At 38.3% G+C, this 72,089-nt stretch overlaps 5 protein-coding genes across 7 annotated transcripts in view; 2 read left to right on the top strand and 3 right to left on the bottom strand.

The window, feature by feature from the left end:
• The window catches only part of LOC113236281 (golgin subfamily A member 2), a 5,140-nt gene extending 3,723 nt beyond the window's left edge, over positions 1-1,417 (bottom strand). The window contains exons 1-2 of the mRNA XM_026472291.1: positions 1,330-1,417; positions 1-1,084 (exon numbers count right to left, since the gene is read on the bottom strand). The exon at positions 1-1,084 is cut by the window's left edge and continues 83 nt beyond it. Of these exons, the coding sequence (XP_026328076.1) occupies positions 1-1,084; positions 1,330-1,374 (1,129 nt within the window). The 5' untranslated portion in view covers positions 1,375-1,417. The remainder of the gene's footprint in view (positions 1,085-1,329) is intronic.
• A 28,771-nt stretch (positions 1,418-30,188) lies between these two features.
• Positions 30,189-39,850, bottom strand: LOC113231443 (transmembrane protein 189). The gene is made up of 4 exons (XM_026465768.1): positions 39,514-39,850; positions 38,102-38,307; positions 32,928-33,146; positions 30,189-32,564 (listed from the first exon to the last, which is right to left on the bottom strand). Exons 1-4 carry the CDS (start codon positions 39,770-39,772, stop codon positions 32,304-32,306), a joined length of 945 nt encoding a protein of 314 aa, XP_026321553.1. The 5' UTR covers positions 39,773-39,850; the 3' UTR covers positions 30,189-32,303.
• Positions 39,851-53,805: 13,955 nt separating this feature from the next.
• Positions 53,806-58,792, top strand: LOC113231421. 3 transcript variants are annotated; one of them, XM_026465740.1, is made up of 2 exons: positions 53,806-54,109; positions 56,944-58,792. In XM_026465740.1, the coding sequence occupies exons 1-2, from the start codon at positions 53,994-53,996 to the stop codon at positions 58,520-58,522; spliced, it is 1,695 nt and encodes a 564-aa protein (XP_026321525.1). In that variant the 5' UTR covers positions 53,806-53,993; the 3' UTR covers positions 58,523-58,792. The 3 variants fall into 3 exon arrangements, with proteins under 3 accessions (XP_026321525.1, XP_026321533.1, XP_026321541.1); XM_026465748.1 differs by lacking the exon at positions 53,806-54,109 and adding an exon at positions 56,247-56,356; XM_026465756.1 differs by lacking the exon at positions 53,806-54,109 and adding an exon at positions 56,408-56,633.
• Positions 58,793-60,362: 1,570 nt separating this feature from the next.
• Positions 60,363-63,189, bottom strand: LOC113235364 (N-terminal Xaa-Pro-Lys N-methyltransferase 1-A). Its single transcript, XM_026471046.1, has 2 exons — positions 62,711-63,189; positions 60,363-62,471 (listed from the first exon to the last, which is right to left on the bottom strand). Exons 1-2 carry the CDS (start codon positions 63,151-63,153, stop codon positions 62,177-62,179), a joined length of 738 nt encoding a protein of 245 aa, XP_026326831.1. The 5' UTR covers positions 63,154-63,189; the 3' UTR covers positions 60,363-62,176.
• A 2,084-nt stretch (positions 63,190-65,273) lies between these two features.
• On the top strand, positions 65,274-67,816 carry LOC113235155 (60S ribosomal protein L35). The gene is made up of 3 exons (XM_026470756.1): positions 65,274-65,402; positions 65,741-65,877; positions 67,566-67,816. Exons 1-3 carry the CDS (start codon positions 65,400-65,402, stop codon positions 67,795-67,797), a joined length of 372 nt encoding a protein of 123 aa, XP_026326541.1. The 5' UTR covers positions 65,274-65,399; the 3' UTR covers positions 67,798-67,816.
• Positions 67,817-72,089: the final 4,273 nt, after the last annotated feature.

The following is a 72,089-nucleotide window of genomic DNA, read 5'->3' as shown; positions in this document are numbered from 1 at the left end:
CAATTTGGAAATTCTGTAGTCTAATTTCCATATCACTTATTTGCTCAATGAGACCAGTTTCTCTATTTGTTAGCCTGGTCACTTCAATGTTCAATTGTTCGTTTTTTATGGCTAATGTCTTGAGCTGTTCATTTAGTTCTGCCACATAGTGCTCATAATGTATATTTATTTGGTCTCTTTCTTTCTGCAGAACCTTCAATTGGTGCTCAAGGGATGATATTTTTTGTAGTAAAACTTCTGCATCATGTTCTTTTTTCTGTTGGGCCATGTTGATCTGATTTCCATTGCTTATTTGCTGTAAATGTAATTGTGTGACATCAAGCTGGTTCTGCAGATTTTGCAGTTGGTTTTGAAGAGCAGTGTTTTCCGACTCCTTTGCAGTTAGCATTGTTTTTGTGAATTCTAGCTGTTCTTGTAAATTATTGTTTTCATCAGTTAGTGATAATTTTAACTTTTCCATTTCCTTTATAGTTGCATCTTTAGCATTAATCTCCTCAGAAACTCTGACATATTTTTGTTGAACATTTTTGATCTCTTGTTGTAAACTATTTATTTGCTGTTTACAAAAATAGTTCTCATTCATAGCTGTAGTTTGACTGCTTTCTAATTGGATTAATTTTGTTTGCAGTTCATTGATCTGGTTTTCTAGGTTTCTCTTATTGGATATTAGAATTTCAGTTACATTTACTTCAGGTTCAATTGATGCTGGAAAATTGGTGGGATTTGCAGTAGGAGCAAATTGATTAAGGTGTACAGTTGCAGTTGGTGCAAATTGATTGTGATGTACAGTTGAAGTTGGTGCAAACTGTTGTGCATATATTTCATGTTGATAAGTCAGATTGGATTCTTTGGAATGTGTGGCTTCTATTTCAATAGGCATTACTTCAGTTGTAGGTAACACTTGTTCAGGTTCAATAACACTTATGAGTGCAGGGTCAAACATTACTGGCTCAACGTTAGTATGTTCACTGGGACCAGAGTTGGCAGTAGGGTATGGCGGTGTCTGGACACCTTGTGGCGGCTCTTCTAAGCTATCATCTTTTTGAGGTGTTATCAACGTCTTCTTCACCTGATGATCTTTCAGCTGTAAAAAAGAAAAAATAATATTATACAAGTAGTAAATACTTTTATCATAATGTAGAGCCCCAATAAACGACTTGTGTGTTAACATGAAATGACACAAAATACGCTAAAGTGAAACTGGAGTAAGATTATATTTTTCTTTAACTTTTCTTATTAAGTCCACCCTTTCCAGCAGAAACGACTTGTGACCAAATGTAAACTTATCCCTGAAATAATAAGTAAAGGAAGGGATTCATTGAAACGTACCTTTTGACGGGCTAAGGCTAGTTTTGCTGCTCGTGCGTCCATCATGACGTGTCAACAACTGAAGATTGGATTGGAACTCTTTTTTTTTAAGTTAATTCTGTGTATGAAACCACTAAATAAAACCTACATATGAACTACTCAACTATTGCTATTATTAATCTTATAACATCATTACTATGTTATGAATTTGTTTATAATATTTTGTAAAACCCACAATAGAAAATACCTAGCTACAACGACGCCGTCATCTGACATTGACACTATTGAATTGACAGATAAAACAAGAGATTTTTTTTTTAATTCGTTCCGTTGGGAACAGGCATAGGTCCGAGGCCATACTGCCTAGTCATTAGTATCTCTTTTTCTACAGCAGATACGTTTCGATTTAAGTCTTCAGTGTAAGATTCTTCAGTTTAAGTATTCAGTATTTCAGTAAGAGCCGTGTAAAATCTTTAGTTTAAAATATGAATTATACAGGATACGAAAATGTCGATGTAATGTTAATTAAATATTATAACGTCAAATCCTTATAATTTGTCAATTTTGTTTGTTTTGAAGGTCTAAAGGTATAAAGGTCTTTTTTGGAGGTGGAGTAAAATCAACCATGACTATGGAAAACAAAGGACATGTTATGTCGACATGTGGTCGCTCTAATGCTTAGACTATTTTTTTTTTCCATCCTCTAAGAGTAAAATGACAGTTCATTGTGTAAAACTTTGATAGGTCAACGCCCGCTTGCAAGCAGCTAGTGATTGTAGTCGATAAATATTATATCGACTATCGACTGAATATTGGTAACATATATGCAATAAATAGTTGAACTTGTTTCATTTGAGTCATCATCGGTCCATTATTCGTCTAACTGCTGCGCACTGGCTCATTTGACTGTCAACGCGCTTGCTAGATCTGGCCGAGATCCGGATCCAGGAGATTACGTTCCAGCAGTCGCTAAGACACAAATCTAAACGGAACCAAATCTAGCATAACTCCTTGGTAGCGGCGCCGGTGCCTGGAGTACATGCAGCAGGTTTGCTGCAGGAACCCTTTGTACAAATCCCATCTGCTGGAGAAGCCAGAGCACGAAATGTAAGCGATGTATCAAATATAAATAATTCGTCTAAATTGATATTAGCTTTGGCTTATAATAATACTTATTTTTTTATGAGAATTTCTTATGATAAAAATAATTACTATCTTTAAATTATTATATATCTTTTGATCTAACACAAAAAAACTAAGAATAAGATTTCTTAGAATCTAAGAAATAAAATATTGGATAAGTAGTTAAGGTAAATGAGTGTACATAAATGTACAATTGAACCAATAAACTCTTTTCCTTACGCAAATTGATAGGACATGCTAGGAAAAGATTGTAAGGTTTTCAGACTATCCTTTTACGTGTGGAGCACTATAAGTTTCCGGAATGAATAAGAAAAAAATACTATAAATGGTCAGAAATGAATTTATTGTTTCTCATAATATTCTCCGTTAGCGTTAATGCACTTTTTCATTCGAATGAACCAATTTTGAAAACATTTACGCCACTCCTCCGTGATAAACTCTGAAACAAATTTTTCATACTCTTCGACAGCCTCTTCAGGTGATGAAAATCGTTGACCGCGTAACTGGTTCTTAAAGTCACAAGGTCGGACCTGTACGCGTGATGGCTAATAAGGTCAACGTTGTTCACCTTCAAAAAGTCATTTGTCTGTCTGGCCGTGTGAGAGAACTGGCACTATCGTGGTGCAAGGTGATACGGCGTTTACGGTTATTTTTACGGAGTTTGTCAATAACTTCCGGTAAACAAATGGTCGTGTACCAATCACTATTCACGGTACAACGATTCTCCAAAGCAACAGTAGCCACGTGTCCCACATTTATTAAAAAAAGAAAGCAATCATCCGCTTGGAGGCACTTTGCTCGCGCGCCACTTTGGTTAGTTTCGGCTCATTTCGAAAGACCCATACGCTCGATTGCAGCTTTGTTTTGGGATCGTAACTATAAATCCATGTTTCGTCACTTATTACTATGTCCCACACCAAATTTGACGCCTCTTCGTTGAATCTGGTAAGCATGGCATTGCACCAAGTGACGGGATCCGTTTTTTGAGCTTCAATAAAAAAAACACCGAGAGCTCAGCTTTTTCACACCCAAATGTTTGTGTAGTATTGATTGTATTTGAGTCATGCTTATGTCTAAAGATGCCCCAATCTCATGGTATGTCACATGCATGTCTGTTTTGATCATACGGCGCACGGCATCGATGTTTTTGTTGTTTACAGCAGTGGACGGGCGACCGGAAACTTATAGTGCGTTTTTTTTTCACACCTCTAAGGTTTTATGTATCATGGTCTGAGTGCAGGAACGTCTTATTAGGGCTTTTCCATCAGTGAGCAATTATGTAATTCTGCTGACAGAAATGTTAAAACGACGTACAAAAATGGAAGATAAATATTATTGAATGCATGCGCAAGAGAAGGCAGTTGATTGCCTCGTCAGGACTCTCTAGCCTTTTTTTTTGACGTGGGGAAAATCTTATGGATACCTCTGAGCCCAGGGAGACTCAGGGGTTATGTGGGGACTCTCCCGCCAGACTGGAGGGCCTACCCCACTAAAACCCCCTCCCTCTCGCCGGTTGAGTCGGCGCCGTGGGATCGGTGAACATTCACCACGACAAGGACTCTCTAGCCCTGCCCAGCTCATTTTCGCGATTAAAGGATCCAGAAGATCTACTCTGATTCCTTAAAGATCTGTGTAAGGAGTACAATATCAAGATATTTATACAACGCACTATCAATGAAATAAAAGAGTACAATATGAAGATATTTGTACAACGCACTAGCAATGTAATAATTTGCCATGAATATAAAAAAACAGGACTGTACAGTCAACTACCTACCTGTAGCTAGCTGGCTATATATGAGTGGTCAGGGAAAGCTGTACTATCACTAACAACCCTAGTTGCCTACCTAACAGCCTAGCCCTAACCATACGCTACGGAATATATACTTATATAAATAGTAGGGGAAGCCTGTCACCGTGCGACCTAAGGCAACAGACGGAAAGGGGGGGAGGATAAAGGTGCTTTAGGAAATGGTTTTCTCACTGCCAGTCTCACAGACTCACAAGACTGATCGGATAAGCTAACGGCTAAAGGTGTCTTGGCCGCAGTGAGAGGATGCTGTAGTCAGGAGTGCTCCGTTGTCAATAAGACAGCGTTGATGTCCGAATTCAAAGAGAGTTTTATTTACAAAACTTAAGCTATTTATACAAAACGGTATGTAAGTGTGTGTGACTATAAACAATATTATTTTTAAATGTATACATAAAGTTAACTACTCTACTCAGCAGCCTAGTTCAGAACGGTCATTGCACTGCTGAGTAGTCTATTGTCATCACTTAGCAAATGTCCGGTCAGATTGTCTGTTTACGTCACGTGCACGTGAACAAGGACATTGTATGAACCAGTTCCCCATTCAGTACTGAAATCATCTGTCTTATATAATTGCAAATAAAGGGGAGTATACGTCAAACAAATGCCATGTACGGACAACGGCACATCAGACTACACATTTTTGTTCGAAAATCGCCTCCAGTGCAATGGAACAAGATACGTCCATGTGTAGCTTGATGTGCTGGCGTGGTACCTCAGTGTATGCCACTTAGACTATTCTAAGTATGGAATAGGCCACGAGACCAATGATTGTTTTTTTAATAAATCGGTAAATAATGCTAAGCCGATAAGAACTATAAGACTACAATGACTCAATTCCATAAAACCTAAATGAAACTAGTTCCAAATGTCATAAAGAACTAATAAATTAATAGAAACATAAAAGTTATTCTTACATAGATTTTGGAAGTGATTACACTCATTATGCAAGATGTAGTAGAAAAGAATTATGAAGAACCTGTATTATGATTTACCCATGAAAAGAGAAAAATAAATAAACTTAACTTTGGGCCAAATTATGTCGTTGTAGCCTAATGGTTTGACCTGCCTTTCAAGCAGAGGCTGTAGGTTCGAATCCGTGTTTCGCATCTTTGAGTTTCTCGGAATTTATGTGTGAAATTTCATTTTTAATAATAATAATAATAATAATTCATTTATTGCATGTCACATACATAGCTAATTTAAGATGTTAAATTTGGCGTTGGGCAGATAACATGTGACGCCCTGCAAGGGCATGGCAACTGCAGAAAACCGAGTTCATACTTATAATTACAGAATACGTCGTTTATAATATTACAATAGCTACATTATTAATTTTTACAATGTCATTCTTTACTTTACTAGTCTTGTTACTATATTGAATTAAACTTATACATTTAATAGTTATTAATTAATTAATTATAATAAAATTAATCATCTTATCGAGTCGTCAGAGATAAAAAGAGAAAATGAAATAATAATAATAATCTTTTAAACAGTAATAAATGAAATATATATTGATTATGAATTCTTATTCTAATTATTAATTAAGTTACCTAAAGGTCAAATCATTTAATCATTTAATCTGGTTGTCAAAAAATTCTTTTAAATTATAATAAGGTTTATTGATGAGGAATGTTTTCAATGCCTTACAAAATTGTGTCAATCTTTCCAGGTTTTTTTATACTATTTGGTATGTGGTTGTAAATTCTGATCAACATATTTGGGGGGCCAGAGGCAACTAATTCCATCCTGGGAAAGGGTACTCTAAGTTTATTTAGGTTTCGGTCGTGTCTCTTATTATTATTATTATTTAGGGGTGAGAAGAGTTGAGGGTGCTTTCTGACGAATTTACATGACTCGAGAATATAGATGGAGGTAAGTGTCAGTATTTGGTTCTTGACGAAGTGAGGTCGACAGGATACCATTTGGTCAATATTACTTATTATTCTTACACACTTCTTTTGCAGTAAGAACACTTTACCTACATCACTAGAGTTCCCCCACAAAATGACACCGTACGATAGTACGGAATATGCATATGCATAGTAAGAAGCAAGGGCGGTCCTAAAGTCCGTAATACGTTTGAGATGCTGGAGAGCATAGACAAAAGAGTTTAATTTATTTAATACCTTCTGAATATGCTGCTTCCAGTTCAAATGCGTGTCCAGAATAACTCCCAACATTGGAGCAGTGTTCACAGATTCTAATTCGGTATTATCGTAGTTATATGATATTTGCAATGCTGTTCTCTGATGAGGTCTGAATTCAATAATTTTTGTTTTACTTAGGTTTAGTTCCAAATTATGGTATTCAAGCCAGTTTACAATTTTGCCTAGTGTTACGCTTAATTTTGTTTCTAAATCTCTACTGTTGCAACATGGGATTAGGACGGAGATGTCGTCAGCAAAAAGTATACACTGATCATCCAGTATATTTGGAAGATTATTTATATAAATAAGGAACAAAATGCATCCCAAAACGCTACCCTGTGGAATAGAGCCAGTAACAAGAACCCTATCAGATCTAGTCAGAGTGATCCTGCCGGTCTCGAGATTGGTATTTTCTATTTCTACACATTGGAAGCGGTTGTGTAGGTATGATTTGAACCAGTTGTGGGCTATTCCTCTAATTCCAGTTTGGTACAGCTTATGTAATAGGATCTCGTAACAAACTCTTTCGTAAGCTTTACTCATATCGAGTAAGAGCCCGACTGCAAATTTTTTGTTGTTTAGTTCTTGTAATATATTTGTTACAAATTTATAAGTTGCTAAAGTAGTGGAGTGAAACTTTCGAAATCCATGTTGGCTCTCATGAAAAATTTTAAATTTTTCAAAAAAAGAATTCAAACGTTTTATCATAGCCGATTCGAATATTTTGGCTGAGGTTGGTAATAGGGCAATAGGGCGGTAATTAACAATATCGGTAGTGTCTCCCTTTTTATGGACAGGTTTTATTACTGATATTTTAAGGGCATCGGGGAAAATACCCTCGGAGAAAGATTGATTTACTAATATAGTGTAGGGAACTGTTAATAGATCAGCGCATTTTTTTAAATTATTTTAAATTATTTTAAATTTACCATGAGCTTTTCGGTGAAGGAAAACATCGTGTTGAAAGTTGCGCCATGAAGAAGGTTTACATCCCTCGGAAAACAGACTCGTGACCAGCAGTGGGACGTATAAATGGGTTAATGTGGGCAAAATAGTTGCAGGTAGGTGCTTATGTGGTAGAACTCTCTTTATTGTTAGAAACTATATTTATAGGACAGACTTCATAGAACGGGTAGGTAAATGTTATAAGTTAAAAAAAAATGAAAGTCTAGATCTATTAAAACGTAGTTTACCCTTAGAGGATAGAAAAAAAGTAAAGGAAAGTTTACCACAGAAACTATCACAATTTATTAATTACTGGTGGAAAATTAGATTATTGTATTATGGGAGGTGTCTATACTCTACAGCAGAGGTTCCCAGACTTTTTTCTCATAGACACTTTCAAAATTTAGCTGGTACCGGTGGACCCCCTGCAGCTACATTTCTACCATGTTCCATATCCAAATTATTTTTTGTCACGCCAACGTAGACCCCCCTCGAGTCTCCCTTGAACCCCTGGGGGTCCACCTGGGCCTCTTTGGGAACTAAGGCTCTATAGTATTAACGAAGGTCGAAGTAAAATTCAGGTAGATATACAATTTATCTGACCGACCACTTAAAGGAGAAATCAATTTTGGCTCGAGCTACAAAATAATTCCCTTTAAAGCCCTGATAATGACACAATATTATCTTATAATCGAAAATCGGATAGGTACATCAACTCTGTGCTGATTTATCATTAATCCGAACCTATCACAGAGCCAGATTGATTCGGTTATAAGCTTGATTAGTGAGTTGGGGTGTACTAACATAACCGAAGTGAGTATAGAATTGACTGATCACACACTGTTGCACATAGGCCGTACCGCATTAGGTTACGTAGAAAGAAGTATTGTTAGAGATGTGGTGAAGGAGTTAATTGATAACGATTTTGTAAAAGAGTCTACGGGCCAGTGTATACCAGCAGACGGCGGAGAAGAGCATCAAAGATTTTATGTACACCAGCGCACACTGATAAAGATGTCCTTTACGATACTAGAGCATCCGCCAGCGTACCGCAGAGTCAGCTGGATGCTACGACATCCCCGACGCGCCACCGGCCGATCGGACTTGATTCCGTTCCCAATAGCTGCAAGCGCAGTCGAAAAGTCTCCGGCGCATTCAGGCAGACTCCGGCACACACAAGATGATTCCGTATCACAGGTACCGCTGGATGCCTGCGCGTACCGGTGGATTCCTGTAGTGCTCTTTAAAGTCGCAAAGAGAAATGCGTCGCGGTGCTCTGAGGGCGGCCTCTGCATTTAAATTTATACTTTAATTCAATTGAAATAACATAAAAAATACATTGATAAATTAAATGTCCTCTGCCTTCCTATCCGTCGGTCTGGCTGGCTAACTCTTCAATTACCGACAAACCGACCTCTAAGCAGTAGTGACAAACCGACGGGTAGTTAGACGGATAGGCTCGCGTAGAAGTTACGCCCCGTAAGCCCCATCATTTTAGTGCAAAAGAAGGCATGCGGATATTATAGGCTATGCGTTGATTATAAAACGTTGAATCAAACATAGAAAGATCACTACCCAATTATGCCAAGCATAGACAACAATTAGATGTATTCAATGGAAATAAATATTACACTGGCTGGCCTTGATCTCGCTATTGGTGATCATTATGTATTCAATACCAATTCGCGTGGACTGCATACACTTAAGTTAATTATTATTCCGGATAAATTGCAACAGGTTATAAAGGTGCTGTTTGAATTAGCAAATTCCCCAACTGTGTTTCAACGCACTGTGAACATAGTTCTCGGTAATTCTAGGTTTAAATCCGCTCCCGCTTGTATGGATGATAAACCCTGATACCCGAAAAGACGGTTAAGGCTTGAACAGTCGCGAATGACTTTGACGATTTGACCTCTAAGCAGTAGTAACAATTTCATATGCTATCTATCGACCACTCGCTTGTACTTACACAAAGCCAAATAAAGATAACTTGTAAATTAGAATACAGAAGAGTCATAAGAGTTTTTTTTGCAATTTATCCCTACGTTGTTGTTCCCTCAGAGATATTCGAGAATAAACCATCGTAAAAGTAAACATTACATAATATTTTAGGGTCAAAATCGTAATAGTATAAATAGTGAAAGTGTTAGGTAAATCGTGCAATGATTCGATCGTCAGTTGATAGGATCATTTAACAATACTACTATTTTCAACTACAAAAGAGAAGTAGAAAAGAGTAGTAAAATTAAAACAAATACTTTTATTCGCTATATTTTAAATGCATTTAACAAATTTCAATATTTACCTACTAATTAATTGTGCGTCGTTGAAAACATCACTTTTATGTATTATTTATTCAATTTGTTTTATACAATACGTAAATAAATACTTAGATTAATAATAAAAAAAAGTGATTATGACCAATACGACTAATTTGTTTTTAACTGATGGAAATTCCAACAATAAGAAGTACACAGTACAGTATAACGACACAGTAGAGTATAAATAAATATACATTAAAGTAGGTACTTTATTATAATGATGAATGTAATGAACTTTTCTAAAATGGTTTTGGCCTAGGTGTTCTGGGTAGTGGCGCGGAGTGTATTCTGTAAAACTTGGTCTCGGGTTCGATTCCAGGTAGAACCAATTTGGGAAATGAACTTTTCTAAAATGGTTTTGGCCTACGTGTTATGAGTAGTGCCGCGGAGTGTATTCCGTAACTCTTGGTCCCCGGTTCGATTCCCGGTAGAACCAATTTGGAAAATTAACATTTCTGAAATGGTTTTGGCCTAGGTGTTCTGGGTAGTGACGCGGAGTGTATTCCGTAAAACTTGGTCTCGGGTTCGATTCCCGGTAGAACCAATTTGGGAAATGAACTTTTCTAAAATGGTTTTGGCCTAGGTGTTCTGGGTAGTGCCGCGGAGTGTATTCTGCAACTCTTGGTCGCGGGTTCGATTGCCAGTAGAATCAATTTGGGAAATGAACTTTTCTAAGTTGGTTTTGGCCTAGTTGTTGGGGGTAGCGCCGCGGAGTGTATTCCGTAACTTTTGGTCCCTGGTTCGATTCCCGATGGAACCAATTTGGGAAATTAACTTTCTGAAATGGTTTTGGCCTAGGTGTTCTGGGTAGTGCCGCGGAGTGTACTCCGTAATTCATGGTCGCGGGTTCGATTACCGGTAGAACCAATTTAGGAAATGAACTTTTCTATAATGGTTTTGGCCTAGGTGTTCTGGGTAGTGCCGCGGAGTGTATTCTGTAACTCTTAGTCCCGGGTTCGATTCCCGGTAGAACCAATTTGGGAAATGAACTTTTCCAAAATGGTTTTGGCCTAGGTGTTCTGGGTAGTGCCGAATCACGCGATAATTAATCATTGGTGAGTAAACGGGAGTCGGACTCTTTATCGGTCGCGCTGTAATCGAGCAGTGGTACTCGGTCCTTTCACTTCAATGCAAACAAGCAGCGATAGGACACCGAACTCCATCGAAACAATTTTAACGTAGGAACAAGACAGTTTATGTGGTTGTTACATCCTCAATTACAGACTACGAGATCTGTGACGCTAGCGAGGGCCGTTCAACGCGGTTGCTGTGATCACTTATAATAACAATAATCTTATGCGCAAGTCGGGTTATGTGGTTGTTACGTCCTCAGTTAGAGACAACGAGATCTGCGAAGCTAGCGAGGGCCGTTCAACGCGGTTACTGTGACCACTTAAAATAACAATAAACTTTCGCACAAGTCGGGTTATATGGTTGTTACATCCTCAGTTACGGACAACGAGATCCGTGACGCCAGAGAGGACCGTTTCAGCACGGTTATTGTAGCCACATAAACAACCTGTGTCGTAATTAACAAAAATATGTATTTTTATTCAGCTTACACCATTGACTTTATTTGTAAGTCTCTTTGTAAGTTTTATAATTGGCAGTATGGCTTAGGTGCCTCTGCCTGGTCCGAATGACGAAAAAAACTGCCGGATGTGTTACTACCAACCTAAACATTATTAGATTTCTTTTGTTTGACACTTTAAAAATAATTTCATTGGCTGTTCCCGTTTTAATTTATGAAAAACGGAAATGTTATTGGTTGTAAATTATTTAAAAGGTCGCTCAATCGTATTTGGTAATTTTGTTTCCGTTTCAACTCGCCATTACCAAATTTTTCTTTTCACCGGCTGGCATTTTTCTTTTCCTCGTTTCATGTACAGTTATTCCGCGAAATATTGTGTTTTGTCATAAATAATAGTGTGGAACGTGCTGTTTTTCAGGCAAGGAACACGTTTAAACATGTGTTTAACCGTGTTCTTACTCTTGCGAGATTTGGGAAAAATTTACAATCACGGCGACACGTGGTTTCTTTTGTAGAAGTTCTATTTACGTCTCGAAATTGTTCTTAGTACATAAATTGTCTTAGTTTTGCGTGTAAAAAGTGACAATATCAGGAAATAAAACGTATATACGAGTCTTAACCAGTGTTTTAAATCGCCAACGAGTTTTGAGAAAAGGTTTTTTACTCACGCCACCGTGTGGTTACTTTTCTAGAAGTTATAAGCGCGCCTAGAAATTGCTCCTAGTTTAAGAATAGTCGCAATCTTTGCGGTAAGTACACACAAGTTACTGCAAGCAATATTTAGGTACAATGTGATAAAAAAAATTTGAGTAACGATCGAAAATTGTTACAGCGATGTCACGTCGGAGTAAGTAATTTACTTGGAAGATTGATTATGGAGCGTCTACTAAAGTCCCGGCTGCAACTATATATTACCAATCGAGTTCTTAGGTTTTCGCGATTGTTACACATAGGAAATGAAACTATTTTTCCGGATTTAAATCGCGTATATTTTTAACCGACGTTTCGGGCCCTTTACAGGTTTCATGGTCACGGTTGACGGGTCAAAACGTCTCGGTTTGTTTGAACTGCTTCCTCCATTTGTTAACAGAAGAGATAATGAAATTAAGGAAAACCATCAAATCAAGGTAAAATGTACTACATCAACACAGATGTCAACCCAGCTGACGTCGCCACGCGACCCGAGCTCTGGGACCAAAAGAAGGAACTGTGGTTTAATGGACCTGACTTCCTTCTGAAGGAAGAAAAAAAGTGTGATCACACATGGGACAAATTAACAGCCATTGTACGCTATTTTCCGCTGGGGAGGCTCGGGACTTCGACAGTCCAGATGACATGTTTGTGGTAGAAGAACTTAGTGCTGATGACTCAGTTGACATAGAAATTGACTACTCCGAAGTGCTTCTGCAAGAAGAGAGGACATCTTTGCAACCTTCTTGATAGACATACCACCGATATAAAGAAACTTCAAGCCGAATATTTCCCACATGAAGTAGCTGGTAAACAAACCAACTTATCTAGAAATTTAGGCCTGGTTTTGGATGTAGACGGTGTTCTCAGATCAAAGGGACGAATGGCACATACAATCTGGCCATATGACATGAAACATCCAGTGCTTCTACCCAAAGATAGTGAGTTCACCAACAAAATTCTACAAGAAACTCATGAAAAGAACTACCACGTTAGTGTTTCACACACATTGAGTATCATACGAAACCAGTATTGGATACCTCATGGATGAGCACAAGTACAGAAGGTCCTGAAACGTTGCCCACAATTCGTAAAACACGGAAGTGGTCCGTAAAAACTTCCACCTACACCAGCAATACCTATGGAGAGAGTAAACTATAGCACTCCATTCACATTTACAGGTATTGACTACTTTGGACCAACGTATGTGAACACCAATGCTAGGAAAGAAAAAAGATGGGTATGTTTACAGACCTGTTTAGTAGTGCGTGCCGTTCACTTAGAGATCGTCAAAGATTTAACAGCAGAAGAATGTGTTCTGACTTTGAGACGATTTGTAGCTACGCGACGACTACCACAATTGATAGTCTCTGATAATGCTTTGTATTTCAAGCTATTGGCCGAAGTTTTGTCAAGTTCGTATTGCACGAAGAATGACATACGGTAGAAATTCATACCACAGCTGGCCCCATGGCATGGTGGCTTTTACGAACGATAGTTTCACTTGTGAAGCACTGTCTAAAACGCACACTAGAGAAACATCTCTTGACTGAGTCTCAGCTCTCGACTGTGATAAAAGAAGTCGAGGCAGTCGTCAACTCCAGACCTTTGACGAAGATTGGACCAGATCCAGAACATGTCCTGAAACCAGCCGATTTTCTAAGTTTAGGCAACTGTGTCATATTAGGTCCCAGATAAACAACGTCACAAATAGTAGGTACGGCGACGAAACTCGATTTAATAAATATTTGGAAGAAAGGTCACAAAGTATTGGACGAATTTAAGAAAATGTTTGTCACACATTATCTCACCAGCTTGAGAAAAAGGTACAAACACTCGTATAAACAACCAAGGGTAGTTTCAAATCGTATTCCTAAAGTGGGTGATGTCGTGCAGTTGAAAGGCGAACCAAGAATAGAGAGAATTGGAGAGTAGGAAAAATAACTTCATTAGTACAAGGTTCCGATGGCAATTGCAGAGTTGCAAAGGTCGACGTCGACGGTCACGACTTATACACGACGATTTATACGCTCAATTGGACATCTTTATCCTCTCGAAAATGAGGAGGAAGATGAAGTTGATTTACGTGAATCTCTGTTACAAGCAGGCATGCGTGGGCATTCCCCAACTGCAGAACAACCGTTAGCTGTCGAAGACCTCAATACTCACGACACCAGTACCCCTAAAGGAGATGATTTAACATCACGATTGAAGAGCCCTCATCCGTCAATCGAAATTCGCGAAGCAGACCCTAACCAATCAATAGGTATAGAAACATCAACTCCCAATCTGACTGAGCAAGAAGAGACATCTGTAGTCCAGCCACCTGATCAAATACAAGTACAACCCGAGGCTAGAGTCAGAAGAACCGCAGTAGTGAGGGCTAGGGAGAAGATAGCGCAAATGGCGCACCACCTTCTCGAAGTTAGAGCAGTGCTAACTTCTCTTCATTGCTGGGAGTGTCGCGAATCACGCGGTTATCAATAATTTGGTGTGTAAACGAACTTCACCCATTTTTTGTATTATGGTAACACTGTTTTGCCTTTGCTAACTTGTTATTTTGACACTATCGAGACCACAGTAACGTCAACGGCAATGGCGGGAACCGAGTGCACTTCAGTTTGGTTAAAACTAAAGATATGGCTGTGTAAGTTAATGTACCCTAAGAGACAAACAACTGATAACTTCCTCTATGTACTGTTTAACATTACGTCATACATAGATACGGTGGAAAGACACACAACTATTGTCGAGTTTAATTGTTACGAAACACGTTCCATGACTATCAATTTGCCACGTGCTGACTCGACCCGCAGTAGACTAGCCTCATTGACGCTTATGACTGTGGGTGCCTATCGTTGGCATCAATCGGGCCCGCTTACGCTTTCCGGGTACGCTTGCACCGCGATTAATAGCTATCGATGCTTGAAACCTGTTGGGCAGGGTTTGGACTAAAGGGGAGGCTGGAGGTCCACTCAGGGCACCTCTCAGGGTGCAGTACATAGGCGAGATGTGCTGGGGGTTTGTACGCGACATATGAGGCACACCTCTACGGTTCCTCATCATAGCACAATTTAGTGTTATAAACGTTTTAATCAAGGTTCAGTGTCGTTCTACCCGCTTATGTGTATACCTATAAATTAAGTATCTTTTGTCGTCCCTCAAATCTACATAGAGCATATTTGAACCAGGTACATAGGTATTACAGTTTAGTCTAAATCCAATAAACTACAAAGTGGCGACAACCTAGGTGTTCTGGGTAGTGCCGCGGAGTGTATTCCGTAACTCTTGGTCCCGGGTTCAGAAATCAGAAATCAGAAACATTTATTGTATGAATTGGTAAAATACAGGTGTTACTTACAAGTGATTATATCTACACTTCTTACCCAAATCATGCGTACAATGTCTTAAAACTACAATTCAATTAAAATTTATTACAACTTAAATGTCAAAAATAAAAATTATAATTAAGTTATAATTTATCGAGTTCTTAGGTTTTCGCGATTGTTACACATAGGAAATGAACAGTCAACCGTGACCATGGGACCTATAAAGGGCCCGAAACGTCGGTTTGTTTGAAAAAACAAATATACGCGATTTAAATCCGGAAAAATAGTTTCATTTCCTATAAGTTATAATTATTAATACAAAGATCGAACACTCAGAAAAAATTCCTTCGATCCGGTCGGATTCGAACCGACGTCTTCTTACATACCGTGCCAGACGCTATACCAAGATTGTAATAACTTTGTCAATTAACCATTTTTTTAAACAAACTTTAAATTTATCACCATTTAAACATTTCATTTCCATTGGAAGTGTGTTATAAATTGTAATCGCTGTTACATAGGTGCTGCGGTCAAAGATCGTGCTGTTTATTTTAGGGAGGACACGACGGTCCTTGTTTCTGACGTTCACGGAGTGTACATTAGATATTTTAGTAAAGAAGTTATTGTGATTACGTACAAAAAGACATATTTCCAAAATATATATTCCTGTTAAAGTCAGGAAACCCTTTTCTTTGTACAGACTTCTTAGCGAATAGTCACTGGGTTTAGTATAGATTATACGTAAGCATCGTTTTTGTTTTGTGAATATTTTAACCGCATTGACAGAGTTTCCCCAAAAAATTACACCATACATTAATAATGGGTATACGTTCCCGTAATATGCGTTTTTTGCAACTTCAACCTACGTTACGTCGACCAATACAGATAACGCGTAGCAATAACTACCAAGCTTGTTACTCGTATTTAGCACATCTATGTGATGTTTCCAATTTAAATTTTTATCTATAGTAATACCAAGAAATTTAGTATTGTTTACCTCATCAATAACGTCATTTTCATAAGTTATGTGTAAATCTAAGTGATTTTTTTTGCAATTACCAAACTGCATATACTTTGTTTTACAATTATTTATTTTTAAATTTAGTGATTTAAGTCAGGTAATAAGACCGTTGTATTGTTTATGTCAAATTCGTAGTCAATTTTTGTTTTTCCGTTATTAGTAAATAATATTGTGACATCATCAGCGAACATAATAGGTATACAGCGTGCATAACACTGAGTAAGATGGGACACTTCATTTATATATATAATAAAGTGAAGAGGACCCAGTACACTTCTCTGTGGCACTCCCAATATATGTATTTCTTAAGTATGTCGATCTGGCCTCTTGCACGCATTTATTGCTAAAAACGGTCAGACATAGTGCTTGTTTACGTTCCGATAGGTAACTACGTATTAAGTCATTTGCTACGCCTCAAATACTACATTTGTCAAGTTGTTTTAGCAAGATAGAGTGCATAACACAGTCGAACGCTTTTGTCATGTTCAAGAAAAGTGCAATACTGTCTTTTTTAAGATTTATGGCTTTCCACAAACTATGTAGAAATGTAAAAATGGATAGAGATGTTGATCTCATTTTACAAAATCCAAATTGAAACTGACTAAATATGTTATGTTATCTAAAAAGTTTGTTATTCTTTTGTAGATAACCTTCTCAAATATTTTAGAGAAATTCGGATGAAGATCTATAGCCCTGTATTTTCTGAGACTTTTTTGGAACCTTTTTTATGTAAAGGTTTTATTAACGATATCTTCATTTTATCAGGAAAGTAGCCTGTTTGTAGCATTAAATTAATTATATGTACTAGCGGCAATATAGTAATGTCAACACTAGTCTTTATCACTTGCATTGAAATACCATCGTCACCACAACTTCGTTTATTTTTAATAGTTTTAATTATATGTCGAACTTCCTCTTCATCAACTGGATTCAAATATACACTCTTACTTTCATGTTCTTGGCTAGATTTGTAATTATTAACAAAATTGGAATTAAAACTTTGTGCAATATAATGTCTATTTAAATGTTCAGCTATTTGTGAAGGGTCATAGTTATATTTCCTTTGTTGTTGGTATTTCTACTTTTTATTTGTACTTTTGGTTATGTAATTTATGTTCGTTTTGCGTTTAGAATATCGTATAGTGAATCTAAGTATTTTTTTATATTTATTGTAATGTGAAATAGTAGAATCGGACCTATATTTTTGGAATTCAACGACCTTTTGTTTTCCAATGTAGTTTCTTTCTGAAGGTCAGTTTACATTTTTCTATCGGAAAACACAAATCGTATACAGTTTTGAATATATCAATAAATACATCATATGCCTCATTGGGATGAGTTTGCTCAAATACCTCATGGAACTTGATTTGAGATACAGGAAGAAGGAGAGAATGCTCTCTGACTCGTATAGTCTCTGGGCTCCGTTTAGGATTTCATCACTTATAAAATAGCACTTGACCATTTCAAAGTACTCGCGGTTTGTATACATAGGGACACGTGAATGCGTTTTCAATAGCGAGATAGCGTTGCACACACGTACGAAGCGCTACACGGACGTGTGACGACTGAAGTAGACATGTGTAAGTAATGTGAGTAATATTACAAAGGTAATATCACGCGACAGGGTACTGTTATATCACGCATCACTTCGGAAAAATATGCATTACTCATAACATTACCCATTACATAGACCATGTCGGGGTGCTCTGGGAGTTTCCCAAAATGAACTAAATATAGTAAATATCTATATTAATAGCGCCACCCAGCAAATTTTCGACGTACTACTTGATCGGACATTGCTAACCGTGCCGTAGGGTTACGTAGCGCTGCTGCCAGGTGTCGCTACTAACACTCATTACGCGAAACAGTACTCGGCGTGATGCAATACTGTGATGCTATGATGCAATGTAATGCTAACATCACGCGTGATGTTCTCATTACGCGTGATGTTAGCATTACGCGTGATGTTAGCATTACGCGTGATGTTAGCATCACGGAGTGATGTTAGCATTACACATTACCCGCGTGATGCATCGCTCGGAAACAGTACGCGCGTGATGCATTACCCGAAACATTACCCGCGTGATATTACCTGAAACAGTACACGTGATGCTTATATTACGCGTGATGCTTAGAACATCACGGAGTGATGTTTGTTTAATACTATTATGCGAAATGCAATGTAAATGCATCTAATTTGGAATATTGCAGTAGAACGATGTTTGTATTAATACCCCAATTATTTCATAATTTACTAAATGGTGTAAAAGGATGGAACCGTAGACAATTTAAAATGAAATTGCATAATTTGTTAATCAGTGCTTGTGCTTGGTTAAATATATTTCGATCTTTCTTGGTAATCTAGAAGGAGATGGATACGCTTTCATACAATCAATCCAAGATGTAAAAACATGAAGGTAGTATCAGTTAATTGCGTAGGTATTGATGTACCATCACTGAAAATTCTGCGAATTGAACTGAAAGCAGAGCTATAAGAGATTTAGTAAAAGTGAGGTTATGTAACAACTTATAATTAACGTCTGATTTTTGGAGTGCATTTGTTATTTTACAACTTACTAGATGGTGTAAACGAATTAAACAGTAGACATTTAAAATGAAATTGCATAACTTGTTAATCATTGCTTGATTACGTGGCAATTTATAATGTAAAATTTAACCAGGGTGAGTGTGGGTTGCCAGACGGTTCGTAATATTTCGTAATTTTTGTTTGATTCTCTCTAGTAATATGTAAGTAGATCTTGTTTATAATGCAAGTTTATGTTCTAGAAATGCGTTTTATAGGTTGTTTTAAAACGCATCGCTTTTTTAACCGACTTCAAAAAAAGGAGGAGGTTGTCAATTAGTCGGTGTTTTTTTTTTTTTTTTGTTGTGTGTGTTACACTGTGTGATGTTGTGGGTAATAGTAATATCACAGAGTAATATTACTTTTACGGAAAGGTGATGTGATATCACATTACTTTTCGAGGTACTGTTTTGCGCACGTCTAGACTGAAGTGACTGCCGCCAATAGCGTTCGGCGCGGGCGGCGGCGGTGCGTGGCGGCATTTTGCTTTGATTGGCGTATGATTGGAGAATCCGCGCGGTTAGCGTATGGCATTCATTCATAGACGCATAGTCGTAGTAAATAATAATAGCGTAAATTGGTAACGAATTTTTGTCGAGTATTACTTCGGAATAAATATTTTCATTTTGAAAATAGACCTATCAATTTTTTTTCGAAAATGGAGTCCGAATGATACCTAGCGGCTGGAAAAAATTTGGACGATGACTAAAAATTCATCCTGTATATATTTCATAAATATATCAATGTAATTATCAATTTTTCTTCTATAAACATACCAATGTCTGACAGAAAAGCTAACGGAACAAGGAAATTTCAGCATTTGTGCCGTATGATCGGATATACCCAGATTTAATACTTCTGCTTTACATTTACTGAAATTTGTAACAATGTTGTCAATACAAGTCTGAGAATGCGATGTAATACGTGTAGCTTTAGTAACTCTGCATCTGAATTTATGTATGCTAAGGATTTCCAGGAAACGTGACGTAAGGTTATCCTTTTGGAGAAGGTTAATATTGAAATCACCCACTATAACTATTTTATTATTTAAATTTCTATGTTTTCTGGTCAATTTGAATAAGAGACATTCAAGCCGATCAAAGGAGATGGTAAAATTTTTACCAGACCTGTATAGGCATACTATTATTGTTTTCAAGTCAGGAATATTTACCCCACAACACTCGAAATTGTCCTCTACAGCAAATTCATGTAACCATTCCAGTTTATTAAAATGTATAGTATTTTTTAACGAAAATGCATACTCCACCCCGTCTGTGATTTTTCCTGCAAAAATATTCCGCTTATTTATAACTTTCTATATGTACACAAGACTGATCGCCATTTTTTAGGAACGTTTTACTGAAACATAGTACATCCGGAGCCGTATCTGCGAGCAAATCTATGTAAATGTCAATTTGATTTAGTTTCGAGCGAATACTCTGGATATTCATATGGAAAACCTTAAAACTTCTTTTACTTTTATTCACGAAAAAAACTATGGTTCGAATTCCCTTCGCTGTAATTCAAATCGCAATACTTTCCACTATTACAAGTTATCTTAACATGTTTAAAGTAGTCCGTTATCCTTGTCTGGGAAGAATCTTTTGAATTAAGTAGTCGGTTTCGATATTTTTGAAATATTACATGTGCGATTTAAAGATGAGATCATTGCTGAGTGCATGTTATGAATTTTATATTTACGATTGTTATAATTTAAATATGTTCTATTATAATCCCTAGTATTGATATATTTGTTCAACGCAAGCACTTTGCCCACAGAACCCCTGCACTTAGTCAAATCAATATAAAAGCAATTGTCAAAACAAGTTAACAATGTTTTTAAGGAACTATTTAACTTGTTGTCGTAGATTTTTATCTACACTCGTAACTATAACATTTGTATTAGAAACTTCACTGAGTGCTACTGTTCAATCTGCAATTAGTTTAGTGGGATTGCAGTCATTTGAACCAATTTATATCACTACATAGTCGTATTGCTTCAGGTTTTTTATAGTTTTAGCACTCATTGCTATGACATGTTTAGTAACGGCATTTGGCTTGATGTTACCAAAAATGGTGTAATCATGTACAGTTCGATTCCCGGTAGAACCAATTTGGGAAATGAACTTTTCTAAAATGGTTTTGGCCTAGGTGTTCTGGGTAGTGCCGCGGAGTGTATTTCATACATCTTGATCCCCGTCGATCGATTCCCGGTAGAACCAGTTTCGGAAACGAATTTTCCTAAAATGGTTTTTTGCTACTAGGCGTTCTGGGTAATACCGCGTAGTGTATTGCGTAGCTCTTGGTCCCGCGTTCATTTCCCGGTAGAATCAATTTGGGAAATGTATTTTTGTCTGTTCTGTTGCCAACCACCTGGTCTCAAACTAGGGAACTCCCTGTACTCCTTATGAGTGCCAGAGAAACTGAATTCAAGCATAGACATTACCAGAAACCCAGACCAGACCCAAGTTCAGGAATTTCATTTAAAAAATTTATTGTACCGGGAATCAAACCCAAATATATATATATATATATATATTACTTTCTTTACTTCTCCCGGCCCGGGAATCGAACCTGCGACCTCTACGTGGCAGTCCGGCATGGTAACCGTTCGGCCACGGAGGCAGTTACTAATACTAGCAATCATAATTATTATTATCAGGAATTTAATTTTAAAAGAGCCTAATTCGTCAATCTGGCATTTGTTCCAGCCTTAATGAAGAGGCATGAAACATCTATTGTTACGAGGTTGACGCTCAATCCACTAAAACGTATTTTTTTCCAAGAGGAGGAGGTAGAAGTTCGACCGGGAAAAGCTAAAATAACAGCCGTCGTCGAAGTTTTTTAACGCTTGGGGAAGTTATTCATCGGCTATATTCGGAAGTTTATTATTTTTATTATATTTTGCTGCAATTGCCTAAACCTTTGTGATTTGACACGAAAGAACGGATTAGTCGACAAAGGACCTATTCGCAAAACGGCATACTCTTAAAAAAATGCCCTGTTCGCCAAATGACCTATTCTTAAAACGGCCTGTTCGTACAATGACCTATTCTACATATGGCGTCGTTGGACAGAACAGAACAAATTGAACATTAATTTGAACGATGCTTTGGTGCAACGGGCATTCTTATACAAAGCTCACGTGGATTCGCGTCGGTATAACTATGAAATAATAATTCGGTTGTATCTTTTGAAATAAGGAGCGACTAATTCTAAAATTTCGCGACTAGAACCGACTTATTTATAATCATAAATGACTTTAAATTACTGGGTGCAATCAGATCTGAGCTCGGAGCTGTGGTTCTCGAGATTCAAAAATAGCCACCGGAATAAAGTTATTCCAGTGTGGACACCTTACTAACCTTAATAACTTCAAAACGGCGTAACGACTAAATCTAGTTTTTTACGATTAAAACCGATCACGACTTTTTTTTAGTGTAATCAGATCTAAGCTAGGTGTTATGGTTCTCGAGATTGAGAAATGAATAGTGCCGCTGGCGTTGGTATAAGCTTATTCCAGCGTTGACATTAAAACACCCTTATAACTTTGAATGGCGGATTGACTAAATTTAGTTTTTTGCGACTAAATAGAGACTTTTTATCAAATCAAATTTCAAAAACTCGACCAGACCATGGTCGCTGGAATAAGGCACGCCACGGTTCAATATATATAATATATATCACGGTTTTTTACATTTTCACCAAAGATGCGATAGGAAATGAAATTTTGCCATACAAATTGAAATCCGTAAATCCCGGTGGAAAAACTCTTTAATATTGCCTGATTAAGTGCTTACATTTATTAAGTCTGTGATAAAGTGTTAGCAATACATTTGGATTTAAATACGATTAGTGTAGATAGATCTATTAAAAAAAAAATTATATTAATTTTTGATTCAACTCGTTACATTATATTAAGTACGTTTATTATAAACATTACCTAGAGATTAGATGCTTAGGGCGAGCGCCCTAAATGAAAGAATGAGGAAAAAACAAATGAGTATTCTTTTTCTTTACTCATGCGCTCTAAGGTTGTAATAATTTGAAGGAAATTGTCGTTATTCATTGATTTTTTACGTTTTGAAAATGAATGATTTTTACAAGTGAATTAAGCGAATAAAGTTTTATTGAAGTTCAATGCTTATAGATAACTTATTATTTGTAACTGTATTTTTAAAATATCTAACCTCTGCTGTGGTTCTCTTACTATTTGATTTACATTGGATTTTCTTAAAACGGTTTCTCTTGACGATACCTACCGCGGGATCAAGAAGGGAAGCCCAATAGGGCTGAACATACTAACCCACATGGGCGTCACAGTATGAGTAGCACCCACAGGCTCACAGACCTATATCTAGATAGACGCCGTCGCAAGCATAAATTAGAAAGATTAAGAACAGCAATTTGTATGAAAACCAAGCGTACCACATTTTTTGTACCTAATATGAAGTCACAAGAGCTATTTAGTCACAGACATATATCTAGATAGACGCCGCAAGTGTACGTACTTCGCGTGCCCAAAGTAAGTGAAATTCACTTACTTGCCGCTGCTACACTTCAGAACGCGCTCGACCGTTATAGTAGATCACAGGTCCCCAAAGTTTTTGGCTCACCGCCCATTTGACAAGATAAAAACAATTTCAACGCCCACCATGTAGCATCATCTGGACAGCATCAACGCCTCCCAATTGCTTCCGAAGCCACTACCGGCCCCCTAGGACTCTTCAGCGCCCACTGGGGGGCGGTAGGGACCAATTTGGTAAACTATGTAGATAAACACCAGTCAAAAACGCGAAAAATGCATAATTGTGCCATTATAAACTGCAAAAACACCATAACTGTGAGTAAACGGGTAAACAGGGACGTTTCCTTCCACGGGCAAGTGATTTTGTAATTAGAAGACGCATAATTTATTTTAAAAACAATTATTTTGGTTTTGTATGAATATCGAGAAAACAAATACGTAACTCAGCGTATGCCTCATGATTTGTAATACATTGCGGCTTTTACTTGGTGCGATATATTTATGATCCTTTGTTAATACGCCGTGAATATCGAACGAACGCACTTTTGCAGAATGTATTTAGTTTCTGTGGTACGGTCGCTTGTACATTTCTTTGGCCAAATTTAGCATTTAGTGATGTGATTTTGAAAACAAAGGGACGAAAATTATTATGACCTATATTATAAAAATATTCTATAACTCTTGTTTTTTTTTTTGTTTTTTGTTAACGGTATTGTATTAACGTTTAGTAACGTTTGTTCAGTTTTGTAGTATCTATTATCAGTAGTACTTGTAATTTCGATAATTTTTGCAGCACGTTGCCTCGAATGTCCGAATATAGTGAGCAAATAATTACTTATTAATTATTACTATTATTTAATTATTATGAGTAATACAAAAAATATATACTGCAAATGTTTATCCCACCTAAGATGCTGTCCAAATATGCAGAGTAGCAGAGTTAGAAATTTGAGAACTGATAAACAAATAAGAAAAATTTCACACGAGGCCATCAATAAGTAAACGTCTTCTGATTAATAAGATGTTATCATATTTTGTCAGTAGTAAAATTTTCATTTGTCTTGCCATTCATCATTTGATCAATTACCAACAGAAAACCATCTAGTAAAATTAATTAAGACAGTCGCTAGTTCATATATTGAGGTGCGTTTTCATTATTTAAGTTAATCGATAAGATCTTCTATTACAAAAAGATGTTATATAATAAGCTCATTTTACTGGAAGGACAATAATTTTAATATTTGAAGTCGATTAAAAAGTAAAGTCTGAATTTTTTTTAAAGAAAATAAAGGACTAAACTATCTCATTCTAGTATTTTTCTACTATATTAATATTACGACTACTTGTAATCAACAAATACTTGAACAAAAATGATTCTATTTAGAATCTTTTAATTAAATGGAATATACGTGTTTACGCATATTCCGTTCAATCAATCGATCGAAAAATACTTAGTTGGCGCTTCTACGCTTCAGAACAAGGACGAAGGTGGTCTAGTTTATCCCACCAAAGATGCTGTCCAAATATGCAGAGTAACAGATTTAGAAATCCGAGAAATCATGATTCAATCACAAAAACTTTACACGAGGCCGACATTAAGTAAACCTTAAGTTACTTTAGTAAGATTTTAGATATTTTGTCAGCAGTAACATTTTCAGTTGTCTTGCCATTCATCAATTTGATCAATCACCGACGGAAAACCATCTAATAAATTTTATTAAGGCAGTTGCAAGTTCATATATTGACGTGCGTTTTCATTATTTAAGTCAATCGATAGATCTTCTATTACAAAAAGACAGTTATATGTATAATAAGCTTTTATTATTTCAAGGACAGTAATTTTAATATTTGAAGTTGATTAAAAATTTAAGTTTAAATTATTAAGTGATAATTTTTTTTTTAAAACAACTTTTAATAAAGGACTTAACTATCTTGTTTTGGTATTTTTCTACTGTTTAATATTTCAGGACTACTTGTAATCAACGAATACTGGAATCGATTAATTGAATGGAAACGTCTATTCCGTTCAATCAATCGATTTAGCGCGAAAGAAGGTTTTCCATCACTGAATAGTTCTTGTGACGTCATGGTGGATACATAAAATGTGGCACGCTCGGTTTTCATACAAATTGCTGTACTTGCGGCGTCTATCTAGATATATGTCTGTGTATTTAGTGATGTAAACCTCCTTCCGCTCGCTCTAAATCGATTGATTGAACGGATTACGCGTAAACACGCGTATTCCATTCAACTAATCGATTCTAATTAGAATAATTTTTGTTCAAGTATTTGTTAATTACAAGTAGTCGTAATAATAATATAGTAGAAAAATACTAGAATAAGATAGTTAAGTTAATATTTTACTAATTTAAAAAAAATGTTGATTACTTACTTTAATTTTTAATCGAATTCAAATATTGAAATTATAGTCTTTCCAATAAAATGAGATTATTACATAACGTCTTTTTGTAATAGATCTTATCGATTAACTTAAATAATGACTACACACGTCAGTATATGAACTTGCGACTGCCTTAATTAATTTTACTAGATGGTTTTTTGTTGGTAATTGATCAAATTGATAATACCAAGACAAATGAAATGTTACAGCTGACAAAATATGATAAAATCTTATTAATCAGAGGAGGTTTACTTAATGACGGCCACGTGTGAAATTTTTCTAACTCTCTCGGATTTCTAACTCTGCAACTCTGTATATTTGGATAGCATCTTAGGTGGAATAAACTAGACCCCCTTCGTCCTCGAAAGCAACGAACTCATACATATGACCAACTCCATGTTTTTGAAAAGCTGTAGGTGCTTTTTTCTATAATGAAGAACACTACGCACTTACTGAATTTTGCACATCGTAGATCTACTTCCCAATTAAACAAAAATACAAAAATCTCATTTTTGATGAAAATTTCATATAGAGAGTTCTACCCATCGAATGTATTAGAGATGAAATGCCATTTAATTTATTTGAAAACTATTCTGCCAAATCATTACGGTGACAACTGCGCTCCGATTGGCCAGCCCGAATTCGAAACAATTGACGGGTGTCATCGATTGTTTCGCTCAAATTGACTAGTTTAACTTGAGCTTTGTTATACTGGACGAAAATTAAAAATTACATATTTCATTACCGATGAAATGTGATTCGGTTTGTTTTGTAATTACATGTTTTGCTGCTTTTCCCACACCACCGAATGGAACAGTCCCCATACTTACCGATATTATATTTATTACAATAACTACAGAATATTTTTAGAATATGCGGAGACGTACAGACAGGTAAGTTGTTGGCGCTGTACTATTACAGCTTTCTAATTTATGATTTCAGCGCAAACGAGATATTTAAAAGTCATATAAGGCCCATTTGCCTGACGAGTTGCCAGGGATGGGTGACCCTTATTTCGTCTCTATTTCTGGTTATATACTCGATGGTTTTGCCTATTAACCGATGAAATTTACTATGAGCATTTCGATGAAGGAAAATATCGTCTGCAAAGCAATTTTACGATATGTGTTAAGTTCCCAATCCGAATTGGGCCGAGTAGGAACTACATAGACTAACTTTCCATCTATTATTAGGCAGTAAACTATCTAAAAGTACATGATGATTTCATAACAAATCTTTGAAATAATCGGGTCGAGTTGAAAGCGATCTTGAATACAAAATTTGCGTGCCATTAGTGGACGGATAGTATAAATAAACTTGTTTGTCAGTTATTGATACTATGATGTCATTTTCCAGCACATTTAAGCATACCTGAAAATCCAACGGATTAAAAAAAAAATTATTATATGGAAAATTTATAATGTTAATTCTTTGCATTATTATATTTTTTTGTATTATCATACTACATATCCGGCGATGTATGTAATTATTTGCTCATTATATTCGGACATTCGAGGCAACGTACTGCAAAAATTATCGAAATTACAGATACTACTGATAATAGATACTACAAAACTGAAAAAAAAAACGAAACGTTACTAAACGTTATCACAAAAGAGTTGTAGAATATTTTAATAATATTGCTAAGGTCATAATAATTTCCGTCCCTTTGTTTTCAAAATCGAGAACATTGCCTAACGTATACATCACTAAATGTTAAATTTGGCCAAAGAAATGTACAAGCGGCCTTACCACGAAGCTGAATGCATTATACAAAAGTGCGTTCGTTCGATTTTCATGGCGTATTAACAAAGGATTACAAATATGTCGCACCAAGTAAAAGTCGCAATGTATTATAGAAATGAGACATACACTCGGTTGCATAGTTGTTTTCTCGAAATTCGTACAAAACCAAAATAATTGTTTTTTAAAATAAATTATGCATCTTCTGATAAAACAAAATCACTTGCTCGTGGAAGGAAACGTCCTGTTTACTCGTTTAATCACAGATGGTGCTTTTGCAGTTTATAATGGCACAATTATGCATTTTTCGCGTTTTCGACCGGTGTTTATCTACGATAATGGTCGAGCGCGTTCTGAAATGTAGCAGCGGCAAATAAGTGAATTTCACTTACTTTGGGCACGTGAAGTACGTACACTTACTTGCGGCGTCTATCTAGATAATTATGTCTGTGGTCGTACCTAATAACAAAACAAGTCTTATTCACGTACACTCGACATGACTCGTTTTAATCCATCCTAAATGAAACATATTTAAATAGGCGAGGCGCATATGTGTGTCTTTGTTGGATACAAGCACCGGCAACTACAAGCGAATATTCTATTTTCATACAGAATTGACACAGGTTGCGGCAATCGGATATTGCCGCCGATTGCGGCAACCGCAATTGTATGAAAATAAATATAGAAGAAAAAAGATATAGATATTCGCTTCTAGAATCTGGCAAACGAAAGTTGAGACTGAGAAATAGCGGCAAATTCAAAAAATGTGCGTGTTGCAACCCTGTTTGAACTGTGAGAAAACTCACTTGATACTGGAACAAATTTATACTATGTAAAAGGTAGGTAGGTTTTACTGTGTATATTATGTAAAAGGAACATGCATGAATGCTTCCTGTGGTACGTACTTAATATTTTCTTGCCAAAAATGTAAACGCGAACAAAAACTACACGCTAATACTAATATTTTGCGTTAATTAATAATATGTTTATATTTTGTTATATTTCATGGGATAAATTTCAATCACGAAAAATTATTTTCTCGCGGTTGGACCACGGGCAATGAATCAATATTTTATAGTATTGGTACTATTTGGTGCCATAAAACGCAGGAAGTGGCCTTTTTCGGCTTTTTTTTCAAAATCAACATCTTTGGGTGTAACCTTCACTCCTCACTGTTTATAGCCAGCTCCATGACCTTTCATTTATCATATGCCATTCTTGCTCTCCTCGTTCTCCATTCGGTACAATCGGTTTACTTTCCCGATCGGTCCACTTTCACTATTCGTATACTTTCCCGATCGGTTCACTTGTTCAAATAGTTCACTTTGCAAGTTAATAAAATTTTATGTAAAATTTTCAAAAGCAGTTTGTAATTGCATAATTGCAGATTGTCATGGAGTACATTTTTCAAATTGTTTTATGATAGCCGCTTTACGGTGAAAAAACAAAATCAAGTAGACAGTTTGTATTTAACAGACTTTAAAAAAAGGAGGAAGTTTACAATTCGACTGTATTTCATGTATGCTACGCGATAACACACCGGCAGAACCGATTTTGATGATTCATTTTTGTTGGAAAGAGGGTTCCTCGGTAGTGGTGCATTTAAATTTGAAAACATTCCATCTCTAAGGGTGGCAAACTAGGGCGCACTTTCCGGTAACTGACTTCAATAAAACTTGGCAAATGGATTCCACGAACTTTTGAGGTCGGTTTTTTAATACTCTGTACTGAGATTATCTGAGTAGACCTATCGGGAAAGTAGACCGATCGGGAAAGTATACCAAATGGAAAAGTAGACGAAATGGGAAGTAGACCAAACAGAAAAGTAGACGAAATGGGAAATAGACGAATCGGGAAAGGAGACGAATAGTGAAAGTGGACCGATTGGGAAAGGAGACGAATAGTGAAAGTGGACCGATCGGGAAAGTAGACCAATTGTACCGAAGGGCTCGTTCTTTTGCCTTCTATGGTCCCCTTAGTTACAAAATCGCTATTACGTAACAAATGTCGATCAAATAAGGCAACGAAATTTTCTAAATTGTTTCTGGTCTGTGTTTTTTGGGAAGTGCGCCAGAGTGAAAACCGTTGTTCTGGTACTCATAGCACGGAATTGAGACCAGGCAATTAGTGTGGTAGTCAGGAACATTGTTAAGTTCCAGTAGCTGTCACTGTTATCTTTAATTCCCTTCTGTATAAGCGTAAAAATATAAGAATGTAATAGAATACAAGTGCATATTATTCACTGAAGACTGGTGTGCAGTCGCGAAGAATGGTAACGCTGTTTGGTAATTCATCAACTTCATTGAAACTATATAAATTACATTTGCTAAGTATTTATTGCAAAGCGAGGTTTCAAGAAGTCGGTTCATTCATTCATCTCAGCCTGTTAACACCCACTGCTGGGTATAGGCCTCCTCTCAAGAAGTCGGTTAAGAAACATTTAAAAAACTGTGTTCCTTTTTCGTTGTGTTGTAATAATTCATTCCTATATGTTTGGTTCTGGGTCATCGATAAAGGCACCCTGACTAGGTGCATAAATGAACTCGTAATAGGAGTGTGATATGCAGACGGACAGGCAGTACAGCCAAATAAATGTCGCCAAACAAGAATTCAATTATAAATATTTAATAAAATTGTGCAATTCACAAAATCATTGCTCTTGCAATTAAATCTGTTGTGCAAAAAAATAATCACGTGTTACATAAAATGTACCTATCCATTTGGTATAAATTTAGATTGCATATAATATTGATTATTGTTTATCACAAATGGATAACTACCTATTTTAAAATCGACAGTGTGATTCTCAGACAAATAACCCAAAATAAAACCAAAGGCTGTAACGCTAGTACATAGATATCGTTCAAAAAAACTTAAAAAAAACAAGTTTTCTGACATGATCGTAAAAGTAAATACCTTATAAATACCCTACAAATACTTACGAATAATTACTGTAATTATTTGCACAGTTCTTAATTAATAGGAATTCTCATTTAAACTAGATCAAACTTATATAAAATTAATCGCTTATAACGTACTGAGAACCACAACTGTAGTTATATGTCATGTAAAAAGAGATTATAAAAATACAGCAATATTATTTTACAATGTAGTAGCGACCAAAAGGTATAAAGCAACTTGACAATTTTGAACGTTCAACAAAGGCATTGAGGTGTCCGATATACCAAGCGGGCGCAAGTGACGTTAGTGCTAATTTTTAATTGTATAAAAAACATCAGAAAGTGCCGTCTCTTGTAAACCTTATTTACACTCTCTAATGTTTTATCTGAGCTGAGCAGCATATTGGTGGCCTTTACCGTGACTTGTCCTTAAATCAATTATTGTTAAGCTGCACGCTTGATACAGCAGCACGCATAATTCTTATAGTGAATATTAGTATTATAATCATATCAGACACAATAGAGTTTTAAAATTCGTTATTTTATTGAAACAGATTCGTCGTAAAAGTTCCATCAAAATTTTACAAATATTAAGCAAACTCTTATTCGTGTCTAGAGTTTGAAACAACTTTTTTATATTAGGTGTAAAAATAGTAGTTATAAGGCATATACTTACGTAGGTACGTACTCTCAGAACCAACTTTTGAGGTACCATCATATACGAAGGTGAATCAAGATTAAATCTTAAGCTGTCGTCATAGGCTTATATGATGTCTATAAATGCTGTGTGAATACATATTATGAACTTTGGCACGTAAAACTTACTATTTATTTATTCATTTAAAGGAAATGCAACTAGGTAATTATAAGAATGACGAGTTATATTTTGTAGTGGTTCATCGTAAAATTGATAATTATACACGTATAAGGTATGTCACGTATACTACTGAAGAGATTTATCGTTAAACGTGCACTCATTTCAGTTTTTTACATGTTTAAAGTTCAATTAATTAGATTCACCCTCGTATTATTTGCTATTTATTATTATCATTTTATTCATACATACATAATTTGTCATTTTTAAGCATAGATAAATAGTCAATAGGTAAGCTCTCTAGTTTAATATAACACTTAAATATATTCTTCGCACTGAGAGCGAGGTAGAATACAATTAGTTTAGCTTTATTATGTGTAGTATAATTATTTACGTAATAAAAATATGGCATATCCTATATTTTGTTCCTCGTTCATTTGTGGGGTATTTCACTGGCTCGATTTATTTTCTTTATAATTAATGGCACTCATTACCGTAGCAATCTTTGTTTTCAACATTATTTATGCTCGTCTACCATTTTATGCGATAGCATCATATAAATCTGTATAATTATTTACAATTGACCTAAGTGCTTAAAACAAACAAGTTAACCAGCACCATAGTGGTCTAGTGTACCTTAAATCCACATCTAGTGGTCTAAAATAAGCTAGGCAAGCTACAAATCACACATCACCGTAAAAATTATTATTTCTCTTCAAATATAAATACTCTTCTGATCCATAAAATAGACTTTTGCTTTTTGTTATTTCATAGTCAGGCAATTTAATTTATGGTTTCCAATTTTTGAAGAAATTTTTATAATAAATCATGTAAACAAAAATTTCATAGTCAGGAAATTTAATTTATGGTTTCCAATTTTTTAAGAAATTTTTATAATAAATCATGTAAACAAAAATAAATAATTGTATACTTAGTTACTTACTTGATTACTTCAGCATATTAACTAATCACATTAGCTTGACTACCTTTATTAGCAAAACGTATATTTTACTACTTTTAATAATTGATTTGGTAAATGTGGACGAGTTTAATATAAAAACGTCTGACGACAGGGATGTGTTCTAGGAACGCTTTTGGGCCCATTTCATGTCGTCGGCGCGTGGCTTGCAGCCGGTTAAAGCTTCGATAATGTTCTCTAAAATGGACCAGAAGTGTAATTTCTCCAGGGGCCAGTTGAGCCAGCCGGTAGTAATGCAAAAGTAAGTCTCGTGCGGCGCCACGTGGTGGATGCGGTGGTGGCGGCGTGGAAGCACTATGTGCCACTCTTGGAGAAACACCACCCATGCGGGCAAGCCGAAATATGTGTGCGACCATTTATGAATCTGAAATACAAAGTCGGAAAGTTGCAGTTACTAACGATCAATGTGAACAATCTTGAAAGGAGACCGACACACGGACGAGCGATTATCAGTCCCCCCGGTTATTATCAGTACCGGTCGATGTTGAATGTCTGTTTTTATTCAAGAATGCCTGTTTTTATTCAAGACACATTTCTAAACTCGCTTTGAGTTGTGAGTACCAACATAATCTACGTATGAAGCTAATAAAAGGCCACGATTTCATCAGAACAATAAATAATTGGCCACCTACGAGAATAGCTACTTAGTAATTACGTATAACAAAACAATTAATATAAACAAAGGGAGACAATGAAAGGAGCCTGGACCGCAAATATAAAAACTTACCTGATTTGTCATAGCGATAAAAATACAGCAAAGGTACCAATAAGCAATCCAGTGGAACTGCTCATCGATGACGAGTTTGTCGTAAGTGAGGAGCTGCCACACGATTTTTCCCAGCACGGGAATAGTGATAGCAAAGTTATCACCGTTCGTCTCCACGAAGTCATGACGCGTGATCGAGGTTGGATCGATGTGATGTTCGCGGAATGGTCGCAAGAAATTCTGCAAAATGTACCCGGTGTAAGTCAGCAACTAAAGTTCTTTTAAGTGCGCACTTAGTGTGTTCTCTAATATTCTTCTTCAATGTTGAAAAGGTGATGGGGCAAGAAATTTGATCGATTTGTAATCAATCAAAAGCTACAAGAGTACTCAAAATGCTGGCAGCGTTCCCCATTTGTATTGTCAGTTTTACAAACTATACCTACAGTAGCGCAACCAACGTACTTGTGCAGACCAACAAAGGGGCACTCGAGGGGGGTCGGGCGGCTTCGGCAAAGGCGAGCGAACAAGCTTATTTTGCGTGTCGAGCGCTAAGTGATGGAAATATACATACATAAGTTTTTCCTCTATTTTTGTAATACGTATATTACGTACGTAGTGGCACTAATTCGTCTTATCTCTTTATCTTTCAAGTACAATAGGAGAAAAGAGTGAACCGTCTCGGTAACGCAAGTACAGTGCAAACAACTAGTCTAAATATTTTAGTGCATTGGCATTTAACTCTGACCTTGATAATCTTCACGCGTATAGTGCCGCTTTGCTGAATTAGCAAGAAAAGAGTCGGTAGCCGATTTTTTTTGGAGTACATACAGTTTAAAAAATAAACGACCTGATAATTAGAATTCAGAAAGCATTAGCGCTCCCATGACTGGTACGATGGACCAAGATCATTAAATCCGTGTACGCTTTAAGAAAAAGAAGTGTTAAGGTTTAATTACACTATTGCAATAGAAAGGATCAGCCGTTCCAAGCGATAACATTCATTGGTGGAAATAATGTTTCTTCATATATACCTACCTGTATAAGTAAATTCTAATTCCTAAGCCGCTGTACCATAGAAATTAAAAGAAGACGAAATGATCAATTTCAACTTTTATCGTAGGTCGTGAAGAACAAAATATACGTTGTGCAGATATTATTTAGGTATTTCTTTTTTAACAGGCAGGTGTTATAATGAGTAGGTTATCATGTCATTTATTATTAATTATGCTTTAAGGAATAGAGCACACAAGAACGCATATGCGGCTTCATGACATTTAAGAACTGGCAAGTCTTGGGGCCATAAAGGTGCTAAGCTGCTAAGTTTCTTTGTTTGTGGAGTGTTAAGGAGTGTTAAAAATTCAAGTTAAAGAGGAATGCCCCGCGCGCGACGTGTGTGGGCCACTTAGGGCGCGTTCCCATTATGTCGTACCGTTTTATTTATCGTTGGACGACTGTCGCGTCCAGCCTGTTCCCATGTCACGACTATCTGTCGTTACTGTATCGTAGACTTTTATTTTATCGTTAAACCATTGTCGTGTCTGGCTGTTTCCTCTAAAGCGAGACTACAATTTATCACGAGAAAAACGTTAGAAGCTGCGATTATCTGTCGTCACATTTTTATCGTGACGTCTTATTTATCGTCTGAAGACTGTTGCTTTAGCATTTCCCACGTTGTCGGTCTGTCAGTTGTCATGACAGTCTGTCATCGCAACGTCAAAAAAGTCGTGAACAGTTAATCGTGTTGTACTGTATGTGAAAAACTTCATTTCAATATAAAAGGCACGACACTTTAAACTGCACGAATATCTGTCGTCACGTCATAATGGGAACGCGCCCTTATACCTCATCGCGATGTTTGATTAGGCCAGCCACATACACTTGGAATCCCGTTTCGAAATTTTCCGTTCCGAAGTCGTTGCAAGTCTTCCGTAGATTTTATTGGGCCGCAACACACAGTCGTAAATTCCGTACCTACGTATTTTCGCTGCGAGAGATCTGGACTCAATGCCTCGGTTCTCTCAGCTGAGTCTTGTTATTCTCGAATCGATTTTTCGAAACGGAATTCCGACTGTATGTGGACGGCCTTATTTACCAATAAATAATGATCCACTAATGTATACAATGTGTGTGTGAATGTTAATCTTGTGTTTTCGAGACTATCAGCTCATATTTTATATATTTATTTATTGGATATTTTTCTTGCCAGGTGCCAGTTATGGATAGATGCTTCTCAAAGACCTGACTTGGAAGATAAAGACATTAAACAATTAAATAAGATGTATCTATCTAGTAGTAGTATCCGAGGGAAAGAGGATGCATGTATATAGATATATTCGTTTTAAACTTACCACGTGCTTCAATACATTATATACAATACATTGTTCATCCGAATGCGAATACACTACATATGGTTAAATTTAATAACAGAAAACATTAAAAAATAAAGTGTCACGTAAATATTTGGCAGCGCACTTGTAAATTTTTATAACTAGATTATTCATATTTAATAATTCTTTTTAACAATTTCATTATAAGGTATAGAAAAAAAAATACTGTTAATAAACGATTACGTTATAATAATAATTACATTTTTTTCCATTGTATGACAACCCTTGTACATAAGTACCTACACGAGTGGCGGTATCGCACGAACTTCAAAGTCGTTGCGCTACTGTATGGAAGATATTGTAATACTGTGGTATTGTCATGCTAATACGTTGGGCAAGGTAGCTTCCAGTCTTGGGGTCTATGTGGGTTCATAATTTGTTTCAACATCGTTGAATAGAAGAAAAGAGTACTGGAGACAGAAAAGAGTACTGAGACACTCCAAACCTAAGGTTTTATTTTGCAAATGTGCGTATAAGTAGTTGGAGCCGAAGTCGTATAGTGGCGTTACACATCGCGTTTTCTGTAACTTACTTATAAATCTTTGCAATTCCGTGCACCATACTTTATATTTACAATAGGCAGGTTTGCAATTTTAACTGGCACTGGTGTAGGAGAATATTTTTAACTCACAAAATGTCACACATATAATATGATAGCAAGTGTAACTTACTTGTGTAATATAAATAGCAAATTGCAAGGTTACAGTATTTTGATAAAAAATGGCAAAAACAAATAAAATCCGGGAGGTAACAACCATTCGATTCGTAGTTATTACTTTGAATGAATTTGAATTTGAATTTGATGAAAACCGTTGTTTTGATCCAATCAATCCGCGCTCACCACTTCGGTTAAACTGTAGGTATACTGTAGTGCATATAAAATAAGAAAGTCTAAGAAAGACTGAATGTAAAAACATCTCATCAAAACCTCGAATCGCCCGGACGCTGACCCTGGCTATGACTCTGATAATGGCAACTACGCACAACATAAGTATTATTATATGTTTCTTATATAAGATCATTTTAAGGCTGTCTACAGCTATACCCAACAACTTAAAAGACACAAGAAGGAAAAGTATAGGCCGGAAGCAAAATTTCCTACACCAAAGAAAAATAGAAAGTGAAATGTAGTTGTGAATTTTTTATTTACTTTACTGAAAGTAAGCGCAATCAACTGTTTCCAAGGCAATGTTTTTGATGGTTATATATTGCTCGGGGGTTCCAATAACCTTTAATAATGTCAATAGGTTTACACAATGCTGCAAACATTTGTTCAGAGGAAAATGTTTGTCTTTCCACGCGAGATAATTTGGTAATTAACAGATTTTTTGGCGAGAGACGTTTCGCGTCACAAACACCTAGTCAATTTAGGCTCATTTTTTTATTCTTCTATACTTAATGCCTCCAAGATATGTCATACTAACAGGGTTAACGTTGTCGATTGAAAAAGTTTTTCGTTAAGACTTCATAATATAGATATAGTCGGTGTTTATCTACAATGCCGCGGTTTAAAAAAAACAAAATGAAAAGGGCAATTCCCATAATCAACAGAGAACAGATAAAGCAGGTTAAACCGTCACCACCACACCTTACAGAATATTAGTCATAGTGCACAGAGTATAATGTGAAATAGACGTGTTTGTCAAGAACAGGGAAAAAAGTGCCCACAACCTTATAGCTACTCAAAATTAGATACTACTAAATCACCTACTTATAAATTATGCCTTTCACAGACAGGTGCGACATGTTTTATTTTGTCATTCTGAATCGCGGCTACCCTACGTGGTATGTCCCAACTCAGACAACAGACTATCAAGTGTTTCAAGTTTTAGTAAATGATTTAATCCTCGAAAGTAGAGATAATAAGGTATTTGGCTCATATTTTCAAATACAAGACAAAGCCAAAATATTTATTGCAACCATAATTATAATATAATATAATACATTAGGACATTGGGAATTATGTAGACACTCCTGAGCAAAGTTATTGCAAGTATGCTAAAATTGCAATGTATTTTCGATTTCGGTTAACGTGAGTGACGGTGAAATTCAACGTCTCTTTTGAGCTATATAATCCTGGTCCTTAGCGTTAAGTTAGGGTAAACAGAAAGAATGATGTAGATTAGAACGGTTCTTATTTTGTTTTCTTGGTTGCAAATTTTTTGGTAGGAATAAGCGCGCCGACAGGCAATACCTTCAGTACACGTCCATCACACAGCTTAGTAATGTAACATTAATCTATCTACCACTTAGAGCTGTTACACACTGCGACTTTTAGTAGCGCGTCTGCACCGATTCAGTCGCGATGCAGTCGCAAATCGTAACTCTTAAATGTTACACAATGTAATATTACTACAGTTAACAAGACAAAACAATGTGAATAAACTTATTACAGATTTTTCGCACATGATGATTTAACATAAGCTGCATCGATGCAATCGCGCTTTTGTATCAATGCAATCGTCTATAAATCGCAAGTGTTCAAGAGGCAATCGCAAGTGTAGCGATGCAATCGCGCGTTTCATTGCTAAAAGTCGCTGGGTGTAAACGCTCTTAATGGTGGTTAATGGTTCTGTAAGGCGTCTATAAACTGTTACAACTATTTAAAATTTGTGAATGCCTTTAAAAATATATGTAGGGTGTGAATAAATAGTAAGATTACTATTTGTTCAACTTGTTACAGATATTTTTTTGTAGACAACGTGATAAGTCTCGTTTGCTGTGGGCTTGGTTACCTAGACTTACGTCTGTACAGATCGCACATGTCTGCGTAAGGCGTGAATAATACATCCATTAGAGTCAAATTACTTTGCCAATAACGGGTAGGTCAACCGCTCCCCAAGTGTCAGCAGCCCAGTGCACTATACCAGAAGCAAAATCTGCTGTTAGAACGCCAGCGAGAGCTGCAAGTAGTAATGACGCGTCCGCCCGAATATGCTTCGCCATCAGGATGCCGGCGCCTATACATAACGTACAACAAACCACCACACAGACCCATTCTTGTAGTCGCTTGCCTGTCAAAATAAAATGAATTACTTATAACACATGCAACATGCTTAGATAACAACACCGTGTTATTATCTTTTTGTGAACAATATCCTTTCATATCAGTGCACATTTCCTTCACCACCTTTTTTCTTTATTTTTATGAAATAATACAGATATGACTCCAATTATAGTTTTAATCAGATCAATTTAGTACTGGTACATCCCCTAGAATTGTTCGCAAATAAAATTTAAATTTATAGTATATTTCATAAAAATGGATAATGTAATACCTAATAATGTTGTATGACCTAAACTTGTTTATTCTTTTAGCCAAAACATAATACTTTGATATCACTATCACATGTACTCATTATCATAAAAATTGTATCAGATAATGAATATGTTTGATATTTTAAAAAGATATTATTAACTTATAATAATTTTTTTTGGATTCTCATGTTAAAGAAAAATATATGAGAAATGTTGCAGTGTCACTTTTTATTATTTTATTGTTATCAGCATAGTGAGGTGCGAACATTTATTTGTAATAGATTGTCTTAAGTTTTTTTATTAATAAAATTTCTTTGGCATTTGCAAAATAATATGTTTGGGTAAAATGCAAATTACAGTTTAAGAGTACAAATGATGATGACAAGTAAAATCAAATTATTTTGGTGCATCCAAAATTGGATTTTATGATAAAATTTATCATTATTCCTACAGAGGTGTAAGGACAGCAGGGCAACCTGCTGGTATTTAATTGTTTGTCCATAAAATACTGTGAATCGAATTTATTAACAAGACATACCTATAGTTTTTTTTTAATTAAATCATAATTTAATTGTATGATTAAGTTTAAAATTCAATGAAAATGTGAAACTTTATGATTACTAGTCGGTCATATAGCAGCTGAAATTAGATTAAATCTTCTTTCTATTCTTCTTTTTACTTTTGGTTGTAAAATTATACCCAATAAATGCCCTAGGGTCTACATACTGAATTTATGTAGAACAACTGAATTTTAATAGCATGTTCATAGTCCAGCACACAAAACATTGAAATATTGTTATTTTGTACTGTTCCTTGTATGTTATAAAAGTTATAATCCTTAAAAAAGTTATGATCCATATGGGAATAATAAACAATTATATATTTTTTTAATGAAATACTCCACCACACAAACATCATAAACACTTTTATTATTGAAAGGAAGTCTCTTAACTGGAACGTACCTGGACTATACAATTCAGCCAACTCCTGTGCTCCTTTGTGGCGCGGGCCCCAGCGGAGTTCCGAGCCACCTTCGGTCGGGGGTTGTGTATTTGCATTCGGATCGTCCTCAGACATTGAATGTTCAAGGATCTGCCGTTCGGTTTTAACCGGTGCAAGCAAAGTTGTAGCCATCGTACTCGCATAATCAAAACGTTCGCATCCTATACCACTTATGCCATCCCTCTTTGCACACGGAGGTATCGGCAACGGTAGCGCCATCACTATTTCCTGTAATTACAACGCACTAACAAGGCACTAAGAAAATACTAAATATTGCAGAATAACAATATCTATCGACCTCTCCTATCAAATTAACTATCTATTGTGATCACATTATGTACTTCACGTTCATTCATCCTCGTTTTTTTATTTTTATTTAGGGAGTTAAAATTGCCATTTTAGCGTATACAGATGTGGCAGAAAATTGTGACTGAAAATTTGGTTTTATGGCCACTTTAGTCCGATTGTAAGTTGGAATTAAATCTGACATCATATGTTAGCCAACACGTTTTCAATGAATGCATAATGAGTCGACATGTTGTCTAACTTTTTTGGCGTGTACTAGTAATCAACTGTTGAGTAATTTACAATATTTTAATTTATAACCACACGTTGAAGATATTGACAGGTACTTGGATAGTTCTTCATAAGTACCTATAATTAGTATAAGCAAGCAGAAAAATAATAGTATAGCAACATTGGCTCAATGGGGTGACAGCTGACAATGACAGTAAACTTTTTTAAATTGAATGGCTAGTGAACTTTATTATAGTATACACTATAATAAAGTTCTAGAAAATAGATGGGAAAATTTATTCGAAATACAGGTGTTGGATTGCTTTAGGGTGTGCAAAGTGTGTCGAAGGGTATTTTATTGAAGGATGATTTGTTACACTACAGTGATTTCTGATAAATGAGTCTTTAGTTGTGTAGAAAGTTTAACGATCTACACTTACATACATACGTTTAAGTTAACATCCAAGTACACGGGCGTCTTATTTTACCCTAACCATCTCCATTATTTCAGTATCCTGTCCGTCACATCAGCAAACTCGCCTCAATGTACCAAAATATTGGTAATACAGATTAAATAATTTATGTAACTATTTCTAATTGACAATTGAGTATCAGATTTTTCAACCTAACTACTTAAGAGCTATGTGCCAGGTTCGATTCCCTATAATTATAGTTATAATTATAGTTCTTATTTTCCCTATGAGGGTAGAAAATTAAAGTAAGTAATAGAAATTTGGCATAATTATAATAATAGGAAACAAAAAAATTACAATTTAAAATTTGAATATATAAAAAATGTTACATAAATTTATTTTTATTCGGGTTTCAGTGCTCACTGCAATATTCAAGTCAGGACTTGAGTATTGCAGTGAGCACTGAAAATCGTACTCAAGTCCTTGACCTACCCGACCCTAATGGTCGTATTTCCAGTGCTTAAAATCGTACTCAAGTCTGCTCAAGTCAGGATCTGAGTATGATTTCAAGCACTGGAAATACGACCCTAATGGCTGGGACTTGAGTATGATTTCGAGTGCTTTAAACCATTATCAAATCCTAACTTGAGCATTGAGTAGAGTTCTAGAATACGACCCTCAGAGTGGGAAGCAAAAGTTATTTGGGAGTTTTAGAATCTTTACTTCTGATATGACGATGTCACGGGAGGGAGGGTGTTGATTATATCTTCGAATGAAGCGACTCACTAATAATAGTGATCGAATTTCACTTCAAGAAGTTCGTTTGATCATCTATTGTATTTCGTCACTTCATTCTCGATATAATATTTAACCAGGTAGAGTTTTAGAGTATTCAGTTTTGCTTAATTGGCTTAATTGATGACTATATCATATTTTTATTAAAAATATATTATATAGATATGAACATATAACGGTTTTTCTCCTGAGATCACAATCATAACAATGTTTAAATCGTACAATCATATAATAATTTTATAAATAAAGATTATTATTATTATTAATTTAGAATAGTATAATTTGCCGTTTTATTATGTTGTAAGCAAATGGTTCTTGCGAACGTGTGTTCGTCTTCAGTAAGTATTAATCTATTATAAAATCTAGTAAAGGATGTGAGATGTCGGAGTCCAGCTCGCAGCCTTGCGTATGAGCTTTGTCGGCACCTCAGCCGCGCGCGCGGCCGGCGTGGAGGCATACCGCGTGCTATGCGCGCCGAAAACAGCTGTGTCCACACCCGCCGCATCCAACACCTGCCATACACATCGGCGCACGGTCTGACTCGTGGCTACTCTGTGGGGAGCTCTGTGTGTCACCAAGAGCGTTCCCTGACGTCCAGTTGTCTTATTTTGTGTTACTAAAATATAATGTTTGAAAACTGCGACAAGGCAAATACTTGGATCCTCTCTAAAATATGGAAAATTTAATGAGGGCTGTACGCGACCAGGCGCAGACATTTGATTTTTTGAAATCAGGTATTGCAATTTTAATCGGAATATCAGATATTTGTATGTTTTTTATTTTAATCAATGCCAGTTTGTACGCAGTGTGCAGTACAAAGTGCAAGTAAAATAACATGTTTTTTTTTTGGTAAGTTTTTCAAGAGGAAGTTCTGTGTTGGGAAACCACGTTGAAACTAATGCGAACGACTTGGGGATTCCAAGTATTACTATACTTTGGTGCACTGGGTTTCCATCTAAATGCGCCCTTAAGTAATCTTTTTATGAAGGCGTCTAAACCTGTTTCAGGCTATAAAATAGATAAAGCAGACTGTTTATTTCTGTGTATTATTGTTGATTATTGCAAAATTCCCACCAGAGATTTAGGGTCACATTATATTGTATAATAATTGTATTTTAAGAAAGAGAAGCTAAGGTCAAGTAAAGTCATCGCCTCTTGTGGGACTCCGCGGGAGGCGAAAGGCGCGCTGATAACGGCAGAAAGGGTAAGGTTGGTGTGCAGTCGATGAGGCCGCCTGCAATAAGATTTAATAATGATTCGCCCGAGTTAAAATATATCACGTCGGAAACCGACAGGCTTTGCAACAGGAGGAACAATGGCTGGAAATGCCAATATGGAAAACCAAGAGTACCATTTGCTTGGTCATCAATAATTTTGTGTATGCATTTCGATAATAATAAGAATGGTGGGAATGCGTAGAAAAAAAATAGAATTCCGATTAAGTCTAAAGGCATCTACGGCAAATGCATCTAGTTCCTGAAACCGAGAGACAAAAATAACGGATTTGGCATTGGTGCGGGATGCAGAAATCAATTTCGGGTTGTCCGAAACATCTGACAATGGTCTGGAAGGCGCGAGAGGACAACTTCCACTCGGTGTCGGGATTAGTCTTCTTAGATTCTATATCAGCGCGTTGGTAGGTCAATGATCGGCGCGATTATCTTTTGAATTTAAATAATATGCACATATGCATACAAAATTATGTTGCGCTTTTCGCACCATTGCCAAATTGGTTTACTTAAATCGTTAAGGGGGTATTGGATCCCACTCTTGCGATTTATGTAACTGATCGCCGTAGTATTGCGTACTCGCAACAATATAACACAATCAGATTATACTAATATAATATAAGAATAATGCAATTCTTAGTAATTGATATGGTGCTTCTTCTTCGTAAATATTGTCTGTCCACCAACTCAAATCATATCTAAATTATATCTGGAAGATAAACGGTTGTTTCATAGTTACCGTGATGTTTTTGAAGACTTAGAAATTTCTGAATTTCCAGTAACTTTGTAAATTACTGTACCTACGTATTTAGTGGCTGGGCAAGCTAAGATGAGGACACCAATCAATTGAGCATTACAAAATATTTAATATTATTACAAAATTGGCCATTACCGATCGTCTTTAGAATTGTATTAGATAGGTAATTGAGTTTTAACTACGGCGTGTTTCGTTAACACTTATTAATTGCACGTATGTGGAATTTAAATTTAAATAACTTGCAGTTGATTTCTTATCGCAGTTAACTCATGGTTAACCTCAACTTAATTTTATTTTAAATATACTTTTCTTAGAATAATATAATTATTAAAATCGGCTCGAAGTCGATTTCATTATCGCGGTTAACTCACGATTAAGCCTGACGAATAAATTTATTATTTAAAATTAACGTAACTTATTAGCACGTAGGTACTAATATTGTTTAAATTAAAATCGACTCGCAGTCGATTTCATTATCGTGGTTAACTCGCAGTTAACCCCGACGTAATTTTATTTAAAAAAATATTCGCTTATTAGCATATAAGAACTCATATTGTTCAAATTAAAATCGACTCGCAGTCGATATCATTTTATAGTAGGTAGTTAACTCGCAGTTAACCCCGACGTAATTTAATTTAAAAAATATACGTTACTTATTAGCACGTAGATACTAATACTGTTCAAATTAAAATCAACTCGCAGTCGATTTCATTATCGTGTTTAACTCGCGGTTAACTCTGAGGCAGTTTTATTATAAATCATGTAAAATGCACATATTAATATATCTGTTCGCATTTTCGTCCACTCATGTTCGATTTGGTTATCGGGGATAACTCGCAGTTAACCCGATGTTTTATTAAATGTAGGTTAGATTCACATTTGCGATGTATGAAAGCGAACATTTATTATAATTGCGGAAGTAGCAAGTAGTGCTATATGATAAAAATGAATATTTTTATTATTTGTGAGCGTAAGAAAAAAATCTTACCTCGATCAATGTTCGACTCGTCCGATGATATTATGATTCTATAACGCCGACGACGTTTGGCATCTGTAGGTATTTTCCAAGTATTTCAGTTTACTTTTAGAATATTCGATTTTTTCTAAGTTTGTTCGCTTTGACATTTTCACGGAGTTGTGGAGGTGTGCTTATTGCCACGCATGAAAAAGGAATGAGGATAGAAAATGGCGGTTGATGCCTGGTAGGGAGTGTCAACGTCAAAACATTTTTTTTCTCTAAAAACTGTGCGGTGTTGCTTAGCAAGTTAAGGAAACTATCTGGTTAAATAATAGGGGTTAAAGTATGAAATTGCCGATTTGTACTGAAAATCTAAATTGTTTATTTTTTAAATTTTTAACAAATTTATTTAATCAAAATAGTTGCCATTATTATCTATACATTGCTGCCATCTAATGGGAAGGTTATTAATGCCTTTGCGATAGAACTCCGACGATCTAGACTGCACAAACTGTGTGAAAGCATTTTGTACTGCCTCCTGGGAAGAAAACTTCTTGTCACGTAGATAATTGTCCAAATCACGAAAAAAATGGTAGTCCGTTGGAGCAAGGTCTGGTGAATACGGAGGATGACGAATGGTTTCTAACTGCAGTTCCTGAAGGGTCAAAATGGTTTCTCGTGCTGTGTGAGGTCTCGCGTTGTCGTGGAGCAATAATGGTGAAGATCGATTCATGAGTCGGGGCTGTTTTACTGCTAGTTTTGTCAACATGGTCCGGAGTTCGGCACAATAGACATCTGCCGTTATTGCTTGACCAGATCGGAGAAAACTATAGTGAATAACACCATGCTGAGACCACTAAACAGTTACCATTACCTTTTTATTGGTAAGTTTTGCTTTAGGACACTGTTGTGGCACTTGACCTGGGTTCAGCCATTGCATTTTTCTTTTCCGGTTATCATAAAGAATCCACTTTTCATCACATGTTACAATTCGATCCAATATTCCTTCATTTCTGTACCGGTTCAACAAGGCAACACAAGTTTCAACACGCGTTTCTTTCTGCAGATCAGTCAAATCATGAGGCACCCATTTTTCGTATTTTTTTATTTTATTGATTTGACGCAAGTGAGTCAATATTGTGGGTAAGGTAACGTTAAACCATGCCGCTAATTCCTGGGTAGTTTGACTAGGATCGGCTTCCACTATCTCTCTTAATTCATCGTTATTCACCTGTGTGGGCGGTCTTCCTCGTGGCTCGTTCTTTAAGTCGAAATTTCCATCACGAAAGCGTTTAAACCAAAATCGCATGGTGCGTTCATTAGTAGACCCCTCTCCAAACGCAGCATTGATATTGCGGGCTGTTTCTGCCGCGTTAGTTCCGCGTCGGAACTCGTATTCAAAAATCACTCGAATTTTCGCAGTATCCATCTTTCTTGTCTAAATTGAATAACAAAAACAATTGAAAGTCGATATTCAAATGTTTCAAATTTAAAAAAAAAAAAAATCACAGAAACCATTTGAAAAAAGTTTCATTCGAAAACCTCAAACCATGAAGATTCTATGAAAATTCAAAGAACCTATTGCAATAAAACGGCAATTTCATACTTTAACCCCTAATATTATATCGAGAATGAATCGACGAAATATAACAGTGTCCGAACTTAGAGTGTATGACCTAGTGCAGCCTGCATAATTTTTGACAACCCTATAATATACCTTACTTACCAAAATGTAAATCGTCGATATTTTTAATCTCGATACATCAGAAGACGATTTTTTTTTCGAGTATCAATTTCGATATTTTTTTATCACAGCTAACACAATTGCTATATGAATATTTGCAAATAATACCAATTACATAGTTTGTTAAGCGTCGTTTTGAGGGATAATATAAATTGGTATATAGATACAGTATAAATACAAAATCTAAGTAAATAATAATTTGCTGACATTCGGTATTCTTGACCTTCTAGCCTATTTAAATAGGCTAAAAGGTTCAGGCTTAAAAATATGTTTAAAAATTTTAGTTAAAAAGTATCTAGAATCATCATTAACTATTTACCTACACAAAAAATAAAACTGGACAACGGCTCGCCTCTCCTATCGCCTATATAGAGACAACAGTTAACAGAAAGTACCTATAACTTAAACGCTAAGTTTGAGGTTTTATTTTGAATAGTTTCTTTGTATTACAACCGCCTCTGTTTCGCTGCGATGGGACATTCAAGCTCAGAATAGGCGCAAAAACCCCCCCCGTCTTTGCTCACCTTGTCGTGGTGGGGGGGCTCAGTAGCTGCAGGCAATCCAGCCTGTAGTGAAGCTAAGAAGCAAACGGAGGACCCTTCCGCGTGTCCCTCTGATCAGCAGAGGGCACAGCGGAGCGGCCAGGTGGGTACTCAGACCGAGTATCTGCCCGAGGAGCTGAGACAGGTTCGTTGTCGTGAGACACACCCGCCAGATATGGTGAGTACCGGTTCCCCGGGACGGACCTGTCCAACGGAGATAAAGGGCACATATTTGCTCCACTAGCAAAAGGCGAACTCCTTTTGCTTTGCGCGACGCGTCTGTCTTCGGACGGACCTAGGCCTTAGCCAACGTCGGGCAACCCGTAATCCCACATTGAGTGGGGCCGGGGGCTCACCTCACTGAGAGGAGAGCCGCGAGGAAGAAAACCTCTATAAAAATCACCCCAATCCCAAGTTCTGACGCCCGGCGACGGGATGAGTGACTGGAGGGTATCCAGTCTCTAGGGCGTCCTACAGGGGAGTTGAACCCCTTTAAAAAACAAAACTATGGATAAGGCTAGTTTAAAAAATGGTCCCCAGGCGGGTCCCCGAAAGGGGGAATCCCGCCCATCCGCTTCGGCGGGTGGCAGCCCCTCGTACTCTGGGGGGGGCAAAAACTGCCTCGTGAGCCAGCCTACCGCTGACTCCCGTGAACACGACCTGGCGACAACTCTGGACACCGATACTGCTTGTGTATTGAGCGTAGACGAATTGGAGGTGGCAGCGGGAACCCCGAAGGCGCCCGCCAACACCAATGACCCTGGCAAGAACACGTCGGAGCAGGCTGAGCGCCTGCCCACACGAGATGACTTGGGAAGGTTCGCGCGTCCTAGGACACCGACACCGAGTGCGGTTGGAGAGAGCGGCGAAGAGGAGTCCGACTGCTCCTTCATGTCGCTCGCCTCAGCTTCATCTGCGACGTCGGCTCGCGGCCGTACCAGAAAGCGGGCTAAGCCGCCTTCAGCGGAGACACCGGCCCCAAAGAGAAGGCAACAGAAAGGCTCAGGCGACGAGGAAGCGGTCTTGGATCCGTCTGTCGCTCCACGGCATACGCGGTCCAAATTATCGCTTCCTAGCAAGTACGATCTACTGAAGGAGATGGAGGCGCTTCCGACGACCGAGGTCGGTTTGCGCATCAAGCAACACCTCGACACGGTCGAGAAGGTGGCGGACACTTCAGGCCACCTCAAGGGCCCATACGTCCGAACTCTCAGGGTGGCGGCGAGGACCGTTCAAGCGGCTGGCGAGGAGCTAGCCCGACGGTCCTGCCTCGGAACCAACGTGGAGAGACTGGAGAGAGAGAATGCAGAGCTGCGTTCTCAGCTCTCCAGTCTCTCAGCTATGGTAGAGTCCCTGAGGGAAGAGCTTCGCTCCCTCCACCAGGGGGCCGACCCTCAGACCCCAGGACCCTCACCGACACACGGCTGCGGGCCCGCGACTGTCTCAATGCCGGCACCGAGTCGGAGACCGGCGACAACATTGGCGGCGGCTTCAAATTGCGGACCCGCGACGTTGGCTCTGGCGACAAAGCCGAGCCGTAAACCCGCGGCGACCTCGGCTGCGTCACAGATCCGCGGACCGCAGGTGTCGAAGGCCGCAAAGCCGCCTCAGACGCAACTGGTCGGAAGTGACTGGGAGAGGCGTCTATTTAAGAGCATTGAGGCTCTTGGATTGCCGCCGCAGCCGCCACGACAAAAAAAGACGGCTACGCCTCCGAGGCCTCCGACTACTGCCGCCATAACGGTGACGGTGCCAGATGGCTCATCACTGAGCTATGCCGCAGTCATGGCCGCCGCTAAAGAGCGGGTCAAGTTGACTGACTGCGGCATACAGGCGCCGGGAGTGCGCATTAAGCGTGCACAGACCGGGGGCATAATAATAGAGGTTCCCGGTCCAGACAGCACTTCCAAGGCCGTGGCCTTAGAAGAAAAGATGAGGCAGGCTCTCTCGGACTTGACCGTGCATATTGCGCGTCCAGTCAAGTCCGGAGAGATTAGGGTGACGGGCCTCGATGAGGCCGTTACCCCGGAGCAGATTGCCGCAGCGGTCGCGGGCACCGGAGGCTGCGCAGTGAGCGACGTACGAGCAGGAGAGCCCCGTCGCTCACGCAGCGGTATGTTCTCCGCATGGGTCCGTTGCCCCCTCACGGCGGTGCGCAAGCTGCACGCAGCGAAACGCATCGCCGTGTCAAATTGGATCTCCGCAAAAGTGGAGGTCCTGGAGGTCCGCCCCATGCGGTGTTACCGCTGCCTGGAGCCGGGGCACGTCGGAAGACAGTGCCCGTCAGAAAATGACAGAAGCGACTGTTGCTTCACATGTGGCCAGAAAGGCCACAAGGCGAAGGAGTGCACTGCGATCTCTCCCAAGTGCCCGGTCTGTGCGGACCTTGGCAGGCCTGCCAATCATAGACTGGGCACTAAGCAGTGCTCTCCCCCGAAAGGGAAGAGGAGGAGAAAGAAGAGCTCTCCCCAAACCCCCGGCGACGGGCCATCACAGCCACAGGTGGCTGCGTCGACTCAACAGAGCACGAGCTCTGCTCCAGCGGAGGTCATGGAGACGTAACATTCGCTCAGATGTGCGTTCTCCAATGCAACCTGAACCACACGCGAGGGGCGCAGAGCCTCCTTCTGCAGACCCTCGGTGAGCTTCGAGTTGCCCTGGCCGTGGTGACGGAGCCATATCGAGTACCGGACCATCCTAAATGGTTCGGTGACTCCGCGGGCTCCGTCGCCATCCACTGGAGAGGCGGAGAGGAGGACCCACACTGCATCCTGCTCGAACAAGGGCAGGGTTTTGTCGCAGTGGAATGGGGTCCTCTCGCCGTCGTGGGCTGCTATGTCTCCCCCAACGTGTCCCTCGCCGCTTACGAGGGATACCTGGACGGGGTGGCAAACTGCGTTCGCAGATGTCATCCTCGTCCCGTCATTGTCCTGGGCGACTTCAACGCTCGCTCTAGAGCATGGGGCGACGTCCGGGATAGTGTCCGAGGGGAGATAATGCTAGAGTGGGCGGCGGGATTAGACCTCCAACTCTTGAATCGGGGGTCAGTCAGTACCTGCGTGCGGTGGCAGGGGGAGTCGCTCATCGATCTATCGTGGGCAACTCCTTCAGCGGCGCGCATGGTGTCTGCCTGGCGGGTGGCAGAAGAGGTGGTCACGCTATCTGACCACCACCACATCGTATTCGACGTGGTATTCCGCCGTCCCGTCAGTTCCCGTCGCCAACACGGCGGCCCACCGCGACGATGGTCCCTCAAGCGGCTCGACAGAGATCTGCTCGAGGCCGCAGCCATCGTCGCGTCTTGGTCGGAAGATTCCGACGTTGAGATCTCGCCCGATCCGGAAAGGGAAGCGATGCGGCTCGGGGACATGATGACGTCCATCTGTGATGTCTCGATGCCCCGAGTTGCACGCACCGAGCAGCGGGCCCAGCACTGGTGGTCGGAGGAGTTAGCGCAGCTGACTTTGGTCTGTCTGCGCGCCCGACGCCAGTGGAAAAGGGCCCGTAGAAGGCGGCGAGCCACCGTCGACGAGAGAGAGGGAGCCTATACGGAGTACCGGGACGCTGCGAGGGCGCTAAGCCTCGCAGTAAAAGATGCCAGGGCTCGATCCTGGGGCGAGCTCCTCGAGGGACTGCAGAGGGATCCATGGGGGCGGCCATACAAAATGGTTATGGACAAGCTCCGGCCCTGGGTCCCTCCGTTGACGACAAGCCTCGACCCTGCGTTCGTGGAGAGGGTGGTGGTCACCCTCTTCCCTAGAGTCGAGAGCAGTCCCGCCCCGGGATCGTCGGGACAAGTGTCGGTGACGGATGAGGACACTTGGTCTGACGATCTCGGCATAACAGACGAGGAGCTGGATCGAGCCGTGAGGCGTCTCGGTGCTCGGAACACTGCGCCTGGCCCGGATGGTGTCCCGGGGAGGGCGTGGGTGTTGGCTCTCCACGCCGGACTGGGGAACCACATGAGACGGCTGTTCACCAGCTGTCTCCGGAGCGGTGTGTTCCCGCCCGGCTGGAAGTCGGCGAGGATGGTCCTTATAAAGAAGGAAGGTCGACCCGCAGACTCTCCCTCTGCATACCGACCCATATGCCTGCTGGACGAGGCCGGCAAGTTGTTTGAAAGAACACTTGCCGAGCGGCTCAGCGGGCATCTGTCGCGAGTAGGGCCTGACCTGTCGGAAGACCAGTACGGCTTCCGGCAGGCGCGGTCGACAGTGGACGCGATCCTTCACGTTCGTACACTGTCGACGCAGGTACTGTCCCGGGGCGGAGTGGCGTTGGCGGTAAGCCTAGATATCATCAACGCCTTCAACTCCTTGCCCTGGTTGACCGTTAAGGAGGCGCTCGAGTATCATCGAGTGCCTCCGTACCTGAAGCGAGTTGTCAGGTCCTACCTATGCGACAGGTACATTACGTACCCGGGTCGGGACGGCGCAAGCCATCGCAGAGAGGTCGTGTGTGGGGTTCCGCAGGGGTCTGTCCTTGGACCACTCCTTTGGAACCTAGCATACGATGCTGTCTTGAGGGTCGCACTCCCCCCGGGCGTGCATCTGGTGTGTTATGCTGATGACACCCTGGTGCTCGCCGGAGGGGAGGACTTCGAGAGGACCATCCGGCTCGCTGAGCTCGGGGTTTCTCGCGTCGTCGAAAAAATCAAGGAGCTGGGTTTGCGAGTAGCGCCTCAGAAAACTGAGGCGCTGTGGTTCCACAAACTCCCGCGAGGGAGGGAACCGCCCAGCTTCTCGATTCGCGTTGGTGACGTCGACGTCCAGGTGGGGCAGTACTTAAAATACTTGGGCCTCATCTTGGACGGTCGCTGGGATTTCGAGGAGCACTTCCGGCGCCTGGTACCCCGGATTGATAGGGTGGCGGGTGCATTGCACCGGTTGCTGCCCAACCTGGGGGGCCCTTCGGAGGGAGTTCGCCGTTTATACGGTGGGGTGGTGCGATCCGTGGCCCTGTATGGGGCACCCGTCTGGTCACACCGACTGACGGGCGTCCGGCGTTGCAGAGCCATGCTCAATGGCGTGCAGCGCCGCATGGCCATAAGGATCGCACGAGGATACCGCACCGTATCCTTTGACGCGGCGACTGTCCTGGCGCGGTTTCCCCCGCTGGACATTCTGGCGGAGATGGACGCGCGTATTTACACGCGCCTCCGCCAGGCGGAAGAAGCTGCGCCGCCGGAAGTGCGGCGGCAGGAGCGCCGACGGGCGTTCGAGAAGTGGCGCGAGAGGCTGGAACAGCCGTGGATCTCGCGCCAGCGCGCCGTCGGCGCGATCCTGCCCAACCTCGAAGTCTGGTTGAGCCAGCGAAAGTGCGTCACCACGTTCCGACTGACACAGATACTCACCGGGCACGGATGCTTCGGTGAGTATCTGAATCGGATCGGACGCGAGTCGACGACGCAGTGCCACCACTGTGGGAGGGACCAGGATTCCGCCCAGCACACGCTGGAGGAGTGCCCCGCATGAGCCTCCGAGCGGAACATCCTGGTTGCCCGGATCGGGCGAGATCTCTCTCCGCCAGGCATAGTAGCGGCTATGTTGGCGGATCAAGAGTCCCATGAGGCAGTGGTCTCCTTCTGTGAAGCGGTGATGCTTCAGAAGGAGGTCGCCGAGCGTGATCGGGAGAGGGCCGATCCCGCTCGGCGGCGGCGTACCTTCGCGGCTGCGGGCGATCGGAGCGGGGGCTCCGTTCGCCAGTAAGTTAGGCAGCCGCGAGGAGGACGACGGGGCGGTGTGGCCCGCTTCGTCGTGAGGAGAGGAGGGGGAGGACGTAGCTCCTCCAAGGTGCTGGGGGGGTTCCGGTGCGCAAAGTCGATCCCGGATCCTTCCCACTAGAGCACCCGAGAAGGCCACCGTGGGGTTTTAGCCGGTAGAAGTCCGGCATAACTTCCCGCTGCCCCCGCGGCGGAGAGGTATCCTAGGAGGATTTCCCCACGCAAAAAAAAAAAAAAAAAAAAAAAAAGGCGCAAAAAACTCAGTTGAGTACAGAAAATGCAAATGAATATCGCCTCATCACCATCTGCAGATGGATTGTAGAAGCCGTTAAAGGACGTTTTAAGTGGGATTTTAAACTATTTATAAACCAAATTTTCAACATCGGGGTTCCTTATATATTGACCGATTTTAAAATTGCAACACTGATAAACCGCTTCCAGAAACCATACGCTCACAGCATATGCGTAAATGATTTTTTTTCTATAATTGAACAAACCATACATAGAGCAAATCTTTTGGCTGATTATGTCGCTGAAAATATTTAAATAGACAGAACAACTTCAGAAGATTGTTGGCGGACAGGCCAAAACAGCACAAGCGAGCTCATTAAAGAGACTGGAGACGTGATGTACGTGATGGAGATTTACCGGGACCTTCAAAATTTACACATAAATAGTGAAGACAATGTTCTTATAAGGTGCAGAATCCAGTCGAGACATGTCCTAAGAAAGACGTATTACACATATGTGATGTATGATCCATACGGTTAGGGCAGAAGAGCAATTAAATAGTACCTATTATTGCTCATGATTTCATGGCAAAAGATCATGGTAGAATAATTCTGGGCAGCCGTGCACACGTCGTGAGCGTCGTGTGCTATCTGGGTTGCGCTAGACATGAAGAAGTGTTTAGTCACCCTGCGCACGGACTAGATTATTTAGATATGGAAAATGTATAAAAACTGATAAGTACCTTACTTAAATCCATTGTTTGTTATTTCTTCACCGCGTAGTTGATTTTAATATAATAATAATAAAAATAATTTGTCTGACTAAAACATATTAGAATGTCGACAGTTTAGCCACTGATTTTAAATATTACACAGAACCTTTACTAAAATAAAACTTGAATAAAATAAAATAAAACTATTATTCCTGATTATAAAAACATAGCAATTTTGACATGTTAGCCACAGATATAAAATAAAAAAATTATACAGATTTTTTTACTCATTACAATTAACAACAAATTATATACATATATATATATATGACATACTTTTTTCTTGTGTTGACATTGACTGTTGATCACTTTTTGGATCACGTTTGACCATTCTTCTTTATAAGTATACATAGGGTAGAAAATGGGGGGACAACAGTTCGGAAAATTTATCGTTCTCTTATTGTGAGTGCAACACTCTCCATCGCGACTCTCGTCCATAGCGACTGCCACAGTGAGCCTGTAATAATAGGCGACGTCTAAAGCCGCCATACCAACTTCCACGGAGTGAGAAAACCGAACACAAAAACGAAAACTAACCTATTGAACAGAATCACAGAAACTTTAAAACGCACTTGCCTTCCTAACCGGATCGTGTACGGAGTGCCGGACGAGGATCTAGTTGGTTTGTCTGAGGGAACTGGATGCGGCTATAGTGACGGGATTGTAGCTAGGGACAGTCGAGTCAGTGGCCTGCTGTGCCACTGGCTCGACGCTCGTGGGGGTCGGAAGCCATCGGCGATGTGCGCAGATATCACACGGCGATGCTGACGGTGACTGTCTTTCAGCCGATGTCTGAACGAAATTATCGTGTCCCTCCTGTCGGGGACGCGGTGAGGTCCAGGTTGCAGCGATCTTCGAGACGTGTCGTCCCGAAGAAGTACGTAAGTGGCCGTCGCCAAATCTTTAAGTATAAAAGACGAAGGCTTGGTGGGGTGAGATGCAGGAACCGGGCAAATTGCACCTTATCGCACGTCAAATGGGTTATTAAATCAGATGCCTCTGCGGGGCTGAATAGGAGGTTAAGAGGAGCAATAATGAATTCGCCAGGAAGGCGGATCTCACCGAAAACAAGTTCCGCCGATGATGCTTTGTGTCCTCCTTATAAGCCGTCCGCATGCCGAGTAGTACCTGAGGCAACGCTCTCGTCCACGGTCAGCGTGGCACATGAGCACTGTCTTGAGCTGAGGATAAGGATCCACCATGCCATTGGCGCAAGGATGGTAACTGGTGGTGTGGATCCTCCGAAAAAATCCATGAGTCGCCGAAATAGCGCCGACTGAAATTGACGCCCCTGATCGGTGGTGACGATGCTAGGAACACCGAAACGGGCCATCCAACCTGACACCAATTTGTTGGAAACTTCTGCTCGAGCCATCTAGCGACGCGCGGCGTACACCAACGACCCCGCTCCAATCCTTGAATTCTTATTCACTCGCTATACGATCGTCCGTTAGACATTGCATGCATTCATTTTTTTGTAATTATTTTCAAAGTTCGAAAATAAACCGACCTCAAAAGTTATTCATCACCTAGTTTACCACCGTTAGAGGTGAAATATTTTCTTCAAATTTAAATGGGACGACTTTTGAGGTACCCTCTTTCCAACAAAAAAAGAATCATCAATATCGGTTCACAAATGGCGGAGTTATCGCGTAACATATATACAAAAAAAACATACCGACCTCCTCCATAATGTCAACCAATTTTTTGCATGCCTATCTTATGTTTGGCGAAACATGTTTGTACCTATTTATTTATTATTTGCACTATATTACTTTGTTATCTTGACCACCATGTTTGTAGCATATGAATTATTTGATTTGATAGCACGTGGCGTTTCACAAAGCGCCGCAAATTTGCCGCCGGAATAAAATGGCCGCTAGTAGCGCTGCATTATTATAACAACAAAAATGGCGTCGCGAACATCAACTGTATCTCAAAACAAAGAGCATACAATATTAGTTTTAAGAGTGGAAAAAGTAAAAATATGCGTGAAAATAGTGAATATAAAAACAAATTATTTCTCTTCTCATAATTAATCTTGCCAAAAAAAGCTCCGAAAAGTAAATTAAAAATGAAGTTATTCAAAATAATGAACATTAGGTACTGTTACTAAGCTACGAAAACTTGTGCAAATAAAAATACGAAAATAACCGAACTGGACTTTGGAACTTTCAGTATTTCACTGAAAGTTCCAAATCTTGCTGACGTAATACTAACTCTACCAATGTGGTCTGTGAACTCTACTAGTCTAGTATTCATGTTAAGAAACAACTATGGAAAAAAAATATTTCAAATCTGTTTTGCTTATATGGATATGCCTATACGAAATGTGCGCGCCGCCAATCGAACCAAACTATTCTAATGAATGAAACTATTTTTCCGGATTTACGGTGGTTCAGTCAACCGTGACCATGGGACCTGTAAAGGGCCCGAAACGTCGGTTTGTTTGAAAAACAAATATACGCGATTTAAATCCGGAAAAATAGCTTCATTTCCTATGTGTAACAATCGCGAAAACCTAAGAACTCGATATACTCTAATGAATTTGTAAAAATAATTCATATATTATAAAAAATAATACATATATATGCTATGCAGATAACTGTTGTAATAAAAAACAACTTTAGTATGTTAGGTATCTATATTACAATGAATAATTAATTATACTTATACCTGGGTATCAGCTCCCCAACATTAGTAATGAATTCAAATAATAGGTATATTATTAAAAACCAACATTCTGTCTTAATACAAATGACTAAGTACCTAACTTGTAGGTATTATAAACAATTTACAAATTGCTTGTAATATGTACCTACAATAATTGTGATCTACAATAAATAAATAAATAAATATTACACAATATCACATACGTTGCTCTGATTCCAGAGCAAGTACCTAATTAAAGCACTTGTGTTATGGAATACGGAAACACGGTACGGAAATACGGTACCACAAACACCCACACTTGAGACAGTATAGAAAAGTTGATTTTCTACATTGACGCGGCCGGCGATCAAACCTGGGACCTCAGAGATGGTGACACAATGACAACCGGCGGCGGCGTGCAAGCCACTCGATCACGGAGCGGAGGTCCAATTCATTGCATAGAAAATTACAGGTACCAACGACGTGACACCACTCAAACTTTGAATATAACTAGTGATGGTTATTGATCGTTTAATTCCCAACGTTCTTTGCATCATCTTTTCATTTCACATTTCTAAGACTAGCAGTACTTACTCTGTGGTTATGACCGGTGCGGTAAGCTGTGACGTCTTGGACGAGTATCTAAAAATACCAACTCTCATCTAATCTTAGTTATGTTATGTTGTGCGATTTAGTCCTCTTTTCTCCGCTTCCCGTCGAATAATATCAGAACGTAAATCATTCAATTGGTAAGTCTAGACATACGTTTAAACTCAATTTCATTGTCAACTTCCTGCAAAGATCGATGTAATGTAATCCTCCAGACGATTTGCTTGATATCTTTAATGCATGAGTTGTGTAGATAAATACAGTAGCGGTCTTAAATTCCTAAACATTATGCCACACAACTCTGTAAATATAAAATAAACGCTAATGTAAACCATAAGGTGTATCAAGATTAAAACCATTGAGGTAATGATTAAAAGAAACAGAAAGTATGACTTGAAAAACAAAAGATATTCATATATTTGTCGAAAGTCTAATTCCTGTTATTTATAGATTCATCATGTCGCGTCATAAGCAGCCAAAGAAGCTAGAACATTTAGCACTAAATAGCCTCGGAGACTGGGTTGCGAAAAAAGCTGAAATGAACATGGAACCTGTAGCTGATATGGCTCAACGTGATATCTCCGGAGCACATATTATTCTTGCGAAGATAGTGGATAGCACACGTACGTTTCTCGAATACAATGTTCCGTGGATGCTTCACGACTTACTGGCTGATCAAGTGATTCGCGCTCTAACTGAGCTTTTAGATAAAATCAAAAAGTCTCTAGGCTTTCGAGGGTCTATGGGTAAATTTGTAAGTCAAATGAACGTGGCTGTTAAAATGGCTGAAGTACTTTTTACAAAAAACTTAACATATGTATCAATGGACGAAATACCTAAAATGTTACGATCGGTGTATTATATAAACATGCATAAACTTACTGGCTTGGTTTATTTAAATCTGGGATCATTGTCTGGGGGTTGGAAAACTGCGGATATGGAGGAATCTGTAGTGCAAGCTTTACAAACTCTCCATTGTCTCAAGTATCTCGTTATAAACTACGACTGTACGGACAACATCCTAAAATGTATAGTACAAAATTGTCCTAAACTCGAAAAACTGGATATTTCTAGTTCCAAGTGTATAACGAATGACAGCGTAAATATAATGCTCAAGTTAATGCATTTAAGAAGTGTACAATTGTACAGGACTTTTGTGACGTTGGAAGGATTTACAAAACTATTAATAAATTGCAAAACTTTAGAAGATCTAGGCCGTTGCGATGAGATTGGCAAAATTCTAGAATATATTGATTTAACTAATTCGGACGCAAGGCCTTTAAATTTAAAGGTGTATGTAAGTCGATACGCTACACTTCATCAATTACAATTATCTGTAGAAATGTGCCCTTTCATACGAAGTATGACAGTATTCCACAATACGTTGCAAAATGATTTGATGGTCTTGATTGGACTACGAGACTTGCGAGAGCTGAAATTGCTATCGTGCGATTTTTACGCAGACCAAGTAAAGCAAGTCTTGCAGGTGAAAGGTTGTAATCTTGCTCACTTGCACCTCGAACATGTTGATCAAATTGACCTAAATGCTCTCATGTATATTAGTCAAATGTGCCCTTTACTTGAAAGCATGACCTTTTATAACTGTACTCTCATTCAACATACGTCCCTTTACACGAAAAAGTTAGAGATTTCACCGTATAGAAACTTAAAAAAGCTAACAATTGTGGCGAAATGCACAGAAGAACAGTTGATGTTTCTACTGAGCAATTGTTTGAATGTTGAATTTATTCAGATCGGCACTGCAGTGCAAATGACCGACGATTTTGTTATTAAGTTGTTAAATAAAAATCCACTTATACATTTGAGGGAATTGCGAATTATGCAGTCAGATTTTATGACCATGACCTCTGTTAAGAGCATTGTAGAAAGTTGTATGTGTCTTGAAGTGTTAGTGGAGCTGGAAAGTTGGACATTATTGACTGAAAACGATCGGGAGTACATTCGAGATTACATACGAGTTAATAATCTAAATATCAACACGGCACCTATTCGAAGATATGATGTCTGATGTTACGCTTCGATAGCGTCTTCGTTTTGTTCGGCTTCGCATGTTGACTAACGAAAACAAGTACATAATGAGGCATTAATTATTTGACACTGGTGAGGTCAGCACGGATCGATACCGTGGGCACTGTACAAGTGTGTGATGACGTAAATAATTCATGTGGGATTTGAATGCTCTAGACTTCATGGTCTATATGCTATTTAACACTACAATATAATAATAATATAAAAATAATAGCACAATAATGTAAAAACAAAGAAAACCGGGTCAAATCCTGATTTCGTGACTACTTAAATTTTATTCTGAAATGCATAGAAGTCCTAATTTGGAGTTGACTGAGGCATTACAGCTATGAAGTGTGGAACGTAATAGCTTGTTACCTGTAATATATACGAGTACATAAGTTAGGTGCGATGTTTAGCAAGTCGAACCACACCTATAATAATAATAATGAGCATTATATTAAGCATTGTTTGCGTTACTCTTTGTTGTCTAGGTACTTTTTTCACATATGTACACACAGGGTTAGTTGAAAAAGACTAACATTTTCCCAGATCTGTATTATAATTATCATAAACCACAACTTATGTTCCATGACATTTTAATAATACAATAAGTATATTTGCAAAAAGAAAATAAAAGTTTTTGTTGCACTATCTGCCACTTTTTATTAGATCTCTATTTGGTAGTGGTACTTTAGCTACGCTTCCCGCGTACGTGTGCTGTTGCTATGCTGTCATTCATAAAAATAATTTTGGTGGTGAGTGCTTTCTTTTCCCAACGCGCTGAGTTACTCCGTTTAGAGCGATCTATTTCAATATTGTTATTTTTGTACGAAAGTAAAATCTGATGTAAAACCATACCAAAAGTCTTGGAACAAGAGTTGTTGTTTTTATAATGGTAGGGCGCGTCCCCATTATGTCGCGATGACAGATAGTCGTGTAGTTTAAAGTGTCGTGGCTTGTATATTTAAATGAAGTTGTTCACCTATAGTACAGCATGATTAACTGTCGTTCACGACTTTTTTGACGTTACGACGGTAGACTGTCGAGACAATGGGAAGAGCTAGAACGACAGTCACGATAAAAATGTGACGACAGACAATCGCAGCTACTATTGTCGTCATGTTTTATTTATCGTTGTCTGCACGTGCACCGTCAAATAGTCGTCACGATCTAGTTGGAACAGCTAGACACTACAGTCGTTGAACGGTAAAATAAACGTCCACAACAGATAGTCGTGATATGGGAACAGGCTAGACGCGACAGTCGACCAACGATAAATAAAACGTTACGACATAATGGGAACACGCCCTATGCAGTGTAGTCCTGCGAAGTTGTTAGTATTTTACAAATAACCCCGTATATAAAATTTTTTTTTATTATTTTTACCGATGTCTTGTACAAGCTATGGTAAGTCCATAAAGTTGTTATATAATAAAATGTTTGAATAATAATTTTTTGTTTTTTTGAGATATAGGGTCCAATAATTTTTTCTGGGTGGAAAAATATGTATCCTCTAATTTTTTGATTGATTTTATTTCAATATCATTTTGATTGATTCAACGATTTTGTATATTCAGATTTGTTTTATCATTGAAAATAATAGGTCTGAAAAGTTATTTTTGCATTGAATAATTCAATTGGTTAATTTTAATTGTAGAACTATACTTAACGCCAACAGTATGTTCTAAGGAAATAATATTTACAATGAACGAGAAGTTATTTTAAAAATATCAAAGGGTGTGGCATAGATTTTAAAACAGTAGGCTTTATTTGACAATTTTATTGTCATACATATCACACAATAGTATAATCATAGAAACTTCTTAAGACTAGGACCATAAATAAGACTTAAAAATTTATATAGCATTTAAGTTCAGATAAATTACTTAATACTTTTTTAACAGGACCTTCTGTATGAATCCCTATTTATTCCACTTTAGAACTTATGTGAAGTTAGTCATAATAAGGGATAATAATATACTTATGTAGGTTATTAGCACACCAGTCGGTTCTCAAAACAGTTTTCTGTCTATTTGACAATTGATTGCAATTCTTAGTATTCAGTAAGTCTGCTTATGCTTTTTTGATGGTGTTATCGGCTTTACATTTGCAATATTTGGATGTACAGTGGTTATTAAAGCATATAACATCTTTCACATCTTGTAGTTGGTGTCCCACAGTTGTAGCGCACAGATACAATGAGAAGGGACTATGTAGTCCTTGTTACGTAACAAGCCATCAAATATAAATATCAATTTAATAACACTCTGTCAGGATTGGAGTTTATACAAGCAATATCCGTTTAACCGCAGTATTCTGGTAGGTTTACAATTTGCAACCACACAAACATTGTACATGCATCACTTATATTAAACACAGCAAGGGGAATCAAGGCGTTTTTCCACTGTGTGTGCAACCCGACTTCCTGTCATGGATAATCCTACAATAGCCTTAGCACGGGAGACATAAGCCGCTGCACAAACTCTGGGTCGAAACTGAGGGTTTGGGCCAAGTAGTTTGGGCTAGCCATCCATTCATGACACGAATCTCGTGAAGCAGTTGTTCATAGCCTTTTAGATTGTATGATGAGGGCTACTATTTTCAAACCATGTCATTTAAATTTTGAACTAATTGATCATCAATCAATATTTAAGTGACCTAATTATCAATCTAAGCAGATAATTTTCTTGTTCGAGCTATATTTTTAAATTACAAATGGTCATAAAATGTCACAGTACATATAGTCAATCAGTATTCATGGATGAGTAACAATGCTATTAACAACTTTCATGATAATGTTCCCTTTTTCATGTCCCTGTTGCAGGTCTCTAGGTAAAAATGTTAAAAAATTATCACACTTCTTTCCCATTATGGCAGATACCATGAACTCCAACCTCTTTCACCTCCTCCACTTGTATCAGGCTACTCATACAACACCACTTTTATTCTTGGGACTTTTAACATACACATACCCAATGTGATTGAGACATGTATGTTGAGGTTTACTTCTAATTTGGGCCAAGTTACTACTAACATCCATCTTTTCGCAGTTACAGCGTTCGCTTTTCTATCCTGGCCACTGCTTCATCTTTCACACCACAATACTCTCTTAGTACGTCAGTTAGTACAGTATTCTATCTTTAAGAGTTTAACTGCGCAAAGCTCTCATTTTAACAGTTTTAACTCCACTTTCATGACTTTTCCGCCACATCTAACATTCACTACCATACATCAGCATTGGGACAATGAACAGTTACACCAACCAAGATACAAAAATGTATAAAATCCTGTTAAGTTAATGGCATTGTATAGGTCAAATTGACCAACTGATGTGGGTGAAAGTTCTTTGCATCTCCTTACCCAATGCTGTCCCTCACTGGGCATATGAGGTTCCATGCTGGAAAGGCACAGGACACAACCAGAGGACACAGATTGTAGAAGTCGGGAAGATCTTTCAGTTCTTTAATGCTATTGAACTGTAATGGTCTTGGCTTTGAACTGTAATGGTTGCAGTGATGAGGGCCTATGCAGCCCTGAATGAAATCGCCCTAATAATAATAATAATATTGACTAAGTGTTAACATGCTCAGGTAAACATGGTATTTTTCTGTTTGTAATTATGACCCGTGGCCATAAAATAAAAAAGTACATGTCAGGCTACATTATGATCATGATTACTAACTGGATGATCAGTGTCCACATTGTGGTTTTTATTCACTTCTCTTGCTTCACTAGGAACAAGAGCAAACATATACACTGGATAAATACCATTAGGAAAATTGGTTTGTTTACATTGCTTCATTCTCTTCAATTTAGCTGCTTTAAATATGTTCAGAAATTGTTTAAGAGATCTTGTAACTGATGAATCAATGGTGTCCATCTCCGACTGTCCAGATGATGTTACATTTTCTTTGACTACAATGACGCCTCTTTCTGTTAAAGCATTTCTGGAAAATTGCATAAATTTTGTCTTAAATATTTTAATTGTACATTGTGATTAAATCTTTCATAATGTTGTTGATGCAATAGCATTGCATGCTGAACCAAAATAATATGATAAAGTTCAATGTGCTCCAATAAAAGTGTGAAAATAATATAGAAATGTCTTAAATAGTTTTTAAATTATAATCTCGGTCTAATACTATTCTATGTAGTGTGGTTATAAATGTTATAAGGAAGTACTTACCTGCATCTAACTAGATATGATATTAAATCGTCATCAGTCAAATATCCAAGTACCCATTGGTTCCAGAACACATCGTATTTTTTGTCTGGGTCAAATTCTTGCAAACTAACGTTGTATAACCGGCCGATTTTCTTTTTGTCTTCACCTACGAAATCCGATACAGTGCTTAGAAATTTTTCATCTGGTTCAATAATATCTACTTGCTGGAAGTTTGGTATTAGTAAAAACTTGGTTATTCGACCTATACCAGCTCCGCAGTCAATCGCATCATGCGCTTCAGGCCGATTTTCCAAAGCAAATAGAGACTTCAGGAACAATTTGGAACCTTCTATGTCCATATCAGAAATGAAACCAAATCCACCAAGTACGCCGTCAACAGTGGCTGGGATGTCTGCCCAGTAGGCTAGAGCTTTTTTATAGTCAATTTTATTTTCATTATCCATGTTCTTCTACTTAATTACAATAAGTTTTATCCCGGCTAAACCACAACCTCCTCCCACGGTTAACCTGTCAATGTCAAATGAATGCCGGTGGTTTTTTTTTAAACTGAATGGCACTAGAATACTTTGCCAACGTCAAAGGTTAGGAAACAAAGAATACTTCTATTAGGAAACGAACGGAGGAAAACCAAAAAGGAAGTAGAGCTAAGTTTGGAAGGAGTTAATTTAAATAAGATATATTATTTATTATTTTTTTATATATATTCACGCCCTTAGATTCCCATTGTGGTAGGCAGAGACTATGGATCGCCACTAGCACGATCCTTACAAACCTGTCTTGCTTTACTTACATTCATCAATTTTTTCATAGATGTCATAATCTTCTCACTACGCACTCCAGCCTTTAGCCAGAGAATATTCTTTGTGGCCGTCCTCTTCCAATGACTTCTACGTTCATCACTATCATCATACCAGCTGGAAGACGTTCACTGTTGAACATAGGCCTCTCCCAAAGATTTCCAGATCAGCCGATCGGACGCGACGTGCATCCATCAGTTACCCGCCGCCCTTACAAGGTCATCCGTCCATCTAGTAGGGGGTCGTCCCACTGAACGCCTCCCGGTTCGTCCTACCTCGTTCGTTCGTTCCTTCTACGTTAACTCAGTATATTTCTTTCGTTAATCTACATTCATTCATCCGCTCCATATGCCCAAACCACCTTAGCGTACCCTTTTCTATTTTTGTCACTACCTCCTCTTTTAAACCACATTATTCACGGATCACAGCATTCTTCACTCTGTCACACAGCCGCACACCACATATACTTCTGAGGGATCTCATTTCAACTGTATTCACTCTACTCTCATGCTTCTTCTGCCACACCCAACACACACACTCATACATCGTTGGAACCAACACAACATTACGTACCGCCATTCGTGCTTTCTCAACGCACCGTTCACCGTTCACCGCATTTCCCTTTTTTACTCTTCTTACAATGTCTTTCTCACATTTACCATCCCTTGTAATCATACATCCCACGTACATAAATTCTTTTACTTGTTCAAATATCTTTCCACCGATTTCAATTACGCATTCTGACATACTATCATTTCTTTCAAAAACCACAACTTTAGTTTTATCCGTAGATTTAGTACCCAATTTTATCACATTCATTCTCATTCCTTTCATTTGGAACGATTCATACGTTAAATCCATCATCTCCTGCAATTCTTTAACAGACGATGCAAGTAGTACTTTATTATCGGCGTATAAAAGGAATTTAATGATGGATTTACCCACTCTTAACTCTCTATCACTCTCACGCAACGCTGTCAAACAGATTGAAGACCCACAGCGACCCCGAGAGATGCCGAATCAGTTAGTATATGCCTCGTTCGTATGTATCCTAAGACATACAGGATACAAAAAAAAAATTATAATTTAAAATATATACATAAATTACACGAAATCGTACTCACGTACACAAGCAATATTGTTGTCAATATTTTTGTGTGTATGTGCGACTAGCCAATGAGGTTATAACTACTACGTTACACTGTCGGATGACCAGCGAATCAGCGCTCGAAGGGCGTTTCGTTTCTGCAAGTACAGGTTTGAATTGCGTACGATTTTTCATGTATCGGATAAAATATATCGATAGTACACATCGATACCGAATGATACGATATTGTCGGATTGGTTCGATATATCGAGGGCATGTATCGATATTTTTATGAAAATCGATATATATCGAGCACTCCTACTTGCGACCGCGACGACGTCTATTTAGATCTAAAGGGTCGTATTCTAGAACTCTACTCAATGGTCAAGTCAGGATTTGAGTATGGTTTAAAGCACTCGAAATCATACTCGAGTTCCTGTCATTACGGTCGACATTACTGGAAATACGACCCTAATGGCAGGGACTTAAGTAGAATAAATAAGTCTGTGGTCGTTACAGTGTACATACATTCCATTCCACATAGATTTTCTTGATCAATTATATTTACAGCTAATTTATAATGTGATACACAGTATACTACTGAAATTTTTTAAGACTAATAAATGTTAAAAATGACATAACGATAGTTAGATTACGTAGAGATCCTAGCATACTTTAAAACCCATTAAATATTAGGAGGCTGAATAGCTAAGTGCACAATTTTGTTTATGAACGGAACGGAACTTTGAAAGTCTTTTAATGTCAAGTGTCGTAGTGCTTGGTGTATGAAGATAAAATTTTCAAAATGGTACGCGATAAATCTTTATATATTATATGAATCATCGTATAAAAAGATACACGCAATGCGTTACATATAATTCTTGTTATATTTATGGTTTTCATTAATTTATTTTACAGTATGTGTGCACCCGGAATGATTTACTTGTAATATATTTGTTTAGTTTATTTTGGCTTGTGAATTTTGATTTACGTGCTATATGATGAATGTAGGGCCACATATTCGTGTTACAATACCTATTTTAAGGTTTAGATTGTGTTTATTTCAAATATTATTTCATAACCTTACCGAAGTGTTTACTGCTCAAGAACTGTATAACTGATGAGATTTCATACTTTATTTTACAGGGCAAGGTTAAGTGCTCAGAACTGCGCACCAAGGACAAAAGGGAGCTATTCAAACAGCTTGAAGAGCTTAAGACAGAGCTGACAAACCTTCGGGTTGCTAAGGTCACTGGTGGAGTAGCGTCCAAGCTGTCAAAAATGTAAGTAGCCATGTCTTTAATTTTGGTTGGTATGACATTTAGTAGGGCTCAACTTTAGTATACGTGACGTCGAGTTGGGCGTTCAAATTAATTTTGGAGAGAGATAGACCTAGTCAAAAGGAACCCCTCCACAAATTTTCAGTTTTAGGACGCCAAAGGTTTTCGACAAATAATTTTTGAAAATCATGAAAATTAAACAAAAAAAATGCACTTGACAACTACGTAATGCGAAAATTATGTCAAAAAAGCACGCTGACATTTAATGTAATGTGTTTCGACATTCCACTGTAATTATATCGTGTTGTTTAGATTTTGAAAGTATATTATGTTTTATTCGTTTTCTAAATACTATTACTTATTTAATAGCATTTACATGAAATTTAAAATTTTATTTCTTATGAAGGTTATGTTGCAATAGTAATGATAATTCAATAACAATTTCGTAATTTCAACAATAAAACGCAATATTTGTTTTTTTCTTATTTCTCTTGGTTTTTCATGGTAAGCGTTTTAGCCATTTACAGAGTGTTTTTACTGCGTATTTATGTTGTTCGTTGTGTATAAAGATTGTTAGGTTTTTTCAATTACAATCTAAAAGTTAAAAGAAAGTCTCTCTGGGCAGAAACGAATTGGATTATTTAGGTTAAGTTAGGTTTTTTTTATACAAATGCGGAAGTCCCTCTGGGCAGAAATGAGTTGGATTATTTAGGTTAAGTTAGGTTTTTTATACAAATGCGGAAGTCCCCCTGGGCAGAAACAAATTGGATTATATAGGTTAAGTTAGGTTTTTTTCTTAATTCTTGTAGTAACCAGATATTTCTGCATCTTTTACAAAACCTAATCACGTCATTTTGTTGTAATAACATTACCTGTAAAAAAATATCAATTTGTAATTAAAAATATATAATAATTATTTGCACATAAATCACAAACTACACGATAACCATAAGCCACTTCGACATATGGTAGGTATATTATTTAAATAAGTAGAGTACTTACCTAAGTGACACCAGTATATTCTGCAAACTCTGGGTCGATCGAATTGGCAGGAATGGCGGATGGATGGGCGTTTAATACGAAGGAATTATACCAATTTTTCCAAATTGAGTACGTCGTTTCGACGTAGGTTATTCAATTACACATCGATTACGAGATTATACAGCTTTTCATTGAGTTTTTCACTATTAAAAAGTTTATGAGGCCAATGTCTCATTCATCCTATTTGGTCATCTCAGTAAATTTTTTGTTACTATTCTGACAGTGTTCATTGTTTGATTTGTGCCTGATGATTAACATTTAGGATGCTTGGTGCTTAGAATTGGTTTAAAAAAACACATCAAAATTAAAAAATTAGGGTACCTAAAGATATGTGGTCTAAGGTGTCGTTTTTCAACATTTTTAAAATTATGCCTATTGTTACTTAACTGACATGGATTTTTTATTTCATTTTTACTGTAACTGATACAACCTGGCCTCAGCCAGTGTTCGCTTGACATTGAGTTTTGGAATACCCAGTATATGGGTGCATTTCCTTTGCAATCGGTACAAATGTGTAGAAAAAAGTGCTTAGTCACACTTCCTTAACTTTCAGAGTGCATCATATTTTATAAAAAGTTTTCTTGTAAATAATTTGCAGCTAACTTTTTTACCCTCAAGAAATGTATTAATATTATAAATTTTTATTTTAGCCGTGTAGTAAGGAAAGCAATCGCCCGTGTCTACATTGTGTACCACCAAAAAATGAAGGTAAACCTCCGCAATCACTACAAGAACAAGAAATACAAGCCTCTTGACCTCAGAGTGAAGAAGACCCGTGCGATGCGTAAGGCCCTCACAAAACACGAGATGAAGATCAAGACAAAGAAAGAAATCAGGAAGAAGTCCCTGTTCCCTCCTAGAGTGTACGCTGTTAAAGCCTAAATAAAATTATAAGACTTCATTTGGTTTGTATTATTCATTATTAAATTGCTCAATAAAATAAAAGCACTATTATGTGTTCAATTTATAGTATTTTGGCCTAAATACAGAGTCAAGAAGAATTTATACAAGGGCAGTATACTTAGCCTACTTTCCTTTTGAACACCTGTGTTACCTGTACCAGTGTTTTAAGTGTTTGCTTCTGCACTGTTGTCATAGTTTACACATACAAGGGCCATCATTGACTATGTACACCTCAAGATTTATTTTTATTAGGGTGGCTTCGTTCAGCACCTCTGGTACCAAAACAAATTTTCTCTTTCGAGCTTGCCTTGATTTTAAATAAATAAAGAAATAACGCACACACTCAACATAGCCCCGCACTAGGGAAACCCTGTGTCGCGGGTGCCATGGACACACATATAGACAACCACAAATTACACCCAAACTCACGAGAGAAAAAAATTTAAAAGAACGTTTATAAAACAAAGTGGGCTTGAGTAGTTTGAAGATATCCACATGGTCAAAAGCAAACGCGACTATACATCTCCTTGACGTGACGAATCTTCCATAGCTCTGTGTGTATGCCTGTATGTTTTTTTTTTCTTTTAATAATAACACACATACTCAACATAGCCCCGCACTAGGGATACCCTGTGTCGCGGGTGCTATGGACACACACATAGACAACCACAAATTACACCCAAACTCACGACAGAAATAAATGTAGGCCATATAAATATTTCTCCCGGCCCGGGAATCGAACCTGGGACATCTGCGTGGCAGTCCGGCATGGTAACCGTTCGGCCACGGAGGCAGTTAGTTTTGGATCCCCAGAAGGCTGACCGCCATTTGTACTTACATTACTCTTTACATGGTATCTTGGAAGTTCGTTCTTTCTAACAGAAACCTACGCTTCCGATGACCACATTTGATATCGCCGATTTCCCCTTCAATTAGAATGCGCTTTTAAGGTTCTAGCAGGTCCCCAGAATCCAGTCACGCATTAGAATAGAATACGTTTATTTGCCAGAATACAGTAATTATACACATTTTAAATGCCATAGAGATGTGCAAATCGTCGCTTATCTAACAACACCGCTTTTATACAATAATATATGCAGGTAATTTTATTACAAGTAATTTTATAGGAGCGTGAAAAACGCTCCTATAAAATTACTTGAAATTACTAAAGCGGTGTTGTTTGCTAAGCGACTATTAATGGGATTTGATGTTTTGTTTCTACAGTTAATTTCGTTTCGAATGAATGTAAATCAGTATTTGTAAATTCTAATTATTACTATACATAGATGCAATATGTCAAAAAGCACCAATAACAATTTTAAAAGTATGTCCATGTAGCAATGTAATTTCACTTGGTAATTTATTGAAAATAATGGTATTGAAGCAGATACATTATAAATAATTTTATGGCAAAGACTTTAGCTCTAGTTTGTATTTGAATGACGTCACCACGTCTGATGAGTGTTTAGAAATTTACAGTTATTATTTAATATACATTCATGGTAAAGTCAAAATGTTTAGCTTTTTGAATAAAGATTTGCACTGTGATCGAACCACGCACCGCAAAGCGAATACACTTTTTCTGAACCTTAAACGCTCTTTCTAAAACTACTGAGGCCGTCAACTCAACTACTTGAGAGACAGTTTGTCAAGTAGCCTTCGTAGAACGTAAACAATTCTATTTTTTTTTATTATTCAGTATACGAGTATAATAAGTGCGAATGTGCGAGCATTCAACTCGCTTGATGGAAAATGACGATGACGTCGACGATGAAGCATGCACACCCAAGTTGACCCAAGTAATGCTTATTCACTCTTGCCTTGAACAGGTGCAAGTTATTGCGTTTAGGGAGTTTCGCTCCATATCCGCTCGTCACATAAATGTGGCAGCTTTGTGGCAGCGTAACGTTTGTGCGAATCTGATATAGAACCCCAGCCTACGTCTAGTCCCCCGAAGGTGGAAAGGGGAAGAGGAATTAAATCGTGCAATTCCATCGCAAACTCTCTGTCGTATATCCTGTTTAACTTTATAAAATTTGCTCGATTTGTTCCTTCCAGCTAGTTCCAGCTAAGGTGCTTGTCGATTGTTAGCACAAGAAAGAGACGTGTCAACTTTTGTCTACAATGTATCTATCAGCATTGTAGTTTATTTTAATGGGTACCTATAGAATTTGAGCTGTAAGATGATATGAGTTTAGTTTTAAGATGTTATGAGTTTAGTTTTACTTATAATATTTAAATCATGTGTGTGCATCTGTCCATCCAACTTATTACGTCTGTCAGTGCTTTATTTTATTTCTATCGGTGTTAAACGTCGCTTTGTTTTCACATTTTATTATAAGAGTTGTTTTGTTGGTAGGTCAATGAGTTGTATCGTCAGCAAATTGTATACAATTATGATGAATGATCTGGGAGATCGTTAATGTAAAGGAGGAACAGTAACGGGGCTAGAACACTCTGTTGCGGGATTCCTGCATTAGTCCTTTTTACAGTGCGATCTGAAGATTTGTTTTTGTAATATAAATAAATATTAAATTTTAATATAGACAACATAAACAACTAAAGCACTTATGGAAATCGGGAAAAAAACGACGGTAGGTACCACAAAGGAAAGTAGGAAAGTTAGTTTCCATTCACCCTACCGGGGTTTGAACCCGGAACCTCAGAGACTGCGACATTATGAAAACCCGTATGCAAGCCACTCGACGACGACGAAGGTCGTTCAAAATATTTAATTGTTTATTTTTATTTTGTTATGTACTGTTTATTTTTTGTTATTCCACATGTTTCTGTATATATGTTTCAAGTTTGTGTAGATTATATTGGTCAATTCAATACTAGGAACGATCATGTTCATCAAAGATTGACAAGAGCCTCGTTTTAAAGTATTAATATCAGTGTCGCGAGCATTTCCGCCCATACCGTTACATAAATAAATACAAATATATCTAAATTTTGCAAATTTATTGCCGTCGCGTCGTCAATCAGCAATTTGGTTTTTGTATTTTATTCGTATTCAGTTCCCCCGCCTTACACGTTCGGGGAACTGTTAGTTACAAACTTAGTACATTTTGTGCGTTAGTATCTTTGTGATTGTTTCATCACAGACGGCAAGCCGTTTGCCAACTTGGGAGCCTAAATGAGCTCTTATAGCAACCTTGATTTTAAACCCGTAAATTCAAAAGTCAAATTATATGACCAGAAAAACAAGGCAGTTGAAATTTATATTAAACATACATAACTTTAAATCTAGTCATACTAAAGTCTCGTAGTAAAACTGTTTCATGGTGTCAGCAACCGAGGGTACGGTGTTTTGCCTCATGATCTGGAACTTGGCTACAAGGCCTGCATCGCCTAAGGGCGCGTTTCCATTATGTCGTAACGTTTTATTTGTTGGACGACTGTTGCTTTTAGCCTGTTGCCATATCACGACTATCTGTCGTGACTGTGTCGTGGACGTTTATTTATCGTTGAACGACTGTCGTGTCTAGCTGTTTCCACTAGATCGTGATGTTTATAATTATTATTATTAATTTTCGGTTCACGGCAGCCGCCTTGTCAAGAATGACATTTAATCGTATTGTTCCATCTATGAACAACTCATTTAAATATACAAGCCGCGACACTAAACTGCACGACTATCTGTCGTCACAATATAATGGGAACGCGCCCTTAGTCTTGGGGCTTGTTAGCATAATTAGAATAAGAACTACTAGTATGTTTTTAGTGGGGGAATTAAACAAGTGGTTTACGCCAACGATGTGATATTGGTGGAGTGCCAATCTAGGGTGAGCATAGAGGCTATCACTTCCACGGATTTACGTTTATTTGTTACAGTATTACATCTAATGATTGTCGATAAATGTGGGACTGTAATCAAATGAATTTCTCTCCTGCAAATTATCATCAATGACTGTCAAAAGATAGGCATAAAGACGTATCATCAAGTTCGTAGACAACTTTATCGAGAGTTTCATGTAGACCAGACCACGGCGTTAGCGATAAGATTGTCAAAACAATGTTTTGGAGGTTTTATTATGCTAAAGTTAGCGCTACGCCAAATCGGAAAATAAAATATCTGAAAGTTCTAACTGACCTGTAATGCACTTGAAGCACCTCAAATTCTTTGTTATAAGATTGATTTTGTGTAAGTTAGATTGATAGTATTTAGAGCACAGAATTAGCACCTTTAGATTGAAAATTACCAAACAATTCCAACTTTTTGGGAATCGCAAAATAAGTTTTGAAATTGTGACATATTCATAGTATTT

The sequence above is a fragment of the Hyposmocoma kahamanoa genome, unplaced genomic scaffold (assembly GCF_003589595.1).
Source record: "Hyposmocoma kahamanoa isolate Upper Pololo Valley unplaced genomic scaffold, ASM358959v1 102, whole genome shotgun sequence".
Taxonomy (NCBI): Eukaryota; Metazoa; Arthropoda; class Insecta; order Lepidoptera; family Cosmopterigidae; genus Hyposmocoma; species Hyposmocoma kahamanoa.
Note: the sequence above shows the minus strand (reverse complement) of the source record. Positions and strands in the feature narration are given on the sequence as shown.

Excerpts from the sequence above, each read along its gene's own strand:
- LOC113231443 (XM_026465768.1), bottom strand. The coding sequence starts at position 39,772 with ATGGCGCTACCGTTGCCGATACCTCCGTGTGCAAAGAGGGATGGCATA. Across the intron at positions 38,308-39,513 it reads GGCTGAATTGTATAGTCCAG|GCAAGCGACTACAAGAATGG; the intron begins GTACGTTCCAGT and ends TTATTTTGACAG. Across the intron at positions 32,565-32,927 it reads TTATCGCTATGACAAATCAG|ATTCATAAATGGTCGCACAC; the intron begins GTAAGTTTTTAT and ends TTTGTATTTCAG.
- LOC113231421 (XM_026465740.1), top strand. The coding sequence starts at position 53,994 with ATGCTGACGGTGACTGTCTTTCAGCCGATGTCTGAACGAAATTATCGT. Across the intron at positions 54,110-56,943 it reads AGACGTGTCGTCCCGAAGAA|ATTCATCATGTCGCGTCATA; the intron begins GTACGTAAGTGG and ends TGTTATTTATAG.
- LOC113235364 (XM_026471046.1), bottom strand. The coding sequence starts at position 63,153 with ATGGATAATGAAAATAAAATTGACTATAAAAAAGCTCTAGCCTACTGG. Across the intron at positions 62,472-62,710 it reads TCATATCTAGTTAGATGCAG|AAATGCTTTAACAGAAAGAG; the intron begins GTAAGTACTTCC and ends GCAATTTTCCAG.
- LOC113235155 (XM_026470756.1), top strand. Across the intron at positions 65,878-67,565 it reads GCGTCCAAGCTGTCAAAAAT|CCGTGTAGTAAGGAAAGCAA; the intron begins GTAAGTAGCCAT and ends TTTTTATTTTAG.